This window comes from Salmo salar, chromosome 10, assembly GCF_965601325.2.
Source record: "Salmo salar chromosome 10, fSalSal1, whole genome shotgun sequence".
NCBI lineage: Eukaryota > Metazoa > Chordata > Actinopteri > Salmoniformes > Salmonidae > Salmo > Salmo salar.
The window spans coordinates 88,933,740-89,005,253 of NC_138300.1; the positions used below are offsets into that span (position 1 = coordinate 88,933,740).

General features: G+C 44.1%; 5 protein-coding genes, 1 non-coding gene and 1 pseudogene across 8 annotated transcripts in view; 3 read left to right on the forward strand and 4 right to left on the reverse strand.

Annotated features, from left to right (window-relative positions):
- The first annotated feature begins 5,521 nt into the window (after nt 1-5,521).
- st3gal2 (ST3 beta-galactoside alpha-2,3-sialyltransferase 2) lies at nt 5,522-16,179 on the forward strand. Its single transcript, XM_014124237.3, has 6 exons — nt 5,522-6,153; nt 9,396-9,589; nt 10,466-10,645; nt 11,074-11,119; nt 12,672-12,791; nt 12,919-16,179. Exons 1-6 carry the CDS (start codon nt 5,809-5,811, stop codon nt 13,090-13,092), a joined length of 1,059 nt encoding a protein of 352 aa, XP_013979712.1. The 5' UTR covers nt 5,522-5,808; the 3' UTR covers nt 13,093-16,179.
- A 274-nt stretch (nt 16,180-16,453) lies between these two features.
- Nucleotides 16,454-38,328, reverse strand: aars1 (alanyl-tRNA synthetase 1). Its single transcript, NM_001140078.1, is given in 21 exon segments — nt 16,454-17,317; nt 17,446-17,559; nt 17,706-17,792; nt 18,142-18,261; nt 18,350-18,463; nt 18,627-18,735; nt 22,863-23,047; nt 23,356-23,562; nt 23,674-23,787; nt 24,076-24,254; nt 24,387-24,531; nt 25,005-25,129; nt 25,233-25,383; nt 25,653-25,761; nt 25,865-26,010; nt 26,099-26,243; nt 29,483-29,674; nt 30,196-30,341; nt 30,502-30,690; nt 30,973-31,126; nt 38,262-38,328. Coding segments are annotated over 20 exon segments (2,904 nt in total). The 5' UTR covers nt 31,117-31,126; nt 38,262-38,328; the 3' UTR covers nt 16,454-17,134.
- A 428-nt stretch (nt 38,329-38,756) lies between these two features.
- exosc6 (exosome component 6) lies at nt 38,757-40,213 on the forward strand. Its single transcript, NM_001141201.2, is given in 2 exon segments — nt 38,757-39,745; nt 39,991-40,213. A coding segment is annotated over 1 exon segment (834 nt). The 5' UTR covers nt 38,757-38,844; the 3' UTR covers nt 39,679-39,745; nt 39,991-40,213.
- A 76-nt stretch (nt 40,214-40,289) lies between these two features.
- LOC106560856 (protein-glutamine gamma-glutamyltransferase 2) lies at nt 40,290-55,024 on the reverse strand. Its single transcript, XM_014124235.3, has 13 exons — nt 54,801-55,024; nt 53,634-53,804; nt 53,236-53,466; nt 52,714-52,832; nt 51,928-52,056; nt 49,058-49,235; nt 48,747-48,885; nt 48,533-48,636; nt 48,150-48,392; nt 47,693-47,959; nt 47,291-47,451; nt 46,950-47,086; nt 40,290-41,033 (listed from the first exon to the last, which is right to left on the reverse strand). The coding sequence occupies exons 1-13, from the start codon at nt 54,814-54,816 to the stop codon at nt 40,886-40,888; spliced, it is 2,043 nt and encodes a 680-aa protein (XP_013979710.1). The 5' UTR covers nt 54,817-55,024; the 3' UTR covers nt 40,290-40,885.
- An 11,277-nt stretch (nt 55,025-66,301) lies between these two features.
- On the forward strand, nt 66,302-66,384 carry trnal-cag (transfer RNA leucine (anticodon CAG)). Its single transcript has one exon. It is a non-coding gene; the product is annotated as a tRNA-Leu (tRNA).
- A 2,458-nt stretch (nt 66,385-68,842) lies between these two features.
- Nucleotides 68,843-71,204, reverse strand: LOC106560855 (ADP-ribosylation factor-like protein 2-binding protein; annotated as a pseudogene). Its single transcript, XR_014379082.1, has 7 exons — nt 70,907-71,204; nt 70,644-70,704; nt 70,482-70,543; nt 70,308-70,405; nt 70,098-70,181; nt 69,881-69,977; nt 68,843-69,371 (listed from the first exon to the last, which is right to left on the reverse strand). The product of XR_014379082.1 is annotated as an ADP-ribosylation factor-like protein 2-binding protein (transcript).
- A 113-nt stretch (nt 71,205-71,317) lies between these two features.
- The window catches only part of LOC106560854 (RING finger and SPRY domain-containing protein 1), a 23,892-nt gene continuing 23,695 nt past the window's right edge, over nt 71,318-71,514 (reverse strand). For both annotated transcript variants that reach the window (XM_014124234.3, XM_014124233.3), the window contains exon 15: nt 71,318-71,514. This exon is cut by the window's right edge and continues 970 nt beyond it. The gene's annotated coding sequence lies outside the window, so the exon portion shown is untranslated.

Here is a 71,514-nt window from a genome sequence, read left to right on the forward strand (position 1 = left end):
TATTCTGACAGCAGACGGTCTCTGAATCAGCACTGAGGCTCCGTAACAATGCCATAGCGAAGGGTCATACAAAGACTTAAGAGACAGCACAATACTCCTCTGGAGCTCTCACTGTGACTATGTTTGTCACTGTGACTATGTTTGTCACTGTGACTATGTCTGTCACTGTGACTATGTTTGTCACTGTGACTATGTTTGTCACTGTGACTATGTCTGTCACTGTGACTATGTCTGTCACTGTGACTATGTTTGTCACTGTGACTAGGTATGTCACTGACTATGTCTGTCACTGTGACTAGGTCTGTCACTGTGACTATGTTTGTCACTGTGACTAGGTCTGTCACTGTGACTGCACTGTAAACTCTCATTCCACAGAATAAGGCATCCATCATAAAGCTCTGTCTCCAGCAGCTCTGCCTGCACTTTCTTAAGGCTGCTACACAATGAGTCACGTCCTGATCTGTTTCACCTGTCCTTGTAATTGTCTCCACCCCCTCCAGGTGTCGCTGATTTTCCCCAGTGTATTTATCCCTGTGTTTCCTGTGACAGTTTGTCTTGTATGTTTTTCCAAGTCAACCAGTGGTTTTCCCCATTCTCCTGCTTTTTGCTATTCTCCTTTTTCTAGTCCTCCCGGTTTTGACCCTTGCCTGTTTCTGGACTCTGTTTCTGCCTGTCTTGACCACGAGCCTGTCTGCCACTCTGAACCTCCTGGACTCTGATCTGGTTTTGACCTTTTGCCTGTCCACAACCATTCTCTTGCCTACTCCTTTTGGATGAATAAACATTGTAAGCCTCCAACCATCTGCCTCCTGTGTCTGCATCTGGGTCTCGCCTTGTGTCATGATACAACGTCTACTGTTGAAGTCTTTTTTTCATCACTTCTTTTTGCTACAATGCCATGGCAGCCAGCTGTGAGGCAATGTTTCCAGGGCAACAGAGGCACCTCACTCCTCCACAACTCCATGTACAAAATCAGGACAGAGATGGAACAAAGAGTCTTACTTTGTGTGTGTGTGTGTGTGTGTGTGTGTGTGTGCACCTCAGACGGCTGAGGGTGAGGTCACTCGCAGACTTGACATGCACCATGACCGCTGCATCATACATTAGCAGTGAGTGAGACCAGAGCCAAGCCTGTGGTTGTTGCTTGTGCTGTATGTTCCTGTCACAGGAAGATAGCTATAGCGTATCTCTCTACAGGTAGCAATCACTCAAGTCTCAATCTTCTCTCCTGAATCTCCCTCCAACTTCCACGCTCCTTTCAATCTCTCTCCTTCTCTCTTTCTTGCTCTTTTTTATGATGTCCCTGTTCTCGGGATCCTTAAGTAGGCTCCACAGCTTTAAGGAACGAATGCAATGCTTGCTGGTGAATATGTCATCTAAAATATATATTTTTTCTAATTGGGAACAATGCAAGGCATTATTGGAGCTTTAGTGCTACGCCCACACATGAAATCACAGTGCCTATAATTGAGTCTGAAGCTGAGGCAGCAGTACCCAGCAGCAGCAGCAGCCTGCCATAGCCACCTGTTTAGTTCAGTGGAGCTAGGCTGTTCCACTGCCAGTGTGTACTTTACGGATCTCTTCTTCCTGAGTATTAGTGTGTGCTGTATGCTATTGTTTTTGGAAGCATTTTGGTAAGCCCAGGCTGGCCCACTTGTAAACATTGAAATGTTTGTGGCTCAACAGTCTTTTCTGTATGTTAGTCTTTCCTTGTCTTTCTGTAAATTTGATTCAGTGAGCGTTACACACATCTCTGCTAACCGCACAAAGAAGCAGTCCAGTCTATTATTTTGGTAGTCATGGAAACCTGAAGTCTCCTCTTTGGTGAAAGCCACAGTGCCATGTTAACAGAGAACAGAGTACAGACACTGATACACCCTTTACCAATAGCTCAAACATTGTAATTACAACAGGTGTTTCTGCACAACCATATATCTATGTAAGGGGGTAAATCCATTTGAAATCAGTCACTATTTGACATCATCCCTTTTGATTGAAACAAAACCTGCCATACATGTTTGCCCGTGGAAGAAGTGGTCAGAAAGTTGACCCATTTGTCATACCCCACCATACCATGAGACATGCATGTCTTCATCACTGGAAAAGATAAAAGGTTGAGTTTGATATCATTTAAACGCTTACAAACAGGGTAGTCAAGCTATTGTATCTTCTTTTTTTTTTACCTTAAACGTCAATTATCTAAAAATGCATAGACTCTACTGAGATGTTTGTGTTGTGCCCGCCATCAGTTCAGACACAACGTACTCTGGAGTACAGAGTGGGTGTCAATTCAATCATAGAAATTGAATTAATAGAATGGACCTATCCCTTCAGACCACTACAATTTAGTTGGTACACCATTAAAATTAAATTGACATTTTACTTGTAATTACTACCAAAAAGATGGCTGCCGGTCCACCCACCTTTGAATGTCAACTTAAACGGTCATGTCTATTCTATTATCTATATTTCTATGATTTCAATAGGTCTCCTATGGTCCTGTGTAGCTCAGTTGGTAGAGCATGGTGCTTGCAACTCCAGGGTTGTGGATTTGATTCCCACAGGGGACCAGTATGAAAATGTATACACTCACTACTGTAAGTCACTCTGGATAAGAGTGTCTGCTAAATGACTAAAATGTAAGGAAGTTGGGGGGGGAAACATTATATTCACTAAGTCAAATTAATTTATTGTGATAGAGGTTTCATGATGCTTGTATCTAAATCAAAGGAGATCATTTTAAGATTCTATCCTTCAGTTGGGGTCTCTATAAGCTTGAATATGAGGTCCTAAACCTAGCATGAAAGTGCATCATTGTAGCTGTGTGGGCTAATATAGTCAAAATGTTTGCCTTGGGGTAAATTGAGCCAATGGCAAGTTGAGCAAATTGATGTGTTTTCCTCCCAGACCTAATGCATGGCATTATCACTGGGACATGAGGTAACAACAAGGCCTGGCCTAGGTCAACAATAAATCATAATAATAATAATAAAGTACTAAGTGTTTGTTTGGTGTTAAGCTTGTGTTAAAGTATGCTTAAATTATTCAAAGACAAAAAAAGTGATTGTGATTGTGTTGAATTGTGTTTGGGAAATAAAGATACACATGTAAAAACTAATGTTTAGATGAATTCTGATTATTTCCAAGGATACACAAAATCTTGAAATATATGTAGATATCTTTGCTAGAAAGAATACTATATTTCCCTTGATGGAGTGATACTGAATGTAAAAAATGGCTCAATTTACCCCACTATGGAACATTTCGTTCAAATCAAAAAGGGTGTTGTTAAAAAGTGATTGAATTCAAATGGATTTGCCCAAGAGCTTACCTACACTGTTGCTCTCTGTGAGCGCTGCATTGTATTGTGGTTGCATAATTGCCAGCATATTATGGTCGAGTCACTGTGGAACATTATTTGGTGATTTACCTCTTTCTTTCTACATGTCATCTCTGGTCTTTGACAGCAGAGTGCCTCAGCCATACTGTAGAGACTGTCTCTTTTCATCTATAAGCTCCGGGCCCCGGAGAGGCCCAAAGATAGAAGCACATCCTCTGTTCTGTCCTCAGAGACAGGCCTGAGAATGAGAGGGAAATTAGGTGTTTGGGAGGAAAGAGGAAGTCAAAGAGCATAAGCAGTAGAGATGGAAAGCGGTTTTAGGCTGAAGCAGGGGAATATGGGAGATGGAGAATCTGCTATACTGTGACAACAAATTCTAATTCTGTTTTGTGTGTTTGTGTATAAAGACCAAGGGAAAGAGTAAAGGCCGAGAGGGGCTCAGACGTGGCTTTCTTCACAGCAGACACAATACTTTGAACGACACAAAAGCTTTAAAATCAAATACTGTCATAAAGTCAAATACCAAGGTAAATGTCAGTATCTATATTCCTGGGAATCACCACAATGCCTGTGTGTTATAAATGCACTATTGATTCACGCCCTCACTTCTTTTATCTCCTCTCTCCAGGGGTCTACTGCTTCCTGAACAACAGTGTGTTGGTGTCTCAAGGGGACAGGGATCTGGAAACAAGTAGATAGGGAGCAGGAGATATAGGAGCTACAGGGGCCACGGTGTCTATCTGCTCCTCAGTTCCCCTGTGAGGCTGTCTTTGTGTCAGGGATCGAGAGGTGGACACACACATACAGCCAAGGACTGGCTAACAGCAGGACTAACCCACTCTGAAGGGCACTGGAGGGCCACTGGGCAGAAGGTTGGCATCTGGCTGGCAGAGAGGGGGCACTGTGGTGAGCAGGCGACCGCAGCATCGAGATAACAGATTAGCCAGAACAGCAGGTCAGGGCACATTATCCTGACACAATCTGTACTTCCACCAACACCACACCGCAGAATTCAATTAAACCCTACTGCTCCTGTTACTGGCAGGCAGTGGTCCAGCCTCACACACATACACATATACACAAATAATCTCCACTGCTGGACAGCTACTGAGCCCCCTCCCTTCCCTGCTGTCCTGTTTGACGATCAGCGCCAGATGGAGGGATGGGAGATTTTGATTGGTTTATCTTTTTTTTCCAATCCAGTCACTCATTGCCTCACGGTTCCTTGGAGATCATTCATTGGTAAGCTGTTTTAAGGTCATCATATCTACTTTTCTTAAGATTCTGGGTCAATCCCCTTTGTCATTATGGTCAGAATGCTTTGATTACTTTGGGGGTTTTACTGTATTCTGTTTTTACTCTGGCTGAAAACCACTGGAATTTAGACAGAGTACCTGGACCCAGAGCATTAGAAGGGCTGGTAGATGCTCAGTCTGCCAACACAGGGACACACACCACTCACAGCCTCAATGAGAACTAGACTACAGGGCACCAGACCCAATGTTTCAGAGGAGAACACAAGGTCCTGAGTAGCTCTGCTAGTCTCAGAATCTCTGAAGTGGTTCTACTGACAGAAAAAAAGCTTGAGCGAGACAGGGGCAGAAGAGAGAGCGAGACAAAGGGAGGCGGGGAGACGTGTTATTTGTTCAGGATGACGAGAGACTCGATGGAGCTTCTTTCATATCAGCCTCCCAGCAGTCTCTACCCTCTTTCACCTTCTTTCTCCCATCTAGCTTGCTAGAGCATATCTCTCAGAAGACTGCTTCAGCATTTCACAGAGGACTCCAAACGCAAGGGGCGGACTAACCACTTGGACGACTGAGATGACACTAATGACTCAGTACCTGACTTTTACCATGGATATCACTGTAGGTGGATACGACTGCTAACCAAGGTTAACACAGCGTGATAGACTCTGACATGTTCTCAGGCTAACAGTGTACAATTTGTGTTGAGTTCGTCAGTTTTTTTATGTGCAGACACTCTGCTGGAGCTCCCATCCAGGACTTGAGCAGTGCTGTGTGTGGAAAGTCGGGGCTGGGTGGAAGGTGTGAAGAGCGGCAGCCACGTGTGCAGAGACAGAGAGTGAAGGGAGCAGCACACAACTCTGGGAGAAACTGTTTAGTGTGAGACACTGAGAGACACACTGTGGTGCTGCGACTCTCCCTCTCTCTGTTTGACGGACTGGAAGAGTGTTCTCTCTGAGCCAGCGTGAGCCAGCCTGCACGCTGAGTGGAGCTGAGGCCAGTAGGGTGGGGACAGTGGCAGGGAGCGGTGCATGGCAGTGGGGGGACCGGGTGCCGTCCGTCACCCAGCACCGGGAGGGGCGCTGGGGTTGGGGCTGGGTGTGGGGCGGCCCTGGGGGGGCGAGGGGCCAGAGGTCAGGGAAGCTGAGGCCCTGGTTGACAGGCGGGGCCAGCGTGGAGCGGGGGGGTCGGCCGGGGTCTACCGGAGGTGGAGGAGGGGGCATGCGGTGCTCACTGAGGGTGTGGGTGCTGCTGGGCTCCCTGGGCCTGGTCTTTCTCACCTCCCTCTTCTTCTCCATCTCCCTGAGGGGGGGCGTCAGCCTGCCCTACCTGGACCCACCCGGATGGGAGGAGTCTCGCCGAGTTAAACTAGTGCCCAACTACGCTGGTGCTCACCAGCTAAGCCCTCTAGAGGGCACCCAGCAGGAGAAGACATGTGCCTGCCCCCGCTGTGTGGGAGACCCTGGGGTGTCGGACTGGTTCGATGAGAACTACGACCCGGACATTTCCCCCGTGTGGACACGGGACAACATCCAGCTGCCTGCAGATGTCTACTATTGGTGGGTGGTAAGTGATCCAGTTGAACACCACCTATTTTTACTCCATTTTACCCATCCTCTTTCGTTCTCCTGGTCTCCATGGAAAGAATGAGAGCAGCTCTGCCAATCATATTAAAAGAAGACAGAGCTGTAAATGTCCCTGGAAGTTCTGTTTGAATTACTGTCAGGAAATCAAGCCTATGTGATTACTTGGCTAAAAGAGGTTGTTATTTCTAAGTAACGTAGAGGAGGTGGGAGGTCAGAGGTTTAGCCTATTTAGTGTCACGTCCTTGAGTTGCTGGCTTTATATATATCCCACTAGATAATTAGGTGAGATTGTAAACAGAAGTAGACCGGCCAGTGCCGAAACAGTGTAAAGTAAATGAGATTAGAGAGAGGAGGAACTAATGAAGTAGGGAAAGGTGAAGGAGTGCATAGATTAGGATTAATGTATCTCCTGTAAAGTGAAAAGTCTGCAATTTTGAGTTGGTTAGAAGATATTGTTTTAGTAACATATCTCTTATGGAATTGGCTAGTCTTTGAGCAGAGTGCTGGCCCCTTACACTCTCAAAAAAAAAAGGGTACAGTGAGAGTACAGTATTGTTCTCGGGGGTACAAAAATGTCAAAATACACATAATGTACCTTCAGACATACACATATAATCTCTGTTCGGTGCCTTAGGGTACATGTGTTGATAATCTAGTATAATGGTCCACTTTTCTACCCAATATTTTGGATATAAAGGTACAGTACAATCATCACAAAAACCTTGACCATCTGTCATATTTCCCAACCTGCTCTATTGTGGGTACATTTTTTGAATTGTTTGTTTCAATGTGTTCTTTGCATGCACATTGATTGATTGATCTTATGCTATACGAAGGTAAATAACATACACTACAGTTCAAAAGTTTGGGGTCACTTAGAAATGTCCTTGTTTTTGAAAGAAAAGCACATTTTTTGTCTATTAAAATAACATCAAATTGATCAGAAATACAGTGTAGACATTGTTAATGTTGTAAATGACTATTGTAGCTGGAAACTGCAGATTTTTTATGGAATATCTACATTCCAGGCGTACAGAGGCCCATTATCAGCAACCATCATTCCTGTGTTCCAATGGCACGTTGTGTTAGCTAATCCAAGTTTATCGTTTTAAAAGGCTAATTGATCATTAGAAAACCCTTTTGTGATTATTTTAGCACAGCTGAAAACTGTTGTTCTGATTAAAGAAGCAATAAAACTGGCCTTCTTTAGACTAGCTGAGTATCTGGAGCATCAACATTTGTGGGTTCGATTACAGGCTCAAAATGGCCAGAACCAAATAACTTTCTTTTGAAACTCGTCAGTCTATTCTTGTTCTGAGAAATGAAGGCCATTCCGTGCGAGAAATTGCTAAGAAATTGAAGATCTCGTACAACGCTGTGTACTACTCCCTTCACAGAACAGCGCAAACTGGCTCTAACCAGAAGAGAAAGAGGAGTGGGAGGCCCCGGTGCACAACTGAGCAAGAGGACAAGTACATTAGAGTGTGTAGTTTGAGAAATAGACGCCTCACAAGTCCTCAACTGGCAGCTTCATTAAATAGTACCCGCAAAACACCAGTCTCAACGTCAACAGTGAAGAGGCAATTCCGGGATGCTGGCCTTCTAGGCAGTGATACAGCCTATGATACAGCCTGGATTCAAACCAGGGACTGTAGTAACGCATCTTGCACTGAGATGCAGTGCCTTAGACCGCTGCGCCACTCAGTGTATATACTTGGTATAAGGGAGAGGTGGTAGTGAAGAGTATAGTCATAGTTTCTCTACAATGAAGCCTGAGAGGAGCAGAGCAGAGCAGGAGCAGAGCAGGAGCAGAGCAGAGCAGGAGCAGAGCAGAAGCAGAGCAGAGCAGGAGCAGAGCAGAAGCAGAGCAGAGCAGGAGCAGGAGCAGAGCAGGAGCAGGAGCAGAGCAGGAGCAGAGCAGGAGCAGGAGCAGAGCAGGAGCAGGAGCAGAGCAGGAGCAGAGCAGGAGCAGGAGCAGGAGCAGAGCAGAGCAGGAGCAGAGCAGAGCAGGAGCAGAGCAGAGCAGAGCAGGAGCAGAGCAGAGCAGGAGCAGAGCAGAGCAGGAGCAGAGCAGAGCAGGAGCAGAGCAGAGCAGGAGCAGAGCAGAGCAGGAGCAGAGCAGGAGCAGAGCAGAGCAGGAGCAGAGCAGAGCAGGAGCAGAGCAGAGCAGGAGCAGAGCAGGAGCAGAGCAGAGCAGGAGCAGAGCAGAGCAGGAGCAGGAGCAGAGCAGGAGCAGAGCAGAGCAGGAGCAGAGCAGAGCAGGAGCAGAGCAGGAGCAGAGCAGAGCAGGAGCAGAGCAGAGCAGGAGCAGAGCAGAGCAGGAGCAGAGCAGAGCAGGAGCAGAGCAGAGCAGGAGCAGAGCAGGAGCAGAGCAGAGCAGGAGCAGAGCAGAGCAGGAGCAGAGCAGAGCAGGAGCAGAGCAGAGCAGGAGCAGAGCAGAGCAGGAGCAGAGCAGGAGCAGAGCAGAGCAGGAGCAGAGCAGAGCAGGAGCAGAGCAGTAAAGACACAGTCTGGCAGCAGCAGTGCCCACTAAACATCTGCCAAAAATGTGTGACCCTGCAGAAATCCACTGTGCAGTGCCAGGCGTTGGCATCGAGGAGAGGGAGAGAGATGAGAGGGAGCAAGAGAGATAGAGGAAAGGATAGAGGGGGAGCAATGGGGAGAGAGGAAAAGAGAGACAGTGAGAGGGTCATGCAGGGGAAACTGAGAATTGGGGAGGAGGTGGCAGGGGGGAGTAGCTGTGCGAGGAGAGAGATGGCGAGAGAGAGAAAGAGGGTTGCTTGTGGGAGAGGGAGAGGTATTTGAAAGGGGTGCCAATAGTCTGATGGAACTATTTTGTTTCTTTGTTGGGAGGTGCTCAGATAGCCAAGTGTTGAAAAACAGCCTCTCATTTTCACCTTCAATGTTTATACATAGATGTCCTCTCTCCATCCATTTCCCCCCAAAACATTTCACCTCTTTTCACCTTCATTTAAATATTCAGTTTCCTTTTCTTTTTTTCATGAATCACTACTACACCCTCCCCCTCTGCCTTATTTCGACATCCTGGTGGAGGAAAGAGAGAAGAGTGTCCTTTTCTGCCCTCAGAACCACCTCTTCTTCTCCCATCCCATCCCCCTCTCCTCAGCCAGTCTCAGTGGCCTGTCCTCCCATATGAGTCTATGGTACTGCCCCTGCCTGCTCTCCTGACCGTGCTGCCTCTCTGTCGCCCCCTGCCTGTAGATGCTGCAGCCTCAGTTCAAGCCCCACACGATCCAGCAGGTGCTGCTGCGGCTGTTCCAGGTGATCCCAGGCCGCTCCCCCTACGGCTCTTGGGACCCCGCCCGCTGCCTGCGCTGTGCAGTGGTGGGGAACTCAGGCAACCTCCGTGGGGCCGGGTACGGGCCCACCATAGACGGCCACAACTACATCATGAGGTGAGGAAGGGAAGGAGAGGGGGTGGGAGAGAAAGAGGTGCTTGTTTTCTAAATCTGTTTATTAGCTGTTCATTTGTATTATACTGTGTATTATACAGTGTATTATACTGTGTATTATACTGCGATTGTAAGCTATTGAAGGCTTTCGTATCTCTGCAGAAGATTGTGTACCCTTGTGGTTGGTGGGTGGGGAGGGGGCGTAGGGTGTCCTCAACAATAGGTTCTGCTGATGTCTTGAATCTGATTATGTTTGATGAAATCTTCCCTCCACATTGGCTGGATAATTGGTCATGTGACCAGCAGCTCTCCGTAGGCTGCGGCTTTGTGTCTTAAGAAGATAAAGGCAGCAAAACATATAGATTATAACGGTAATGCACTAAATCCTACTGAGCTAATCCCTCTCCCTGTCTGTCTGCAAACGCACACACAGACAGACACATACATAGCATATACTCACACAAGCATTACACATGCACAGCCATGCATACAGTACACTATACAATTACACACACACATGACGCATACACAATCCATGGACAGGGATGAAGACAATCAGTGACAATATCTAAGCATGGGAGTGGGTTTGCATATGAGAGAGGGGGGAGAGAGAGTGTTTTTAATGACAGTAGAATGTGTGTGGGTGGATAAATAACAGTAATGAAACCCAGCACAGCATCCAGGGATCAGCAGCCATTTTCTGCCTTCAGAAGCCTGCCTGCGTGGGCCCAACCAGCTACTACTCTGTCTTCATGGTGTCTGTCTGTCTGTTGTTCTTCCCTAATGTCTTGATATCCCTCTGTCCGTGTCTGTCTGTCTTTGGAGTTACTTCCAGCATGGTCTGATTCCCTGTGTCTGTCCTGTCTATGTGTCCTTCAGGATCAACCTGGCCCCCACGGTGGGCTATGAGGAGGACGCAGGCAGCCACACCACCCACCACTTCATGTACCCAGAGAGTGCCAAGAACCTGGCAGCCAATGTCAGCTTCGTGCTGGTGCCCTTCAAGACCCTGGACCTGCTGTGGATCACCAGCGCACTCTCCACTGGACAGATCCGCTTGTAAGAGCAATGCTCACGCACACACATGCATTTACGCATGGATACACACACACACACACACACACACACACACACACACACACACACACACACACACACACACACACACACACACACAGTCCTACACATTCAAACTCAATCCAGCTCCATTTATATTGCTTTAACACACACACCTTTTCACACTAGCACATTTTGTTCACATGTTTAATGTGACCTGCTGCTTCACACCTTCACAAGCACAGTGCCACTCTCTCTCTTGCTCTCTCTTTGCTCTCTCCTCCCAGTCCAGATCAGAGCACATCAACAACAGAGCACTCTCTCTCTGTGGAACCACGGGAACAACGCGCCGTCTGTGAATCATTCAATCACTTAAAAGCAATTTAGAAAGTAAAGGATAAAAGAGTGTTTCATCTCTCTCTCTCTCTCAGTACCTACGCCCCTGTGAAGCAGTTTCTACGGGTGGACAAAGACAAGGTACCACATCTGTCATCAGAATCTCTCCGATCTCTTATATGTATCAGTCAATGGTACTTTTCAACGGAACATAATTGTAGCTGAAGAACCCTTTTAGGTGCTAGATAGCACCTTTTATTCTAGGAGTGTAGCTGTGCTGTTGAGGAACTAGAACAAGCACACTTGTATTTGTTTTGTTTGGAACACAGCCCTGCATCCCTGATATCACACATGCAATCCAAAAGTGGTCCGTTATAAATCGCAATCTGGGTCAGGTGGGCATACTTTAAAAGCTTATTCTATTAGCCAGTATGACTAGCTAAGTTCTACAATACGATAGATAGGCTTTCACAATGCAATTCATGGAAACGGATCAAAATTTGGTGCGCATGGAACGGAGTGCATTCAGGTGAGTGTGTCGCGCCAATGTTCTTCACAGTAGACCTGCAGGCTCATTCTGTTCAGAGTAACCTAAGGTATGACGCCATGTCATCTTAGAAGTGTACAAACATAGTGATCATAAACGTTGACGCTGTATATGACATGAGTTCTATGATATGGAACTGTGAAGTGCACATTTGGACTCATGGGTGTTTGACTTGCTTGTATGACATCAAAGCAGTATTTACAATCCTCAACGTCTCATCTTTCACAATACACAGAGTCCTCATCATTTACAGCATTTCCCTCACTCAGTCAACCAAAAATGTGCAAACGTTTTAATATAATGTTTCTTTAGGCCTGCCTAATCGAAGAAGAAAAAATGTCTCTGTTAAAATGTAGCAGCCCCAAGGCTGCGTCATTGCCAGCTATTTTTATTCATCGAGGCCCGGCTATTTCAGTGTTAAACGGCCATGTAGCACTGCACATATGCTTTTGGGTCAAGTGCAAGTTGCCGAGGGTTGATGATCACTTGTGATTTATCAGGTCTTTGTTAATTGCTGCAGTTGTGAACCTTAGGAAATATATAACTGAAATTGTTCAGGCAACAAATGAATGCAGTACAATTGTAGATGTAGATGCTCTGTTTTGAATTTAAATAGATGTTCTACCTTGTATTGCCTACTTTTTATTTGACCATATCATGTTTTAGGTTATTTCTAGCCGTTGGTGGAGCTTTAGGTACTCTCTACTAATGTAGCCAGCTTTTGGGGAGTAACAAGTCATTTATAAATGTTTATAAAGTATATACAGTTAGTAAATGTTTCTTAAGGATCTACGTTAATCAACAACTGAGGAAGTAAGTGTATGTACTGACATTTACAAATGCATTCATTTAACAATTTATAAATATCCCATTCATGATATATATAAATACCTTATAAATAATCTTATGAATTGACAATAACTCCTTTATAACTGCTACATTATTAGTACATTATTCATAATTTACAAATTGTGAACATACTATGATCAAACACCTTATTCATTACCTTATAAATCATTAATAAATTATTACAAATGTTTAAATGTGTAAATGGCTATTTAGAGATTTCTTATTGACATTTACAAATGTAGGAAGAATTATTAATACATGGTAAATCAACTCTTTACAAACTGTTTATCTCCACAGGTTCAGATTTTCAACCCAGCCTTCTTCAAGTACATCCATGACCGCTGGACCAGGCACCACGGCCGCTACCCCTCCACAGGCATGCTGGTCCTGTTCTTCGCTCTGCACGTGTGTGACGAGGTGAGGTGATCACACACACACACACACACGCGCACGCGCGCGCGTGTCTCTCGGTCTGTTAGGATTGACATGAACATGATTTGTTGGTCTATCTGTAATGTTTGAAAACCTTGGTCTTGTTTTACAGGTGAATGTTTTTGGCTTTGGCGCTGACAGTCGAGGCAACTGGCACCACTATTGGGAGCAGAACCGCTACTCTGGAGAGTTCCGGAAAACAGGGGTACATGACGCAGATTACGAGGCCCAGATCATCGACTCACTGGCAAAGGCCGGAAAGATCACAGTTTTTCCAGGAAAGTGAGGGCTGGAGGTGTGGTGGACTGGGCAGGCTTACAGGAACACTGGAGTAACCATCACCACCAGCCATCTTTATGTGCTTAGTTATCTGGTTCTTTGTGATTTGCATAGAGAGGGTTCCATAACACTAGATCATACGTTGCCTGATGACCCTGTTCCCATTGTGCAGGAGGGTAAGATGCTGATGGTTGTGAGTGGAACTACATGTGACTACACACTCTGCCCCCAACAGGCCTACCTCCATAGCCCTCAGCCCTGAGGAGAAACGGACGGTCAGAACTATAGTGGGGGCGGAGAAGTCTGGCCTAGCCACTGTATGGACCTGTGAGCCAGTCCCACAATCCCACCTCCTGCTCATCCGCAGGGGGTTGAGTCATCACACGCCTTAGGGGTCTCACACCCAGAGACTCAGCCCCCTCCCACTCTGTAGCCCCCACCCTAAATGTCATGGCAACCGGTGACGGACACTGATCTACCCCTGCCGTGTCCACACCCACCTGTATAGCTGCTGTTAAAGCCCCCTTGCCCCTCGGAGCTGGGAGTACTAGGTAGTTGAAGTTTACGTGGTTGGAAGCCCAGAGGCTACTTCAAAATAAGAGTTCCTGTTGTAATTATATGACTGTCATGTTGAAGGTATGTACGGCCCACAGGGATTTGACCACATAGACAGTATTAACCCTTTGATTTGTTTTAACCATTTTAAGTGACTAATCATCCTGCTAATTAGGTAGATTGGGGAGAGGCTTACACATGGTCAACAACAACACAAGCAGACATATAGCAATAAGACTAACACTACTCACTCATTAACATACACACACACTCTTCCACACGTACACCGTTCACACAATGTTCTTGGTCATTTAGAGCTAATACCAGTAAGTATAGGACTGAGTACAGAGCTCACACTAAGATGACCTGCTGCCTCCTGCTGCCTGTTAAGGGATACTGCATCACTTTGAGGCCCATACATTATATGTACATAGGACAAACTGAAGGCTGCCTCTTCTGTGTCTAATGATGACCACTTGATAATGGAAAGTAATATGGCACAACATAACTAACCCGACTGCTAGTAAAAAATGCCACTATATTTTCAGATCAGAGTTTAGGAACTCTAAAAAGGTAGGTAGCTTAGCAGGTAGTCTAGGCAGGTAGCCTAGCAATTAAGCGTGTCGGCCAGTAACCGAAAGGTTGCTGGTTCAAATCTCTGAGCTGACTCGGTTAGAAAACTGTCTGTGCTCTTGAGCAACGCACTTAACCCTAATTGCTTTTGTAAGTCGCTCTGAATAAGGGTGTGTGCTAATTTAGTTAAATGTAAAAACTCTGTCTTTAGTCCTGGCTGCAGTAGTTATTAGCCAATTTGGCAATGTGACATTCAGTTAAGGATGCGTGCTGTTGTGTAATCCTATGATGATATCATAAATATGGTATATACCATTATGTACTGTATGATGTACTTGTATTATATCTATCCTTTGCACATCATGGAGTTCTTATCTGACACTCTGACATTGAGTTGGGCAGATCACTGTAACTGATTCCTATACATAACTCATTTCTGTGTGGAATTTTTGTTGTTTTCAAGTATGTCTCTACCTGACACACATACTTTAAGGACATCTACGGAGTGCCAGTGAGTTTTTATCAGCCCTCACTCCTTACTAGTGTGTGTGTGAGAGAGAGTGCTGTAAAAACAAAATGTGATTTACTTAGTTTTGTCAAAGTGAGATTTTCAGTTAGACCCCTCTCATAAGAAAATAGACACATATCAGCAATTTACAGCCATGTGACAACACACACACATCAATGCTTGCGTGCCTTGTCCCAGTGTTGGACATACCTTTCCTGCAGTGCACCATAAACCTCAGTACACGTGTGCTATCTTAAGCTTGATTTAGTCTGCACAGGACATTCACGCAAACACAAAGCCCCTTCTACTATGGGTACTGCTATTGTGATCATAAGAGCGTGTCAGTCATGTCTCTTACACACATACACATATTCTGAGGGCTTCAAATGTCTTCTCCGACTTAGACCATACACCTTAGATTATACCCACCCCCTCTGGTCTTGCCTGGCTGAGAGCTGTGCCTTCTGGACCCATATGATTCACTATGCCTTTCTCTAGGAGCCACGTAGAGGCTTTCTTTATGCTGTTGCTTTTTAAACAACTCATTATCTAGAGATGAAAGAAAATCAACTCCTACCTGTGACTAGAAATGGGTGAAGTTGATGACTATGGTTGTATTCATTTGCTCTTCTCAATCAGTGTTTTGCCATTGTGTCTGTGATTCGTATGTGCTGAGGTAATGTGTTCAAGATGACAGCCGATGGCATTGTGTCCAGTGGTTAAAACATATCTCCACCTTATGTCTGTGTTTTACATGGGATGTTTTAGTAAGTATACCCAACACTTTCCTGGGTGATACTACTAACCACGCCAGAACTAAAATGTGCAATACTTCAAAGAGAATCAAACACAATTGACTAATGATTGGACATAACTTTAATTCCATTACTCCCAATTACTTTTGTAATAACTGTTTATCCAACAGGACAATACCCATATCTACTGTATCAATAAAGCTAGCACATTGAAGCTGAATGCCACGTTTTAGCTCAACGTGCATAAGGATACAGTCTTCCCTAATATGTTGTTTGATTGCTGTGTACACTGTGGGGAACTGACTGTGTGAAAGGTGAGACATCCCTTTCAACTCTGCTGTCCCTGATATTATTATTCCGTAATGGATAGTTATGAATGTATTTGAGTTCATCGGGTCTTGCTTGAGTGGCTTCTAGTGATAGCTGAATGGTCTCTTATGAAGCGTCTATGCTGTTGCAGTGTTTTGATGGTTTCATCTCCAGCTCTTCATTAGAGGTCTCTTGTGCACAACAACAATATATACCGACAACAGACTGTACGTGCCATCAGTGTTACTATCATTATTACCAATAGTATCCTCATTAGTATTATGACTATCATTGGTTGTAAGTACTCCCTCTTTACTACTTAAAACCTCAGTGTGTGTGTGGTGGACTGTTTTTAATCATATGCTATTGTGAAAATAAAAGCAACATGAAAAGATGGTGGTTTTCTGGGTCTTTCCTACAGTGGGGCAGTAAGAGAGCTCTTACAACACATCAGCCCCTGTACTAATGCTGGACATCGTTACCTAGCATCAGACCGACCAGACAACTAGGTCATCTTACCATCACCTACCAACTACAGGAGAGGACAGATCTAAATACTAGTAGGAGAAATCAAGTGTTATCAGTATTTTTATTCCACAACATGGAATTCATCAAGACATGAACGTCACAACGCATTCATAAGCGGCAATAAAATGCATTTCACAGAATTGACAATGTCATGTCACCCATTTATTTAATTCATTATTAATTGACTACATTAATATTGAGATGCCAGACAAAACTGTTACACAGCTGGTGGCACTGACAGGTGCCAAGGTTGCTGTTGTGAATGTACATTACAACTGGCAGGAAAGACAGTCTGCAGAGACCACATCTCCCCACAGTCAGGGAGGGGAAGTGAAACACAATGACATGGGAGAGGCCAATGAAATAGAGAAAACCAAGCAATGAACTGAAGCAGTTTCCCGTTGAGTATTCTCATAATTAGTAAAGTGGGAAGAGAGGATGGATGGAGGACTAATACTATCTACCTCAGGACAGATCAGATAGGATGTTGGGGGTAGCATCCTCGTACACCTATCAATCATTTGATCACCTAATCCTTCGACCACAGATCTTGCAGGGAGCCATCAAATTGTGCATGGATCAAAACCGTGTTATCCTCCTTAAAATTGCAGATGCAGCTCTCTTTCAGAGAAAGAGGGGTCTTGTATCTGCTTCCCTTTCTAACCTTTGGATGGGTGAATGTTCCTAGGGGTGAATGTTTCTATACAATTTTCTGGAACGTCCAGTTCAGAGTCACAGAGAACAGAGCTGGAACATTCCGGTGGGGTTGGATCGAGGGATCTTTCCCCATAATCATTCACCACACCCCAGCCTCCTCCTCTCTATTCATTTTCACTCAGTTTAAGTTGGGCAAACTGGTTGGCCATCTGCAGTGCCTCCTCTATGCAGTGTGTGTTCCTGCCAGTTGCCTGGGCAGACATATCCTTGCCACCACCTTTGCCATCCATCAGAGGGCAGAGCTCCTGCACCCACTCACTGGCCTTCAGACCCCGGTTGGCAACATCCTGGTAGAGGAGAAAGTCAACAGATAAGATACTGTCCCAACAAAAAAAATGAAGGTTATTGCATTAAGCACAAATAAGGAGCTAATCTGTGAATAGATGTAAACACACAGGTTGAGCACATGGCTTACCTGAGGCACCTGGCATAAACAGACAATCTTTCCAGCATCGTGGTCTACGGTGAAGAGCATAGCAGCAGTCTGGGGGGACTGGGTCTTCAGCAGCTTCAGAGACTCATTCAGAGCCTGGGACACAAAAATACACAGTGACAGGGTTAGAAAATAGAAGTGGAATTAGACATAAATTTAGGGATAATGTGTGCCGTGGTGTGTTGTAATTCTCCACAGTGGTAGGGTTGGCTGTAGAGGAGAGAAAAGGATGCTGTTGTTACCTTGGCAGAGGCTCCACTTTCCATCTCCATGACTACCAGCGGCTGGTTAGGGCTGCTGTCAATCATCTCCTTGGTCTTTTCAAGAACCTGGGGGAGGGGAGGCAGAGAGAATATAGTAATTAAAGACCAGCTGAACAAGAGAACATGAGGAAAGCACCATTCATATAGAATGGCCTGCATACTCCCCAACTACACAGCCTACATAGTACATCAGTTTCTATGACATGTAGTATCCCTTCACCTAGTAAAAAAAATACAACTCCACCAACCCCCCTAAACCCCATGTCTGGCCCCTCTCTCTTATCACCCCCCCCCCCCTAAACCCCATGTCTGGCCCCTCTCTCTTACCCCCCCCCCCCCCCCTCCCCCCTAAACCCCATGTCTGGCCCCTCTCTCTTACCCCCCCTAAACCCCATGTCTGGCCCCTCTCTCTTACCCTTTTCTGGACATCAGCCTTGCTGGCACGGTCCAGGTCATCCATGGTCTTCTTCAAGCCTTTCAGGGCCTCCCTCATCTTATCCTTCTGCCACTGGGAGATCACTGCCATGCCCAGAAACTGCAACAACACAGAACAGAGACATAGTAAGTAAACACGCAGACAGACACGGCTCATTAAGGGCTGGATGTTCTGCGACAGCTCTCACCTCTGTCATGTCAGCGATTTCCTTCTGCACGTCTTTATTGGGGGCGGTCTGAACCTTCACCTTCTCCCCCAGAGCAGACAGGGACTGTCTCAGAGCATCTGCTTTCCTGTGGGCCTGAACAGAGCAGGGTGGGGACGGGATTCAAGTTAAATAGCGGTTACGAAAGAGTGATACCTATACCAATCATCACCCAGTGATTTGACTAAGAACCTGCAGTATAATGAAGAACACAAATGTCAAGCATCCAGTAATGGTTGGGAACCTTCTGTCCTCTCACCTTCTGTGCTTCTGCTCCCGTCACTGCGACGATACGGCGGATTCCCTTGGCGATGGCCTCCTCTGACACGATGACAAAAGGTGCAGCATGGCCAGAGTTCCGCAAGTGCCTGAAGTTACAGATAACATGAACTTAACAGTATTCCGTACATTCTAAGTATCCCTATATTTCTGTTACGAAGGGGCTATCAGTCTGTCAAGAGTGCGCCTGCGCGAGAAGTGTTTGGTTGTTGATGGACCTAGCCTTGAGTGGAATGCCTACCTTGTAGTGTTCATAAGGTATAGTAAACTTTGTTAAACTGGAACGTTGCCGTTGTGTCATTTTGAGTTAACATTGGTAGCAGAGGATGGCTAATAACTACAATGTGCCACCTCGCTTCGACTAGAAGAGGTCGTACGAAAGTTGGAAAAATTTACTTGGAATCTGGACACGGGTTACTAATCTGGACGCGAAAAAGCAAGCACTTGCGGTGGTATTATCGCTCGAGGGAAGAGCGAGAGATACAGCACTGGAAATATCCCTGGAGGATTTCAACAATGATGATGGTATGGGAACTCTGATCAGAGCACTGGATTCTGTATTTCTTAAAGAAGAGAAAGACCGTGCCTACGAGACATATTCAAACTTTGACAGTGTTACGAGAGATATTTTGGTTGCAATGACGGACTACATCATTGATTTCGAACAGAGGTACAATAGGATGCGCAAGTACGACATGGTTCTCCCGGATGCAGTGTTAGCTTTCAAGTTGCTAGATACTGCCTGTCTAGATGGTAGGGAGACACAGTTGGCTTTGACTGCTTGTACTGTGCTGACTTTTGCATTAATGAAGTCGGCACTAAAAATAATTGTTGGTGAAAAGACGTCTGTCGCGTCAATAGCAGATGGAATGCAAGTGAGTGACGCGGCATATAGTCGCTCTGGATAAGAGCGTCTGCTAAATGACTTAAATGTAAATGTAATATTACGCTGAGCAGCAGAGAAAAGGCGCCAACAAGTCACGTTCTCAAGACAACCAGAAGAGGGCGCCATTTCCCGGCACAAATCCACTGGACAAATATGGAAGGAGATCAAAATGTGCCATTTGTCAAAGCACTTACCATTGGGTTAAAGACTGTCCTCATAAAAAAATGAACAAGTTAAAGTAACAGAGGAAAATATAAACACAGAGACAGAGCAGTGTAACATTACACTGTTTTCAAACAAATCTGCTTCTGATACTGAGATTTTTATAGTTGAATCCTTAGGATCTGCTGTGATTGATAGTGCATGTACACAGACAGTGTGTTGTACAAAATGGCTTGATAGCTATGTCAGGGAACTAAATATGAAAGAAGTACAAAATATGATTGACACACCAAGCAACAGAGCTTTCAAATTTAGACATAAACAATGACAAGGCAGTGATGTTTAAACAACTAGTGACTCTTGAACTTACTACCTTGGGCCACTATTGTGTAAACATTTTAGACAAAGACATCAGAGTCCATGTAAAAATGAGATTCTGATGGACACAAAGCACCTTCCAGCACCACATGCAGCGAGAAAAGCGTTCACTGAAGCAGAGTGCTCAGAGAGAATTCGCAGGGCTCTGCGTAAACAGCTACGACCCACCGATGAGAAGTACGAAACTGGAAACAAAGTGTACTACAAACGAGTTGACTGTCAAGAGTGGAAGGGACCGGGAGTAGTCATTGGCCAAGATAGGGTGGTGATATTTGTGAGGCACGGAGGCATCATTGTCAGGGTGCATCACTCAAGATTGTGGAAAGTAAATGATCAACAAGATAGAGGGGCTGTTGCTGAGAATCATCCTAATGAAAATGACAAAAAGGTCACTAACAGACACAAACCTACCAGATGTCGCATCCAATGATATGGACACTGAAACTGACACAGGAAATGGAGCAGAGACCTTCAACCATGCCACAGATAACTGTTGAGCGTTCAAATGAGGAAAACATTCAACAACAGCCACATGTGTTAAGACAACATGGTTGTTCCAATCTGAAAACTGGACAAACTGTTAAATACATGGACAGAGAAAGTGGTATTCCACATACAGCAACCGTCATTGGACGAGCAAGAAAAGCCAAAGGAAAACATCAGAACTGGTACAACTTGCAGTACTCTGAACCAGCTACACTTTCTGGTACAACAGGTTCAGCTGACCTGTCACTTGTAGATAATCTCAGAATTGAACCAATGGAAAAATCGAGAAAAACAGAATGACATTCAAAATGATGATGTACTTGAAACAAAGGACGTGTCATTTGACTCAGCTAAGCTAGATGAGCTCAGTAATTGGAGGAAAAATTGAGTGTTTGAGGAAGTCAAAGACATTGGCCAAAAATGTGTCAACAAGGTGGGTGTGTACCCTTAAAGAATCCTTAACTGGAATAGTGCCTAAAGCACTTCGAGTGGCTGGAGGTTTTGAGGAGCTGGCTGCTAAACAACTCCCAAAAGACTCACCGACATGCGCCTCAGAGTCACTCAGATTGCTGATGTCAATGATCTGCCAGAAAAAATGGAAACTTAATTCCATAGACATCAAATCTGCATTTTTTCAGGGAACAGTGCTGTCAAGGGACATTCACATCCAACCTCCGCCTGAAGCTAAGAGCGAAGGAACACTGTGGAAACTAAAAAAGTGTGTGTATGGACTGGCAGATGCATCACTCTACTGGTACAACAAAGTCAAGGCAACAATGCTGAATACAGGTGGAAACCTGTCACAAGTGGATCCTGCAGTCTTCTATTGGCTTGATCAAGACTGCAATGTGACTGGAGTACTTGCCTGTCATGTTGATGACTTTATCTGGGGTGGCTCACAGACCTTTGCTACAACTGTGATTCCAAACCTCAAAGCTGTTTTCCAGGTCGGCCGTGAGGAGCATGATCATTTTTGTTATGTTGGCATAGAGTTTATTACAGTTGATGGAACAATACTGATGCAACAGGAAAGCTATATCAACAATCTTCAACCCATTCACATGGATTCTTCACGAGCCGTACAAAGGAATTCCCCTCTGTGTGGAATTGAAGCTGATCAATTGAGGTCAAAGATAGGACAAATTTTATGGGTTGCTAGACAGAGTAGACCTGATGTAATGTTTGATGGTTGCAACTTGGCATCTAACACAAAACACGCCACTGTACAAACCATTCATGAGGCAAACAAAGGTGTTCGTAAACTGAAATCACAACAAGTGGCTTTAAAGTTTCAGCATGTTGGAAAAGATGACTCTTTGAAACTAGTTATCTTCAGTGATGCTTCGCTAGGGAACCTTAGATGGAGGCACACAAGGTGGACATCTAATCATGTTAATGGGTGGAGGAAGATTCTCACCCATCTGTTGGCAGTCAAAAAGGATCAGAAGGATTGTCTGAAGCACACTTGCTGGAGAAACCCTTCCTCTTGCGGATGGAATTGACAATGCGATCTTTCTTGCAACTCTGTTCTCAGAGCTTACCACTGGTGAGACAAAACGGCACATTCTACCTGTAGTTTGTGTCACTGACAACTACTCATTAGTTGATGCTTTGAAGTCAACCAAGTCTGTCACAGAGAAAAGACTTCGTCTTGAGATTAGCAGCATCAAGGAAGTTATTCAAGCACAGAGAATCCAGCGGATTCTGTGGTCGACCACAAAGGAACAGCTTGCTGACTGTCTGACTGAAAAAGGAGCATCCGGTCTTGTGCTCCTACAGGCTCTCCTCCTACAGGCTCTCCTCCTACAGGCTCTCCTCCTACAGGCTCTCCTCCTACAGGCTCTCCTCCTACAGGCTCTCAGTAATGGAAAGTGGCAGCTTGAGTAATACAAATAAAAACTGGCACACAACCCATTTGTAATGGGGAACTTGAATAATACTTGGACATTGAATTATGTTGTTGATGTTTTATTTGTCTTTAAAGAAAAGAGGGAGATTGTTAAGTTCATGTTTTAAGTATCCCTATATTTCTGTTATTACGGGGCTATCACTGTTAAGAGTGCGCCTGCGCGAGAAGTGTTTGGTTGTTGATGGACCTAGCCTTGAGTGGAATGCCTACCTTGTAGTGTTCATAAGGTATAGTAAACTTTGTTAAACTGGAACCTTGTCGTTGTGTCATTTCGAGTTAACAAATACAACCGAGCAACAATCTCACAGTAAATTCTCAAACAAAATATCTGTATTTCTGAATCATGAGATGTAATTATGAAAAGCAACTGCAACCACGGGGAGCTGTGTACTCACGTTCCTCCGCAGAACTCGATGGAGGTGAGGGAGCCGGCAGTGCTGCTGGGGTCAGCCAGGAGGCCAGCCACGGGGATGCCAATGGACACCACGCGCACCGGGTCAGGGTAGGTCTCATCAAACACAGCACGCAGACCCTGGATGGCTTTAGCTGCTGCCAGAGGGGTATCCATGGCATAGACATGCTGTAAGAGACAGAAAGAGCTGATGTCGTGACTTGGTAATAAACGCTTGAAAACAGTGCATTCTGTGAGGAGGAGAAAATTATGACAGGAGCCTTGGGGTGACAGTGTATAAAAGAAAACAGGAGACAATACGGACTGTTAAGGTGCAATAAGGCAAGGATACAGTCAAGGAATACTCAAATAGAACAATAGACAACAGGCCCTAGATAAATAACACCAGCAACCAAAGAGCTGTGTAAAAACAACACTTGATCAAACGGAAATTAACATACCCCTACTCATACTTTCAGTGACCTATGACCTCTTACCTTTGCATCGCGGATCATAGTGCAGGCAATCTCCTCTGTGCGTCGCACCTCTTCTGTGCTCAGAGCACCTTTGGCGGTGAAGTCAAAGCGCAGCCGGTCAGGAGCCACCAGGGAGCCACGCTGGTCAGCCTCTCCTAGGACCTCCCTCAGGGCAAAGTTCAGGATGTGGGTGGCAGTGTGGTTACTCATGATGGGCCTACGACGAGCCTGGGGGGGGGGAGTGGACAGTAGAGATGTAATGACATTTTCAATACCAAGGCAGTTAAGAAAAGATCTCGAAATCGAGTCATTAAAATGTACTTTTGAGTGATGCATTACCTCATCCACGTGCAGAATGACGTGATCTCCAACCTTCAGAGTGCCGTAAACCGTTCCTACATGCAGCACGTATCCACCCCGAACCTGAGTGTTCTTCACTGTGAACTCCATCCTCTGAGGAAGGGAGTAAATGTGATGTGAGAGGGAGACAGAATTACATTACAGTCATTTAGCAGACGTTCTTATCCAGAGGGACTTAGAGGAGCAATTAGGATTAAGTGCCTTGCTCAAGGGCACATCGACAGACATTCCACCTAGTGGGCTCAGGGATTCAAACCAGCGATCTTCCGGCTACTGGCCTAACTCTCTTAACCGCTAGGCTACTTGCTGCCAACATTCATGTCTAATATGGCTTTTACAACTTAAAAGAGTGGCCCGTCTGTCCTCCCTGTAGGTCCTTACATCATCTACAGAGTCGTCCTCTCTCAGCATGTAGCCCTCGTCGAAGCTCTGTCCACCCTGCTCCGCATAGAACGAAGTCTTGTCCAGCAGAACACCACACTCCTGCCCTGTCGTCACCTCTTCCACAAAGGCACGCTCCCTCCTCAAAGCCAGCACCGTGCCCACAGCCTGCTCAAACACTGGGACAACCACAGAGAAATATACAGGGATTAAAACAGACACAAGCAAGAAAGCGATTTGAATAAATACCAAGCAAACCATCTTTCTGAGTTGGTTAATTAAACTGAGTTGATTTTATTTGCGTCTCTCACCATATTTGCCGCTGTCGTCAGCACTGTAGCTGTACTTGAGTGTGTCGTCAGTAGCAGCGATGCCTTTGTTGCGAAGGTCCTCGATGGCATAGATGTCCAGCATGATGTGGTCCTCATCCCCAGAGCCCTTCCCCTGGGACTTAACCTGAGTGGGAGGGACATGGAGGAGACAGCCCAATCCCCGTTCTATTTACATTGAATAAACTTTCAACTAACTTTACACCAATGATGAATCATTCATTCATTATGTGGAAACATCATACTCATTATTTAGATAGAAAGCCAAATGGCCTGTTTAGCACTGATATCATATGACATTATTGAAGTGATTTGGACCTTCACTCAACGTGGAAAGGTGCTTTTCAGTACAAATTAACACTGCAAGTAATGGAGCTGTAATGTATTGTACATACTTATCTAATAAGCAGAGCAAGGCACTTGTCACTTACAGTGCAATACTGACTGAGAAATGCTGACAGAGAGGAAAGCATTCATGTCTGTAGACATTCACAAAGCAGTACATTTCCCACCTCCACAGGCAAATTCAAAAATCCACATCAACTTCATGCCAATCCAAGGCTCCATCTTTTCTACTGGTCACCATTTCTCTACTCTCACCTGAGCAGCCTTCTTCTCCTCCTCAAAAGCAGCAACATCCACCATCATCCCCCTCTCCTCAGCAATGAGGGCAGTGAGATCCAGGGGGAAACCGTATGTGTCATACAGCAACCAGGCGGTATCACCTTCACAGAGAGAGAAGAGAAAGGGTTAAAAAAAAGCATTCTGTTTTGACAACAAGGTAAATGTTTCTAATTAATCCAATTTGCTAATGTAGCCCTTCAGTACCAGGGATGGTCTTGCTGTCTCCCAGACTCTGGATCTTTCTGTCCAGGATCTTTCGCCCCCTGCTGAGTGTCTTGAGGAACTGCTCCTCTTCCTCATTGATGATGTCCTTTACCATGTCTGGGTCTTTCTTCAGCTCAGGGAAGGCATCGCCCTGGAGGTGGAAAGGGGATACCTAGTCAGATGCACAACTGAAATCCATCTTCCACATTTAACCCAACCCATCAATCAGGGTTGTGCGGGTTGCTGCTTTAAATCACCGTCAACCGCCCTGGGAGCAGTTGTTGTTGGGAGTTAACTGCCTTGCTCAAGGCCAGAATGACAGATTTTTCCACCTTCGAGGGGACAGCAGAGGAAAACAGGAAAGGACTAAGACAGAAGGAGAGATGGTGAATAACATGAAGAGTGGGATGACTTTCTTACCAGGGACTCTACCACCACGTCAACTAGGGTAGCAAAGAAGCCTTTCTGAGCACCCAGCTTCTCGTGAGAGTACCTCACAGCACGACGCAGGATCCTCCTCAACACATATCTGAACACACAGAGGGAGAAGGTTAACATGTGCACATTAAGAGATTGATGTTCACACAAACATAGACCAAAGACAGTCAGCCAGACAGTTAAAAAAAACTCACCCTCTCCCTGTGTTGTCTGGCCTGCCCCCGTCAGAGAGGGCGATGGTGATGGTGCGGGCGTGGTCAGCCAGGACACGGTAGGCCATGTCAATGCCATCTACGTCCTCAGCACCAACCTTTCCTGTGTAGTCCCTGGCTCCTGTACCCTGTCAGAACAACCACATTGGTACTGTCAGACAGGTCATTCAGAGCACCCAGAGAGTAATGGTAAATAGTGTTGGTAGTGGTGCTTGCCTTCTGGATGGCCTGGAAGTAGGGGATGAAAAGATCTGTGTCGTAGTTGGACATCTTATTCTGCAGCACAGAGACCAGACGCTCCAGACCCATGCCTGTATCAATGCTCTTCTTAGGCAGGGGCTTCAGCTCTGTCTCAGACTCCCTGGTGGGGGAGGAACAGGTTCAGTCAGATCATGCGTCTACGCACATCTGCATGTGCATTACACAGGACTTGAATTGAACACAAACAATATTCTTATTTGTTTCAGGAAACTAGGCATGTCGCGCGTCACTACTTTACAGGACATACATTTGAACGTAAAAACATTTATCAAAATGAATGGCAGAAATGCCTTCTGGAACATGGGAACTTTCATGTGCCTTAATAACAAACTTGTATGCCATCTTAAATACGAATACAACTGTAAAATTACAAGCCTAGTTGGTTTAGCCATGAAAAAAAACAAAAAAACACCTGTCTCCGGATTACATCTTCAAACTATGGGCAACCATGGAATCCGTGACAGAGAGGGAGAAGCATTCATCCATATATACAGGTAAAAGAGTCTAGCTAGCTACATTTTCATATATTATGTTTCTCATTTTGTCAGAAAGTTGTTTTCATTTCAAGTTAAAGCGTACTGTTAGCTAGATAGCTAACGTTAGCTGGCTGCTCGCTAGCTAACGTTACATGTATGATCTGTGTAGTAATATTATTCGTATCTTAGAGCCATTCGCATTGCTAGTTATAGCCTAATTGTAGCTAGTTATATTTAGCTACCTGTAGATTCATAAAGTTTGGATTATGGTTCATTGTTTAGCTAGCTACATGTCTAAACCAAAAAGACTCCACTATGCAAGTAACCATTTCACTGTACTGTTTACAGCTTCTGTATCCTGTGCATGTGACAAAAAAAGAACATGACCTGCACCAAAATCCAAATTAGGATATAACGTTAGGCCAACGAGACAGTGTCCAAGTTTAAGAAACTTCTCAGGGAGAATGACCTGCTTTTATTTCGTCACTCTCAACCGTAAGCTATTTTTTGTAATTAGCTCACCAATTAACTTGTAAATAATGATCGTTGTGAGTTCCTTTTCCTGTAAAGTTAAGACGTTGTCAGCTATAGGATATGGTCATTATTAGAACTGGCTAGTCAACTAACTTAACGTTACTAGCTAGCTTACAAGCTAGAAACTAACAAAAACATTGTTTAGAAAGTTGCCTGGTTTGCTAGATTGACATATAGTGCATTCGGAAAGTATTCAGACCCAGTGACTTTTTCCACATTTTGTTACGTGACAGCCTTATTTTTATTTTTTTTAAATATAATTCCCTCAATCTCCACACAATACCCCATAATGATGAAGCAAAAACAGGTTAGAATTTAAGTGTGTAAAAAAAAACATAACATTTACATAAGTATTCAGACCCTTCACTCAGTACTTTGTTGAAGCACCTTTGGCTGCGATTATAATGAGTGTTCTTGGGTACAATCTTGGCACACCTGTATTTAGGGAGTTACTCCCATTCTTCTCTGCAGATCCTCTCAAGCTCTGTCAGGTTGGATGGGGAGTGTCACTGCACAGCTATTTTCAGGTCTCTCCAGAGACGTTCGATCAGGTTCAAATCCGGGCTCTGGCTGGGCCACTCAAGGACATTCAGAGACTTGTCCCAAAGCCACTCCTGCGTTGCCTTGGCTGTGTGCTTAGGGTCGTTGTCCTGTTGGAAGGTGAACCTTCATCACAGTCTGAGGTCCTGAGTGCTCTGGAGCAGGTTTTCCTCAAGGATCTCTCTGTTCTTTGCTCCGTTCATCTTTCCCTCGATCCTGACTACAAGTCCCTGCCGCTGAAAAACATCCCTACAGCATGATGCTGCCGCAACCATGCTTCACCGTAGGGGCAGTGCCAGGTTTCCTCCAGATGTGACATTTGGCATTCAGGCAAAAGAGTTCAATATTGGTTTCATCAGACCAGAGAATCTTGTTTCTCATGGTCAGAGTCCTTTAGGTGCCTTTTAGCAAACTCCAAGCGGGCTGTCATGTGACTTTTACTGAGGAGTGGCTTCGGTCTGGCCGCTCTACCATAAAAGGCCTGATTGGTGGAGTGCTGCAGAGATGGATGTCTTTCTGGAAGGTTCTCCCATCTCCACAGAGGAACGCTGTAGCTCTGTCAGAGTGACCATCGGGTTCTTGGTCACCTCCCAGACCAAGACCCTTCTCCCCTGATTGCTCAGTTTGGCCGGGCGGCCAGCTCTAGGAAGAGTCTTGGTGGTTCAAAACATCTTCCATTTAAAAACTAAATGGAGGCCACTGTGTTCTTGGGGACCTTCAATGCTGCAGAAATGTTTTGGTACCCTTCCCCAGATCTGTGCCTCAACACAATCCTGTCTCGAAGCTCTACGGACAATTCCTCCGACCTCATGGCTTGGTTTTTGCTCTGACATGCACTGTCAACACAGGGACCTCTATATAGACAGGTGTGTGACTTTCCAAATCAAGTCCAATCAATTGAATTTACCACAGGTTGACTCCAATCAAGTTGTAGAAACATCAAGGATGATCAATGGAAACAGGATGCACCAGAGCTCAATTTTGAGTCTCATAGCAGAGGGCCTGAACATGTTAGTAAAGAAGGTATGTTTTTTTTTAATAAATTTGCAAAACATTTCTAAAAACCTGTTTTCACTTTTTCATTATGGGGTAGTGTGTAGATTTGAGATGTTTTTATTTAATCCATTTTAGAATAAGGCTGTAATGTAACAAAATGTGGAAAAAGTAAAGTGGTCTGAATACTTTCCGAATTCACTGTATACTAAATTCATTTTTAAAAGGGTGGGTTTATTGGCTTTAAAATACACCAGTTATGCTATTTTGGACCACCAGGGTGCTGAAGTCATGCAGCCTGTCGTTTTTGTGTTTATACTTTTTCATAACGACAAGTTTGATGTCGGATGACAATAGAATGTTCATGATGTCACTGCGACAACTTTATACAGACATGTCAATAGATGTAGTATAAACCAGCGTTTAGTCTTGAAATCTTTGGTTGTGCACTACCGTACTCACTGTTTAGCACATGGGCTCATAAGTGAATCCTTAAAGAGATGGGTGAGGCTTAAGAAGCTGGAACGTTGCTAAATGGGTGTAGACAAAGAAGAGCTCTCCAGGAGGTGTACCAAAACATTCAAGGACAATTTTCTCAAAAGTGGGGTAACAAGTTTATCAACTTTCAAAGCAGAATTACTTTCCCATTGTTCCTCAACTATAGTGTATGATACACCATTTTCTAGCTCTGAGTGTACTTTTATCCAATGTAAAAAACACAATTTCAAATTTTGCTACATGAGACCCAATCGAGCCAGTCAGTCACATATTTTACAGTCATTTATAAATTCATTACCTGTTGTACTGGATGAACACCAGGTTCCAAATCTCCAGCACATTGGGGTCGTCCATATTGACCAGGTGGGCTGCATCTCTCCCCCCGATGCGGTCAAAGTGGATCTCACTGCAGGGCCCACAAGGACCTGTGTCCCCCATCTCCCAGAAGTTATCCTTCATGCTGCCGGGTATAATACGAGCCTCATCCATTCTGTCACCCAGAGAGGAGACACAGGTAAAACAGGGGTGTATTCATTAGTCATATACCGTTAGAAAATATTTTGCAACAAAAATTAGAGGTTCTATTGGACAAATTCATGTAAAGTCCCTCCCTGTTTGGTACCGTTTGCTTCAATTTGATTCCTAAAGTAAATGCTAAATGGTTTCCGTTGCAAATGACGAAATGTTTTGCAATGGAATCCGACTAATAAATCCTTCCCAGGTGAGACTCAGAAGAGGGAGGTTACAGTAGGAGCAGGTTGGGTTGGAACACGGGCACAGAGCGAGAACATGACTGTTCTCACAAGACTGTTTTTGTAACCAGAAAAGTGGCGTCTGGAGGTTTGAAAAGGGAACAGTACCCTGAGCGAATTATCACCCAACACATAGTGTTACTGACCACAATAACAAGAATAGAAAGAGTGCAGCCTATTTCTATCATTCAGGTAGATTTGGATATATAATAGCCCGATTCGATCTGACAAGAATTTCCTACTCCTGAAACTCACTCACCCGAGGTCCAGCCATATCTGTTTACACTCCAGATCTGGATCCAGCCCAGCTTCTTCATGACCCCCGAAGTAGGTTACGTACAGACGCTCGATGGGAATCCCAAATTCCTTAGTCAGCAGCTCCAGGGCCATCGTACAAGCAAGGTGCTGCAGGGAGAGGAGTCAGCAGGAAAGGAAATAAGAGATATACAATCAATTAATCTTCCCAACACGCAAACACTATCTTGAGAGACTTGTTAAAATGTTGCTGCGTCATTACAGATGAGATGACTACTACAGTATCTAACATCCGGTCTCCATGACTTACTTTAAAGTAGTCTCCGAAGGACCAGGAGCCCAGCATCTCAAAGAAGGTGTGGTGGTACACGTCCTTGCCCACATCATCCAGGTCATTGTGCTTGCCCCCAGCGCGGATGCACTTCTGTGTGTTAGCTGCACGCTTGAGTCTGGCCATGGGGTGGGACGGATCAATGGTGTTCAGGAAGATAGGTTTGAACTGGAATTGGAGGTTGGATAGGTGGACAAAGAGAGAGGGTGGGTAAGAAAGACAGCGTTAAATTGGGATGAGTATACTTCAAATTGTCTATTCTTTCCATGCAACTGAAAAAAGCTTCAAATATGGACAGAATGTGTGAGTTTAGGAGACATCTTTTTCAGAACAATACACTCCCAGAGGGTATTATTCCACTGAGTTGAGGCTTTAATTAGCCAATAGAGCCGCACTCTCTACAGACCTGCAGGGGAGAAGTATGGGGGAAGGGATAGTATTGCTACGTACCTGGTTCATGCCAGCATTAGCAAAGAGCAGTGTGGGGTCATCCAAAGGTATAGTGGCGGATGAGTGGACATACTGGTGTTCATGGCGAATGAAGAAGTCGATGAACTTCTCACGGATCTGAGCAGCAGTCAACAAAGAGTCCATTCTGAAAGGACTGGCGATCACACAGACAGTGGAAAAACAGTTAGGAACAAACACATGAAATGCCGGTGAGCGAGAAGGTATGGGTAGGCAGGTCCGAATACTGTAGGTAATAAACTAAAGTTTAAATTAAATTATTCTGTGTCCTTGCTTCCACTGGAATAGCAAGCAAATGTTTTGGGGGCAAACTGAATATCAGCTTCAACCAAATTCATGTGAAAACAATGTTTACTTTACAGCACATCCCTGACTGGACCTATAAAACACTAATTGCAGCTGCCTTCCACATCCTTGGATGTCGTCGTCCCCACAGTGACTGTACGTACTAGAGGTCGACCGATTCTGATTTTTCAGCGCCGATACCGATTATTGGAGGACCAAAAAAAGCCGATTATTCGGGCAAATGTTTTTTTTTTTGTAATAACGACAATTATAACGATACTGTATGAACACTTACTTTAACATAATATATCAATAGAATCAATTTAGCCTCAAATAAATAATGAAACATGTTCAATTTGGTTTAAATAATGCAAAAACAAAGTGTTGGAGAAGAAAGTAAAAGTGCAATATGTGCCATGTAAGAAAGCTAACGTTTATGTTCCTTGCTCAGAACATGAGAAGTTTTAGGTTGTAGTTATTATAGGAATTATAGGACTATTTCTCTCTATACAATTTGTATTTCATATACCTTTGACTATTGGATGTTCTTATAGGCACTTTAGTATTGCCAGTGTAACAGTAAAGCTCTCCTTGCTCCTACCTGGGCTCGAACCAGGAACACATCGACAACAGCCACCCTCGAAGCAGCGTTACCCATGCAGAGCATGGGGAACAACTACTCCAAGTCTCAGAGCGAGTGACGTTTGAAACGCTATTAGCGCGCACCCGCTAACTAGCTAGAAATTACTAAAATGTAAATGTAAGCTAGCCATTTCACATCGGTTACACCAGCCTAATCTCGGGAGTTGATAGGCTTGAAGTCATAAACAGCTTGAAGCATTGCGAAGAGCTGCTGGCAAAACGCACAAAATTGCTGTTTGAATGAACGCTTACGAGCCTGCTGGTGCCTACCACCGCTCAGTCAGACTGCTCTATCAAATCAGACTTAATTATAACATAATAACACACAGAAATACGAGCCTTAGGTTATTAATATGGTCGAATCCGGAAACTATCATCTCGAAAACAAAACGTTTATTCTTTCAGTGAAATACGGAACCGTTCCGTATTTTATCTAACGGGTGGCATCCATAAGTCTAAATATTCCTGTTACATTGCACAACCTTCAATGTTATGTCATAACTACGTAAAATTCTGGCAAATTAGTTCGCAACGAGCCAGGCGGCCCAAACTGTTGCATATACCCTGACTCTGCGTGCAATGAACGCAAGAGAAGTGACACAATTTCACCTGGTTAATATTGCCTGCTAACCTGAATTTCTTTTAGCTAAATATGCAGGTTTGAAAATATATACTTCTGTGTATTGATTTTAAGAAAGGCATTGATGTTTATGGTTGGGTACAGTCGTGCAACGATTGTGCTTTTTTCGCAAATGCGCTTTTGTTAAATCAACCCCCATTTGGCGAAGTTGGCTGTCTTTGTTAGGAAGAAATAGTCTTCACACAGTTCGCAACGAGCCAGGCGGCCCAAACTGCTGCATATAACCTGACTCTGTTGCAAGAGAAGTGACACAATTGTCCTAGTTAAAAGAAATTCATGTTAGCAGGCAATATTAACTAAATATGCAGGTTTAAAAATATATAGTTGTGTATTGATTTTAAGAAAGGCATTGATGTTTATGGTTAGGTACACGTTGGAGCAACGACAGTCTTTTTTTCGCGAATGCGCACCGCATCTATTATATGCAACGCAGGACACGCTAGATAAACTAGTAATATCAACCATGTGTAGTTAACTAGTGATTATGATTGATTGATCGTTTTTTATAAGATAAGTTTAATGCTAGCTAGCAACTTACCTTGGCTTCTTACTGCATTCGAGTAACAGGCAGGCTCCTCGTGGAGTGCAATGTAAGGCAGGTGATTAGAGCGTTAGACTAGTTAACCATAAGGTTGCAAGATTGAATCCCCGAGCTGACAAGGTAAAAATCTGTCGTTCTGTCCCTGAACAAGGCAGTTAACCCACCATTCCTAGGCCGTCATTGAAAATAAGAATGTGTTCTTAACTGACTTGCCCAGCTAAATAAAAGGTGTAAAAAAAGAAAAGAAAAAGTAAAAACATCTGCCAAAAAAAACGATGTCCGATTGTTATGAAAACTTGAAATCGGCCCTAATTAAATCGGCCATTCCGATTAATCGGTCGACCTCTAGTACGTACACACCCCAAACAGAAGCCATGGATTACAGGCAACATTCGCACGGAGCTAAAGGGTAGAGCTGACGCTTTCAAGGTGCGGGAATCTAACCCGGAAGCTTACAAGAAATCCCGCTATGCTCTGCGACGAACCATCAAACAGGCAAAGCGTCAATACAGGGCTAAGATTGAATCATACTACACCGGCTCCGACGCTCGACAGATGTGGCAGGGCTTGCAAACTATTACAGACTACAAAGGGAAGCACAGCCGCGGGCTGCCCAGTGACACGAGCCTACCAGACGAGCTAAATCACTTCTATGCTCGCTTTGAGGCAAGCAACACTGAGGCATGCATGAGAGCATCAGCTGTTCCGGACGACTGTGTGATCACGCTCTCCGTAGCCGACGTGAGTAAGACGTTTAAACAGGTCAACATACACAAGGCTGCGGGGCCAGACGGATTACCAGGACGTGTGCTCCGGGCATGTGCTGACCAACTGGCAGGTGTCTTCACTGACATTTTCAACATGTCCCTGATTGAGTCTGTAATACCAACATGCTTCAAGCAGACCACCATAGTCCCTGTGCCCAAGAACACAAAGGCAACCTGCCTAAATGACTACAGACCCGTAGCACTCACGTCTGTAGCCATGAAGTGCTTTGAAAGGCTGGTAATGGCTCACATCAACACCATTATCCTAGAAACCCTAGACTCACTCCAATTTGCATACCGCTCAAACAGATCCACAGATGATGCGATCTCTATTGCACTCCACATTGCCCTTTCCCACCTGGACAAAAGGAACATCTATGTGAGAACGCTATTCATTGACTACAGCTCAGCGTTCAACACCATAGTACCCTCAAATCTCATCACTAAGCTAAGGAACCTGGGCCTAAACACCTCCCTCTGCAACTGGATCCTGGACTTCTTGACGGGTCGCCCCCAGGTGGTGAGGGTAGGTAGCAACACATCTGCCACACTGATCCTCAACACTGGAGCTCCCCAGGGGTGCGTGCTCAGTCCCCTCCTGTACTCCCTGTTCACCCACGACTGCATGGCCAGGCACGAGTCCAACACCATCATTAAGTTTGCAGACGACAACAGTGGTAGCCCTGATCACCGACAACGACGAGATAGCCTATAGGGAGGAGGTCAGAGACCTGGCCGGATGGTGTCAGAATGACAACCTATCCCTCAACGTAACCAAGACTAAGGAGATGATTGTGGACTACAGGAAAAGGAGCACATCCCCATTCTCATCGACGAGGCTGTAGTTAGTGGAGCAGGTTGAGAGCTTCAAATTCCTTGGTGTCCACATCAACAACAAACTAGAATGGTCCAAACACACCAAGACAGTCGTGAAGAGGGCACGACAAAGCCTATTCCCCCTCAAGAAACTAAAAGGATTTGGCATGGGTCCTGAGATCCTCAAAAGGTTCTACAGCTGCAACATCGAGAGCATCCTGACCAGTTGCATCACTGCCTGGTACGGCAATTGCTCGGCCTCTGACCGCAAGGCACTTCAGAGGGTAGTGTGTACGGACCAATACATCACTGGGCCAAAGCTGCCTGCCATCCAGGACCTCTACACCAGGCGGTGTCAGAGGAAGGCCCTAAAAATTGTCAAAGACCCCAGCCACCCCAGTCATAGACTGTTCTCTCTACTACCGCATGACAAGCGGTCCCGGAGTGCCAAGTCTAGGACAAAAAGGCTTCAACAGTTTTTACCACCAAGCCATAAGACTTCTGAACAGGTTACCCAGACTATTTGCATTGTGTGCCCCCCCACCCCTCTTTTACGCTGCTGCTACTCTCTGTTTATCTTATATGCATAGTCACTTTACCATACATCCATGTACATACTACCTCAATTGGCCCGACCAACCAGTGCTCCCACACATTGGCTAATTGGGCTATCTGCATTGTGTCCCACCTCCCGCCAACCCCTCCTTTTACGCTACTGCTACTCTTTGTTCATCATATATGCATAGTCACTTTAACCATACCTACATGTACATACTACCTCAATATTCCTGACTAACCGGTGTCTGTATATAGCCTTGCTACTCTTATTTTCAAATGTATTTTTACTGTTGTTTTATTTCTTTACTTACCCACACACAATTTATTTCCTTCACACTATTGGTTAGAGCCTGTAAGTAAGCATTTCAGTGTAAGGTCTACACCTGTTGTATTCGGCGCACGTGACAAATAAACTTTGATTTGATAGGCCTATGCAGTATGTTTTTGACAAGTTTGGCCCTAGGGTCTGTCTAGGCCTTAGACCCATTATCTTCACCAATGTTGAAGCTTCATAGCAGGCCTGGCTGGAAGGCAGGAGAAGATCCCACATGAATACAACACTCCTCTTTGTATGACTACCTTTAAAGCAATTTCCTGTCCCTCCCCTGAGGTAGGATTTTCATTTTGCTCTATACAGTAATCATAATTTACACCTGCCAGTCAATCTTAAACTTTCAAAGATCACTTAGCTAGCCATTACTTTAAAGTAAAACCAAGTCATGTGTGGACATATAGCATATGTCACAGCCACAATTAAAAGGTAACAGAGGTCCTATTTCCTGAGGTGGGATCCTTGATAATCCAGGAAACTCCACTGCTGGTGCAGATTACCTTCCATGTGTCTCCCCTGGGGGTTAACAGCCAATGGCATGTCCTGGTCTAGCCCTTGATCATGACTCTCAGTTCCATTACATATAAGAGTAATTGGATGAAGGCGTCTTCTGTATGGGGGAGTTATGTTCAGAGCCCCAAAGCATAAGGACCTTCTCTTTCATATCAGCCAGAAATAAAAACGTTTTTTTTTTTAAATGTTAAATTGATTCCCACAATGCCATATCTCCATGTTTCAGTGCTTGTTTAGAGAAAACAGATGGAAGCCACCTGTGCTAATTAGCCATCTTACATGCTCCTAACACCTGCGTGTAAAGACTGGTGGACACTACACGACTTTCAAAATCCTAACATCGCTAAGACTCTTACATTAAACGACCGTCGTTCCAGTAGTTTTTTTGTGTGTGTGTGGCCAACATAGCGGTGCGCACACTAAATGATGTGAAACAGCTGGTGGTCACACACTACAAGTTTATTCACTTGGTCAAGAGGCTTGTCGAAACCATGCTGTCTAGCGAAACAAATGACGTGATTCGATTGAACGTAGCTACAAACTGTCGCTCAAAGCAACCTTAAACGTTCAGTCAGACTTTAAAAAAATATTTAACCTTTATTTAACTAGGCAAGTCAGTTAATTAAGAACAAATTATTATTTACAATGACGGCCTACCCTGGGCCATTTGGGTGCCGCCCTATGGGACTCCCAATCACCGCCGGATGTGATACAGCCTGGATTCGAAACAGGGATTTTTAAACAGGTTTGATGTTGTCGGCACAAAATCTGCAATGCTCTTGTGTGAGATGTGCAAAGACAAGTTGAACGTTTGTACTTGCCTTCAACCAAAGCGTCAAATCGGTACAGTCTGACGTTCACAAGCAATGTTTAATTCAAAATGTTGGCTAGATATTTAAACTCTGTATGGCAAGCGCGAATCCTGCGCCTCTTCCACTGAAATGCAGTGCCTCAGACCGCTGCGCCACTCGGGAACCCAAGAGATCGTTGTCGGCAGGATTCACGCTTGCCATACAGAGTTTAAATATCTAGCCAACATTTTTAATTAAACATTGCCTGTGAACGTCAGACTGTACCGATTTGACACTTTTGCTTTGGTTGAAGGCAAGTACAAACGTTCTCAACTTGTCTTTGCACATCTCACACAAGAACATTGCAGATTTTGTGCCGACATCAAACTTGTTTAAAAATATAGGGATGTCTGACTGCTCAAAGACGAGAACTACAGCCCTCAGATTGCGTATTTGACTCGATTACATTAAGAGTGTCAATGACGGCCGCACGCCCAGAGTAGGCAACGACATCAGTATTTTGTTTGAAATCTCAAAAGTGTCTGGGACAGCTAAATCGTGGACAAAATCGTGTAGTGTACACCGCTTTAAATCGGATAGTGTATAGCGGAAGTTTAGTTTCGTCAGATGGAGGCATCCATAACTGTATTGACCTGTGCAAAACTGCTACAGTATGTTTATCGTTTTAATTGAAGGATTACTTACTGCTGATGAAAGGGCTATGCTTCGAAAGCTATATCACAAGCGATGATTGACAATACTAAACCTTAAAAACATAGCGTCGGGGTTATAGTTCATACAAGCCAGTCGTGGGCAAAGCTAATGCTGAAAACTGTAGGGAGAAGGCAAAACGCCGCCTAGAGAGTGAGTTAGTCCCGGTCCTGACAACCGAGTTAACGACCGCCCGCCCGCACCGTCTTTTTTTTTTTTTACAGCAAGCTCATCCTGCAATTGTAACCTGTCCTGACCGTAGTTCTTTTTTTTATCGATACATTCGTGCTAAAATGAGGCGGTTACATTGAGCCCTTCTACGTCTCCCTTTGCAAATTCGTTGACTAGCAATACATTCGTTCTTAATAGTTGGTTGGCTGGCTAGCTAGCTAGCTAGCCAGCCTGCTAATTACCCATATAGGTAACTAGCTAAATAAAGTTAGCTAATGGAGATAACTTTGAACCCAGCTAGTTAATACCATAGTAAGGCATAATCCAACGGTGTATGAATAATTGCCATTCTCATTTCTCAAATCATTAATGAAAACGTCAGCTATATGCGACATTCGAACGAATTAAGTAGCTATATTAGACATAAATCCGCTGTTTTAATCATTTTAACAATGACAGGCACCATTAACTGTACTCCTATCAATTAAAAATGTCCCATACTCACAAAGTTTATCTTTATTTTGTTTCTGTCACCGCTCGCACTGACACCCCACGCTGGCACAATGAAAGTGAAATGCAGTGTTCCCGCATATACACTGCCACTATTGGTTTGACAGAACAGTCACTGCATTGGTACTCAGTTTCTATTGGTTATAATTTACTGTCAATCATTTCCAAACCCGCGTCCGCACTTGCGCGAACTGCTGTCGATGGCTGATGCAATAAAAATGTATATTTATTTTCTCTTATAGAGCAATATGTGGATTGAAAATAAATAATGTATATTTCCTGATGCATTATTAGCATGCATGTATTGTATTCCATACACTGTGGAATTTATTTTTGTTTAATTTCTGTACTCCAGTCCAGCAGGCGACAGGTGAGCAGATGTGTGAGGAGGAACTACATGCGCAATGTGATGGCCGGGGAAGATATTTGGTGACGCACACACGGTACCATGTGATCTAATCGAGCATACAGTCATTGAGCAACCGGAACAGAAAAAGCAGTTAGCAATAAATAGTCTGTGGACAAATACAGCACGCGGCCCAAGTAAGTAACATTTTTGGAAGGACTATTCCCCGACCATGCCGACTGATACAAAAAGGGTACGTGGCCCAGAAGTGTCTCAAAGTCCATCTCTCTTTCTGTGTAAAACCGCGGCAAAGAAGTCCACCGCTTCCAACGACGCCAGAGTAGATGGCAGGCAGCGTGGTCAAGTGGATGTCCGTTCAGTGTTTGTCCGATGTGGGCTGATAAGTCAAGCCAAAGGTTCAGCTTACATTGAAGCTGGGAACACGAAGCTGATCTGCTGTGTGTATGGACCCAGAGAGACTGAGCGCAAGGATGAGACCGATATGAAATCCGGAAGACTGATTACTGACATGAGATTTGCCCCATTCTCTTGTCGAGAGAGAGGCTCGTGGATTCAAGGTAGTGATGAAAAGGATCTGTCACTGATGCTATTGGAGAGCCTGAGGCCAGGAGTGTGCTTGCAGAAGTATCCTCGCTCTCAGATTGAAGTAAATGTGATGGTCCTTGAAAACGACGGCGCCGTCCTGGCACATGCAGTCACCTGTGCGTCCATGGCGCTGGCGGACGCAGGTATAGAGATGTACGATCTGGTTCTTGGATGCTCAATCCGTCAGGAAGGTGCCACATACCTTATCGACCCTACCTTTCTGGAGGAAAATGGATGCAACTTGGCTTCAGGATCCAGGGAGAATTTGGGAAGCCTGACAGTTGCATTTCTGCCAAGTCTGAACCAGATTTCTGGACTACAATCGGATGGCGAGATGGGCGAGGACACCCTGACTGGGGGTGTGCGCACATGCATTGAGGGGTGTTTCAAACTCTACCCTGTCATTCAGCAAGCACTGTCCAAGGCAGTACGAAGAAAAGCACCACCATCAGAGAGCTGAGAGACTGAAACGTGTTGCATGATGATCTCTAGTTTAGGCAGCTGATCGTCTAGGCTTGATGTGCATTCCTGATAATACACTTGTGTCCCCAGTGGACCGGCTCGTACATAAAGCATCCTCCATTCAGGCTGCAAAGGCATCATTTTCCTCAACTAGCTTTAATGGCGACAAGGCCTTTTGCCACAACTTTTGGCTGAAAGCAGATTTGTCTGAAAATGGTGTTGCATAGAGAAAGAACGCATATTTCCCCCTTTTTTCCCCTCCACTTCTCACCATTAAAGCTAGTTAAGGAGGAAAATGATGCCTTTGCAGCCTGAATAGAGGATACTTTATGTATGAGCAGGTCCATGGGGGACACGAGTGTATTACTGGGAATGTACATCAAGCCATGATAGTGTGCTAGATCTGCACTATCGGCTGCCTAGGTTAGATGAAAAAATGTTTTGTAAAAATAAGAAAAAAGTCAACATTTGTCAATTTTTACTGTTTTGACACGTCAGACTCCATGCATAGATTTAAAAATAAATAATTTACTAAAATTAGAGATGTTTCACAAGTATGAAATTATTAAAGAACAGAATACATATTATCTAAGCCACAGCGGTGTACAATATCATCAAATCAAGCTTTAACTATATGGCACATTCCAGACATTTAAAGCAGCGCAATGTGGTTTACAGGATTTTTTTTTTAAACTGAAAATAAATATTTACTACACAACAAACAAGTAAAAAAAAAACAAAGGAATGACACAAACTAAACAACTAAAAAGCACCCTAAGGCAAAGCAAAAAAATGTTTTATGATCTCTTTAAAACATATATCCACAGTTTTGGCCCCCTCAGGTTCTCTGGCAGGCTATTCCAGAGGCTGGGGGCATAATAACTAAAGGCTGCCTCCATGCTTGGTCCTAGGCAATATGTGCTTCTAAATAGTGTGCTATATCCTGTAAATACTGTAAGAGTACAGTTAGTTTTTTCTCACAGATAGTCTTCGGACTCTAACAATATTTTTGGGTTTAAAGGCCCACCTTTCTTTGCTAATCTTAACTACTTTGTACAAGGTAAAATAAATCCCTTAAGGTCAAAGAATAATATGAAAAACCATCCCGTTACTTTGCACCTCACTTTTATATTGCATTCACAGGGATATGTTTACATGTAAAAAAATATACCTATGAACTATGATATACATTCTTAATTCACAGTTCATCTGTTTCGCACAATCAAAGTGGCAATCCCCTTAACATCCCTCAGTCTGTCTGCATCAAAGTCGACCATCAGTTTTCTCAGGCCAGCACGGGTGGGCTTGAAGGACAACTTGACCTTCACATCTTCACCTGGGCCAATGTTGCCTCTGTAGGAGAAAATAAAGCATGGTTCTCTTAACTCAGCCTTGGTATGATCCTCGAATGTAAATTGTGGTTCAAATCAAAATCAAATCAAACTATTTTCCACATGCACCGAATACAACAAGTGCAGATTTTACCGTGAAATGCTTACTTACAAGCCCGTAACCAACAGTGCAGTTCAAGAATAAGAAAGTATTTACCAAGTAGACTAAAATAAAAAGTAATAATAAGTAACAATAAGAATAACAAGGCTATATATAGGGGGCACCAGTACTGAGCCAGTGTGCAGGAGTACAGGCTAGTTGAGGTAATCTGTACATGTAGGTGGGGGCGAAGTGACTATGCATAGGTAACAAACAAACAGCAAGTATTATTAATTTTTTTTTCTCACATTTATTTAACCAGGTAGGCCAGTTGAGAACAAATTCTCATTTACAACTGCGACCTGGCCAAGATAAATCAAAGCAGTGCGACACAAACACCAACACAGTTACACATGGAATAAACAAACGTACAGTCAATAACACAATAGGGAAAAAAAGTCTATATACAGTGTGTGCAAATGGCGAGAGGAGGTAAGGCAATAAATAGGACATAGTGGCAAAGTAATTACAATTTAGCAAATGAACACTGGAGTGAAAGATGTGCAGATGATGATGTGCAAGTAGAAATACTGGTGTGCAAAAAAGTAAAAAACAATATGTGGATGGGGTAGGTAGATTGGATGGGCTATTTACAGATGGGCTGTGTACAGCTGCAGCGATCGGTTAGCTGCTCAGATAGCTGATGCTTAAAGTTAGTGAGGGAGATATAAGTCTCCAACTTCAGCGATTTTTGCAATTCGTTCCAGTCATTGGCAGCAGAGAACTGGAAGGAAAGGTGGCCAAAGGAAGTGTTGGCTTTGGGGATGACCAGTGAAATACAGTGGGGCAAAAAAGTATTTAGTCAGCCACCAATTGTGCATGTTCTCCCACTTAAGAAGATGAGAGAGGCCTGTAATTTCCATCATAGGTACACTTCAACTATGACAGACAAAATGATGGAAAAAAATCCAGAAAATCACATTGTAGGATTTTTAATGAATTTATTTGCAAATTATGGTGGAAAATAAGTATTTGGTCAATAACAAAAGTTTATCTCAATACTTTGTTATATACCCTTTGTTGGCAATGACACAGGTCAAACGTTTTCTGTAAGTCTTCACAAGGTTTTCACACACTGTTGCTGGTATTTTGGCCCATTCCTCCATGCAGATCTCCTCTAGAGCAGTGATGTTTTGGGGCTGTCGCTGGGCAACACGGACTTTCAACTCCCTCCAAAGATTTTCTATGGGGTTGAGATCTGGAGACTGGCTAGGCCACTCCAGGACCTTGAAATGCTTCTTACGAAGCCACTCCTTCATTGCCCGGGCGGTGTGTTTGGGATCATTGTCATGCTGAAAGACCCAGCCACGTTTCATCTTCAATGCCCTTGCTGATGGAAGGAGGTTTTCACTCAAAATCTCACGATACATGGCCCCATTCATTCTTTCCTTTACACGGATCAGTCGTCCTGGTCCCTTTGCAGAAAAACAGCCCCAAAGCATGATGTTTCCACCCCCATGCTTCACAGTAGGTATGGTGTTCTTTGGATGCAACTCAGCATTCTTTGTCCTCCAAACACGACGAGTTGAGTTTTTACCAAAAAGTTCTATTTTGGTTTCATCTGACCATATGACATTCTCCCAATCCTCTTCTGGATCATCCAAATGCTCTCTAGCAAACTTCAGACGGGCCTGGACATGTACTGGCTTAAGCAGGGGGACACGTCTGGCACTGCAGGATTTGAGTCCCTGGCGGCGTAGTGTGTTACTGATGGTAGGCTTTGTTACTTTGGTCCCAGCTCTCTGCAGGTCATTCACTAGGTCCCCCCATGTGCTTCTGGGATTTTTGCTCACCATTCTTGTGATCATTTTGACCCCACGGGGTGAGATCTTGCGTGGAGCCCCAGATCGAGGGAGATTATCAGTGGTCTTGTATGTCTTCCATTTCCTAATAATTGCTCCCACAGTTGATTTCTTCAAACCAAGCTGCTTACCTATTGCAGATTCAGTCTTCCCAGCCTGGTGCAGGTCTACAATTTTGTTTCTGGTGTCCTTTGACAGCTCTTTGGTCTTGGCCATAGTGGAGTTTGGAGTGTGACTGTTTGAGGTTGTGGACAGGTGTCTTTTATACTGATAACAAGTTCAAACAGGTGCCATTAATACAGGTAATGAGTGGAGGACAGAGGAGCCTCTTAAAGAAGAAGTTACAGGTCTGTGTGAGCCAGAAATCTTGCTTGTTTGTAGGTGACCAAATACATATTTTCCACCATAATTTGCAAATAAATTCATAAAAAATCCAACAATGTGATTTTCTGGATTTTCTTTCTCATTTTGTCTGTCATAGTTGACGTGTACCTATGATGAAAATTAAATTTTGTAAATGACATTGCCGAAGTCGAGGATCAGTAGGATAGTCAGTTTTACGAGGGTATGTTTGGCGGCGTGAGTGAAGGAGGATTTTTTGCGAAATAGGAAGCTGATTCTAGATTTAATTTTGGATTGGAAATGTTTAATATGAGTCGAAGGAGAGTTTACAGTCTAGCCAGACACCTAGGTATTTGTAGTTGTCCACATATTCTAAGTCGGAAGCGTCCAAAGTAGTGCTGCTCGTCGAGCGAGCGGGTGCTGGCAGCGAACGGTTGAAAAGCATGCATTTACTTTTACTAGCATTTAAGAGCAGTTGGAGGCCACGGAAAGAGTGTTGTATGGCATTGAAGCTCGTTTGGAGGTTTGTTAACACAGTGTCCAATGTATACATAATGGTGTCGTCTGCATAGAGGTGGATCAGGGAATCACCCGCAGCAAGAGCAACATCGTTGGTATATACAGAGAAATGAGTCGGCTCGAGAATTGAACCCTGTGGTAGCCCCATGGAGACTGCCAGAGGTCCGGACAACAGGCCTTCTGATTTGACACACTGAACTCTGAGAAGTAGTTGGTGAACCAGGCAAGGCAGTCATTAGAGAAACCAAGGCTGTTGAGTCTGCCGATAAGAATACGGTGATTGACAGAGTCGAAAGCCTTGGCCAATTTGATGAAGACGGCTGCACAGTACTGTCTTTTATCGATGGCGGTTATGATATCGTTTAGTACCTTGAGCGCGGCTGAGGTACACCCGTGACCAGCTCGGAAACGAGATTGCACAGCAGACAAGGTACGGTGGGATTCGAAATTGTCAGTGATCTGTTTATTAACTTGGCTTTCGAAGACTTTATAAAGGCAGGGCAGGATGGATATAGGTCTGTAACAGTTTGGGTCTAGAGTGTCACCCCCTTTGAAGAGGGGTATGACCGCGGCAGCTTTCCAATCTTTAGGGATCTCGGACGATACGAAAGAGGTTGAACAGACTGCTAATAGGGGTTGCAACAATGGCGGCACATAATTTTAGAAAGAGAGTGTTCAGATTGTGAAGCCCAGCTGATTTGTACGGGTCCAGGTTTTGCAGCTCTTTCAGAACATCTGCTATCTGGATTTGGGTGAAGGAGAAGCTGGGGAGGCTTGGGCAAGTAGCTGCGGGGGGTGCGGAGCTGTTGGCCGGGGTTGGGGTAGCCAGGAGGAAAGCATGGCCAGCCGTAGAGAAATGCTTATTGAAATTCTCGATTATCGTGGATTTATCGGTGGTGACAGTGTTTCCTAGCCTCAGTGCAGTGGGCAGCTGGGAGGAGGTGCTCTTATTCTCCATGGACTTTACAGTGTCCCAAAACCTTTTGGAGTTAGAGCTACAGGATGCACATTTTTGTTTGAAAAAGCTAGCCTTTGCTTTCCTGACTAATGCATGTATTGGTTCCTGACTTCCCTGAAAAGTTGCATATCGTGGGGACTATTCGATGCTAGTGCAGACGGCTACAGGATGTTTTTGTGCTGGTCGAGGGCAGTCAGGTCTGGAGTGAACCAAGGGCTATATCTGTTCTTAGTTCTACATTTTTTGAAAGGGGCATGCTTATTTAAGATGGTGAGGAAATTACTTTTAGTAGCAGCAGTGGTGAGGAAAGGGGGGGGTGTCAATATAAATAATCCGGTGGCGATTTTTATGAATTGTTCAGCAGTCTAATGGCTTGGGGGTAGAAGCTGTTGAGGAGCCTTTTGGTCCTAGACTTGGCGCTCCGGTACCACTTTCTGTGCGGTATCAGAGAAAACAGTCTATAACTTGGGTGACTGGAGTCTCTGACACGTGTCTTCAGACCCCATAATAGCAACGTTTTGCAGCCGTGTATTTCTGGGAAAGACCACACACACAGTAAATATTTAAATCTGGTTTGCTGCCAGAAATAACCAAGTTGTTACTATGTGCTGCTCCACTATGTGCTACTATGTGCTGCTATGTGCTACTATGTGCTGCTCCACTGTGTGCTACTATGTGCTGCTCCACTGTGTGCTACTATGTGCTACTACACTGTGTGCTACTATGTGCTACTACACTGTGTGCTGCTATTTGCTGCTACACTATGTGCTACTACACTATGTGCTGCTATGTGCTACTATGTGCTTCTCCACTACGTGCTACTACACTATGTGCTGCTATGTGCTACTACACTGTGTGCTACTATGTGCTGCTATGTGCTACTATGTGCTGCTCCACTATGTGCTACTATGTGCTGCTCCACTCGGTGCTACTATGTGCTGCTATGTGCTACTACACTATGTGCTGCTACACTATGTGCTACTAAAGTATGTGCTGCTATGTGCTACTACACTATGTGCTGCTATTTGCTGCTACACTATGTGCTACTACACTATGTGCTGCTATGTGCTACTATGTGCTGCTATGTGCTGCTACACTATGTGCTACTACAGTATGTGCTGCTATGTGCTACTACACTATGTGCTACTACACAATGTGCTGCTATGTGCTATTACACTATGTGCTACTACACTACGTGCTGCTACACTATGTGCTGCTACACTATGTGCTACTATGTGCTGCTATGTGCTACTACACTACATGCTACTACACTACGTGCTACTACACTATGTGCTACTACACTATGTGCTACTACACTATGTGCTACTACAGTATGTGCTGCTACGTGCTGCTATGACAGTGTGCCATAGCATGTTTAAAATTATTTCACAGTTGAACAATATGAGATGACTGACCAAAAGATGAGGTAGGCTAGGTTATTTCTTAGCAAAACAGTCTGGATCATGATTTAATAAAAATCTAAGTCTGAACATAATACCATTCAAAGAATGTTCAATTTACCCCAGCCTCACGTCAATGACGGGCAGAGAAATAATCCTGTGTTTAGTCTGAGGACTTATGTTTACACTGGCGTCTCCTGTTGGAGGTTATGTGTGGTAACATTTGGCTTGTGGTCCTGGAGAGCCATGCTGGGCTGGTAGGTTAGTCGTCTTTGGCCTGGCAAAAGGAGGGTATGTCTGGCTCTCTCTTTGTCTTTGGGGGAGGTGGAGTGAGAGAAAAGCAGATCTTGTTCTTTATAGTCTGACCACATTGCAAAGAGTATGTCTTTGCTGAGGAATTGACCATGGCAGCCAAGAGCTCTCTGAGCTGCTGTCCTAAATCTGCTGCTGCACAGGGTGTGGGATCTTTAAAGAGTTTCAGGTCTACATATAGTAAGTAGACCATTGTTCAAACTCATTCTGCCATGTCTCACTCATTGCTCATGGATAAACCCACAATCATAGCTATTTAAGCAAAACCTTAGATGAGTCATCTTCTATGCTTAAATAGCACTTTACACCTCTATACTTACAGTAATAACATGGCTATAATACTGATGTAACATTCTCTCTGAACACACTTATTGGCAAACATGCTGAAAGTCATACAGTCAATGAAGAATGTGTCCCCTCACATACAACACACAGAGATACTTACGGTGCTTGGAGCTCCCGTGGTGCAGTCAGACCTGCCCCCTCCACTGTGAACACGCCCCCTCTCAGGGTGATAGGCAGGGGATTGGTGAAGCTGATGTGTGCAATTAATTTCCGAGATACAACTGCATCTCCCACTACCTGAAGCAAGAAAATGGACAGTGCAGGCATCATCAGAGAGGATTATTTCAGTATATCTAAAACAAGCCCCTACAACATATTTCAACTGCTTTCCTTCCGGAAATGGCCAATCTTGACAATTGTGCAAAGTGCAAACAGTAGTACGCAATTCATCAAGCAATTATTTACCAGCTATTTACAGTTACATACACTATAGCCTAGTACCTTGACATGGAGCTGTGGCATGCTTAGTGGGATGTTGACCTCTTGCAGAATGACATCGGGCTGGCTGTTGGCCTGGAGCAGTGCTGTGACCCTGATCAGGTTATGCTCAGACACACAGGCCCCGTAGTGATCGTACCGTAGACGCATCACTTCCTTATGAGCTGTGAGAATAATAGGGATGAGAGGAAAAAGTATGTTATTGTATTCTTTTCACTTCGGTGTGGTATTTTTTGCTCTGTTTACTCAGTTCCTAAAAATACAGGAAACCCAGGGATGTTGTAGGTCAGACTCACCCAGTGCAAGTTAAAAAACTAATCTAACACAGGGACTGACACCAGTTCGGAGTCTTGATTCCTCTCGCCTACGGCACCTATATGGTGTATGTGACAAGCGGAGGCCCACCTTTCTGGGCTGGCACGGTCAGGCTGGCAGTCCTCCTCTGGCACTCCCCCCGGTGAAGGCTGTTGTAGGTGACAGCGTTGGAGGTCACAGTGAGCTGGGCCGGGGTGTCCTCCCCACCCACGTTGTGCACCTCCACTATCACATCAAAGTCTGTCCCCAGGATGGCCTGGGCGTGTTTGATCTTCAGCTCCAGCTGCCCTGGTCCTCCATTCAGCTGCGTTATCTGACGTCCTGCCTTCTCATACACCTCACGCTCCTTCACTGAACCTGGTAGAAAGAAAGGAGGATGTCATACTGTTATATATGTGATCTTATGGTATGCGTGTGTATATAGTAACACACTTCCCTTGAGGTATTTGTTGTGTATAACGGTACTGTACTCTTTCTGTTCGGTTCCCATCTGTGCTAATATTTAAGCAGGTGTGAATATTTGTGCTTAACGGAAGGAAGTGAATACCTTCAGGGTATTTGTAATGTTTAGTGATGTCCTCTCTGTAGTCTCCATACACACTCTTGGTGCTAATGTTTCGGCCCACTGTTTTCTGGTTGAGGGAAACCTGTGAGCGTTGGCCATCTGGGTAGACGATCCAGGTGACCAGGTTTGCGTTCACCTCAGAGAACACGAAGGCTGCATCATACTTCATCCCCACATCACCGTCTCTCACCGCCTTGACTGGACAGGGCCCACAACAGTACACCCCTAAGAGTCAAGGGAACGATAGTGGGGGGATGGGGTGATTTGAAGAGAGTGAGGTTATGAAGAGCCCAATAACAGAGTTTTAAAGGAGCCTTTCCTTAGTGAGACAGACTGATCATGAATATCAAGTGGGGCGGCCGTACCATCACTCCTCTCCTGTGGGGTGGGATCCAGAGCCTGCCAACCATCATAGCCTTTAGGAAGATCCTCCCTGTCCATCCAGGACTCCACCCAGCAATGGTAGTTCCTACACACACAAAGCATTTACAGTATTGATGTGAGGGAGGCCACTATAAAAAAAAAAAGATGAATGTGCTGATTTTGTCAAGAGAAAGAAATTTAGTTTTTGAGCTTTACCAGATCATGTCCTTCCTGCCTCCAGAGACACTCTCCAGCTGCTCGTTGTACAGATAGTCCACATTCAGGTTGCCGTCAGTGTCATGGGCAGAGGAGTAGTTTGTAACAGGGCGAGTAGGTATGCCCAGACAGCGAAGAACTGTGGGATGGGGGAACGGAAGGAGCCAATCAGCAAATAGCATATAGTCTGTCTAGAATTACAGAGCTGAATATTACTGGAGCCCTAATGAAAGGTTAAAGAAAATATAGAGCCAGAGAGTGTTGAAAAAAAGAGAGCCATCCTGTGTCAGGGCGCTGTATGCGTGCCTTACCTGTGCAGGCTACACCTGAGAACACCCAGCACTGTCCGTACCGCACCCTCTGTGCCCCGGCCTCGCTCCATCGCCTGAGGATGGCCACACTGCCGGTCCAGCGTGTGGGCGACACCCCATCATCATACTTCCCATCCCAGCGGCCCGACACCACGCCACGGTCATCATTAGCGTTCACCTGCACAGATGTAGAGGAAGTAAGTTAATTACTGTGAGATTATAACTAAATCAAATCAAATGTTATTAGTCACATGCGCCGAATACAACAGAATACAACCTCACAGTGAAATGCTTACTTACGAGCCCCTAACCAACAATGCAGTACAAATAAGAATAAGAAATAAAAGAAACAAGTAATTAAAGAGCAGCAGTAAAATAACAATAGCGAGACTATATACAGGGGGCTGCCGGTACAGAGTCAATATGCGGGGGCACCAGTTAGTCGAGGTAATTGAGGTAATATGTACATGTAGGTAGAGCTATTACAGTGACTATGCATAGATGATAACAACAGAGAGTAGCAGCGGTGTAAAAAGACGGCGGGGGGCAATGCAAGTAGTCTGGGTAGCCATTTGATTAGATATTCAGTAGTCTTATGGCTTGGGGGTAAAAGCTGTTCAGAAGCCTCTTGGACCTAGACTTGGCCCTCCGGTACCGCTTGCCGTGTGGTAGCAGAGAGAACAGTCTATGACTAGGGTGGCTGGAGTCTTTGGCAATTTTTAGGGCCTTCCTCTGACACCGCCTGGTATAGAGGTCTTGGATGGCAGGAAGCTTTGCCCCAGTGATGTACTGGGCAGTACGCCCTACCCTCTGTAGTCCCTTGCGGTCGGAGGCCAAGCAGTTGCCATACCAGGCAGTGATGCAACCAGTCAGGATGCTCTTGATGGTGCAGCTGTAGAACCTGGTGTGCTTGGACCATGTTAGTTTGTTGGTGATGTGGACACCAAGGAACTTGAAGCTCTCAACCTGCTCCACTACAGCCCCGTTGATTAGAATGGTGGCATGCTCGGTCCTCCTTTTCCTGCAGTCCACAATCATCTCCTTAGTCTTGATTACGTTGAGGGAGAGGTTGTTGTCCTGGCACCACACGGCCAGGTCTCTGACCTCCTCCCTATATGCTGTCTCGTTGTAGTCGGTGATCAGGCCTACCACTGTTGTGTCATCGGCAAACTTAATGATGGTGTTGTAGTCATACCTGGCCGTGCAGTCATGAGTGAACAGGGAGTACAGGAGGGGACTGAGCACACACCCCTGAGGGGCCCCTGTGTTGAGGACCACCTGGGGGCGGCCCGTCAGGAAGTCCAGGATCCAGTTGCAAAGGAAGGTGTTTAGTCCCAGGGTCCATAGCTTAGTGATTAACTTTGAAGGCACTATGGTGTTGAATGCTGAGCTGTAGTCAATGAACAGCATTCTCACACAGGTGTTCTCTTTTTCCAGGTGGGAAAGGGCAGTGTGGAGTGCAATAGAGATTGTATCATCTGTGGATCTGTTAGGGCGGTATGCAAATTGGAGAGCGTTTAGTGTTTCTGGGATAATGGTGTTGATGTGAGCCATGACCAGACTTTCAATGCACTTCATGGCTATGGCAGCTCTAGCCTTTAGCTCAGTGCGGATGTTGCCTGTAATCCATGGCTTCTGGTTGGGGTATGTACGTACGGTCACTGTGGGGATGACGTCATCGATGCACTTATTGATGAAGCCAATGACTGATGTGGTGTGCTCCTCAATGCCATGAAGGAATCCCGGAACATATTCCAGTCTGTGCAAGCATTACAGTCCTGTAGTTTAGCGACTGCTTCATCTGACCATTATTTTACTGATCGAGTCACTGTTGCTTCCTGCTTTAATTTTTGCTTGTAAGCAGGAATCAGGAGGATAGAATTATGGTAAGATTTGCCAAATGGAGGGCGAGGGAGAGGTTTGTATGCGTCTCTGTGTGTGGACTAAAGGTAGTCCAGAGTTTTTTCCCCTCTGGTTGCACATTTAACATGCTGATAGAAATTTGGTAAGACCTATTTAAGTTTCCATGCATTAAAGTCCCCGGCCACTAGGAGCGCCGCCTCTGGGTGAGCATTTTCCTGTTTGCTTATGGCGGAATACAGCTCATTGAGTGTGGTCTTACTGCCAGCCTCAGTCTGTGGTGGTATGTAGATAGCTATGAAAAATACAGAAAACTCTCTTGCTAAATAGTGTGGTCTACAGCTTATCTACCTCAGGTGAGCAAAACCTCAAGACTTCCTTAGATATTGTGCACCAGCTGTTATTTACAAAAATACATAGTCCGTCGCCCCTTGTCTTACCAGACGCCATTGTTCTATCCTGCCAGTACAGCGTATAACCAGCCAGCTGTATGTTGATAATGTCGTTGTTCAGCCACGTCTCCGTGAAGCATAAGATATTACAGTTTTGAATGTCCCGTTGGTAGTTTAGTCTTCTGCGTAGGTCATCTATTTTATTTTCCAAAGATTGCACGTTTGCTAGCAGAATGGAAGGCAGAGGGGGTTTATTCGATTGCCTACGAATACTCTGAAGGCAGCCCGCCCTCCAGCCCCTTTTTCTCCGCCTTATCTTCACGCAAATGACGGGAATCTGGGCCTGTTCCAGGGAAAGCAGTATGTCATTCACGTCGGGCTCGTCGGACTCATTAAAGGAAAAAAGGATTCTGCCAGTTCATGGTGAGAAATCGCAGTTCTGATAAGAGATGGTAGCAGAAACATTATGTACAAAATAAGTTAAAAATAAGTTACAAACAACGTAAAGAAACAAACAAAAACACAATTGGATAGGAACATGTAAAACGTCAGCCTTCTTCTCCGGCGCCATCTATTCCCCTAAATGTAGAAATAATTACTTTATATGGTGAACCTTACCATTGCAGTAATTGTCCTGCTCACGTACACTGGATCTGCTCGGTTGGCTGTATCAATCTCTGGGTTTTTCAGTGCAGTAGGTGAATTGTTCAGGATTTCAAAACAGATATCCACCACATCTTGTTCAAACTAATGAAAAATGATATGTTAAAATATTATGAGAACACATGATGAGGTATGCAAATCTCAAACCAGTGTTAACGTACAGTTGGTGACTGAATATGTACTTTCCTCCTCACTAGATGGAGACAATCAGCCATGCAGAGTCTCTCTCTCTCTCTCTCTCTCTCTCTCTCTCTCTCTCTAGATGGAGACAATCAGCCATGCAGTCTCTCTCTCTCTCTCTCTCTCTCTAGATGGAGACAATCAGCCATGCAGAGTCTCTCTCTCTCTCTCTCTCTCTCTCTCTCTTACTGTAGAGAGAGAGAGAGAGAGAGAGAGACCCTGGATTTTCACATAGCCAGAGTAGAAATGCCTTACATCCACCAAAGACATTTCTTCAGCCAGCTGAGGCACTGTGTCTCCAATGCCACCAAGCTGTGACAATTCACACAGGCCGCCATCAGACTCGCCAGAAACTACTGGCTGCCAACACCCTCCCACATGCCCTGTTGTTTATCTTTCTGTTTGAAAACGCCTCAGCTAGAACAGTGATTTAGGCTACACAACACTGAGTTCTTGTTCTCAATGGATCGATGGGTTGTGATCAAAAGATTTGCTCTCTATATATCAATTTTGTCTCAGGTGGGTTAGCTGTCCATCCTTCAGAGGTGTGCTGTTTGCTACCTGTCCAAAGTTCCAGGGCAGTGAGGAGATCTGGTCCCAGGAGCCCTGGTAAAGGAGGCCATTTTCATTCAGGATGTACTCCTCTAGCAGCTCCTCATCAGGGAGGTACACAGAGTCAGCTGGGAGGAAGAAAAACAAAGACCCAGCAGAGGAAAGACTGAGTGAGAAAACATATGGGGCAACAGCAATCTTATTGATTTGATATTGTATCACACAACTGACAGCTTTCATATCAGCAATCTCTTCACCAACTTTGACATTTCTCTATCCCTTCTAATAATTTCATGTTTAGCGCAAACTTATTTAAAAGTAAACACAGGGGGAGACAGACTGAGACAAACACACAACAGAAGTAGAAGTTGAGTCCCCTGACTCTGACCTACTAAGAGTGCAAAAGTAATGAATACCGATGACACCTTCCTGAGCTCTTATTGGTTCCCCTCACCAAAAGAGCAAGTACAACTGGGCCATTTCAACTGATTCTACTAATTTGTGTGTGTGTTTTTATGTGTCGGAGCTCACCTTTGCACCAGGGATTGAAGAGCAGGTAGAACGTCTCTGGTGTGGTCTGCTCCAGGATGTGTCCATCAGGGGAGAGGAGCAGCAATGTCATGCTGTAGATTCCCACCGGGGTGTCTGCTGGGCTGTGGACCGTCAGCAGCACCTCATTCTGAGCCCTCTGCTGGCGGAACCACCACTTGTCACGGCCAGAACGGGCATCTAAAACCTTCACCACCACCTCACCCTCCTTACCTAAACACACAAACAAACAAAAACTCATATACTGTCAGTCAAAGCTGTTTTGCCAGACCATTTTCGTTTTATATCTGTCAATCATAACTGACTCCTCCTCCCACTGTGCAATAATGTCCACTCTATAGCTGACTCAAGCTTATGGTCCTTGGCATTGAGTTGCTCACCCAGATGCAGGATCATGGCTAGTTTGTGTTTAGGGGGCAGGGGTGTGGAGCACTGCAGAGCGAGGGAGAAGGGCTGCCCCCTACGAACCAGCAGCCTTTCCAGGTCCATCTCCCCTGTACGATGGGCATGGTTGTTCACCTGGCAACGCAGGTCCATCCCCATGAATACACCTGGAACACAATTAAAGAAAGAACATAGGGCACAGTCACTTCTACTGTGTAGTTAGGAATAATGAGTTAATGAGGGAATCTTGGTGGTAACCAGGCCATACACTAATACTCTAGTAGATATTCATATTTCTAGACAGATCTCTATTTTAGTCATATCAATCACAATGGTCCCATGTTGTACAGGTCAAACAACAGAAAGGTCAGACAAATCATCAATTGGAGCCTGACTATCGTTATGAGTCACCAAGTCAAGGACCCCACTTCATATTTATAGAAGTTACTGTAGGTAGGCAACTCCATTCAAGCATGATGTACTGTGTGAAAACATTAGAGACTGAGATTCTGTCAATCAATACGTTTTTTTACTTATCCAGTGTCAGATGAACTTGTGGATACCATTTTTATGTAGTATATCCTAAGGTATCTGTAGACTTCCAGTCATTGTTCTGATGATACCCACTGGGCACAGACTTCAGTTCAACATGTAGTTTTGATTTACATTTGGTTGAACATGTCATCATGTTATTGAATTTAAGTTAAAAGTTGTGTGAAAAAAATATGAAATGCCCTTAAGTTGATTACTTTTTGCTAATCTATTTTGGCAGGAAATCTTGTGTGCCATATACTTATAACACACACAGAGACAGACCAACTTTTTCCACTAGGAGAAACACTGATCTACTGTATATTCTGTTTAAATTTAGAAATGTATGCATTTCAGGATAAACTTTGTCAGATAGCACATCTGCCCATCCTCATATTTTTATGAATAGTGCATACAAGCCTATATTGGTCTCTTACTCTCCTGGTATGCATTGCTTAAATTAGAATGAGTGATCTCAACACACTGCTGTGAATTCATACGGCAGCACATTTTATTTATATGGCAGCACATTTTTCACAGATATGGAAACTGCAAGTAATATTTGTCTCCTCTAATTCAGAGAGCACTATCAATGGTTTGAAAAAGCAGTGTAATAATGATAAATCACTCACCGTTTTGGTCAGCCATTTTCCAGTCTTTGTTGTGAATATCTCCTCCTTTTCTTCTCTGCCGTGTTACCTCCTTTTATGATAAGTTTGACTCCTCTTGTGCCTTTTCAAACAGCCCTGAAGGTGTATGCCTCACTTTTCTACCACTGTCCCCACCAGGACCCCGTATTTATACTGGAGAGGAATGGCCCCATTCCTGTGCTCCAACACACACTCTCACACACACCTCCCATTCACTATCCTTCCTGACCTCTGACATCACACTCTGTGGAGATCCAGAACCAAGGTGTATTCACAGTCAGTCTCTGTGTGTGTGTGTGTGTGTGTGTGTGTGTGTGTTCGTCATCGTGCGCCCATGTGTGTCTCTGCCTACTTCAATATTTTACTTCAACACTGAAAAAAGGATGAGAGTCCAGGTATTTACTATAGTTTGTGTCAGCCGTCTGCCCCTCTGATGCAAGTTCAGACACAGGGTTTTTTGTTCAGCAGATGAAGGGTGTCAGGGAATAGGGCACACTTTTACTAATCCAGCAGATTTCCAGTAAATGTTTTGCATCATATACAATTTCCTGTTTCACAGTCTCTATAGCACATACATGGGCACTTTTTTCTTTCTGGATGGGCCAGTCACAACTTAGAGAACAAACAAGTTGAATACGTTTACAGCATGATATACTACTTAAGAGGGAAAATATGATTTTGTTCCAGGGTTTTTATTCATATGTATTGGTGTCCAGGACATTGACTGGAGCTCGGTCCATTTTTCCTTGCACATGATATAGCAATTTAATCAGCATATATTTTTCATCATTTGTTGAGTCATCTAGACTGGAGACGCGTCCCAATGTTGAAGAATACTAGTGAAAGCAGAAGGGGTATTTCTACTGAAATGTATGGTATTGAAATACACTTTTTTTTTTCACCTTTATTTAACCAGGTGGGCAAGTTGAGAACAAGTTCTCATTTACAACTGCGACCTGGCCAAGATAAAGCAAAGCGACAAAAACAACAACACAGTTACAACATGGGATAAACAAACGTACAGTCAATAACACAATTGAAAATCTGTATACAGTGTGTGCAAATTAAGTAAGGAGGTAAGGCAATACATAGGCCATAGTGGCAAAGTAATTACAATTTATCAATTAACACTGGAGTGATAGATGTGCAGATGAGGATGTGCAAGTAGAAATACTGGTGTGCAAAAGAGCAGAAAAAACGAATATGGGGATGAGTTAGGTAGTAGATTGGATGGGCTATTTACAGATGTGCTGTGTACAGCTGCAGCGATCGGTAAGCTGCTCTGACAGCCGATGCTTGAAGTTAGTGAGGGAGATATAAGTCTCCAACTTCAGTGATTTTTGCAATTCGTTCGTCATTGGCAGCAGAGAACTGGAAGGAAGGCGGCCAAAGGAGGTGTTGGCTTTGGGGATGACCAGTGAAATATACCTGCTGGAGCGCATGCTACAGGGGTGGGTGTTGCTATGGTGACCAGTGAGCTGAGATATGGCGTAGCTTTACCCAGCAAAGACTTATAGATGACCTGGAGCCAGTGGGTTTGGCAGCAAATATGTAGCGAGGACCAGCCAATGAGAGCATACAGTTCTCAATGGTGGGTAGTACATGGGGCTTTGGTGACAAAACGGATGGCACCGTGATAGACTGCATCCAATTTGCTGAGTAAAGTGTTGGAGGCTATTTTGTAAATGACATCGCCAAAGTCAAGGATCGGCAGGATAGTCAGTTTTACGAGGATATGTTTAGCAGCATGAGTGAAGGAGGCTTTGTTGCGAAATAGGAAGCCGATTCTAGATTTAATTTTGGATTGGAGATGTTTAATATGAATCTGGAAGGAGAGTTTACAGTCTAGCCAGACACCTAGGTATTTGTAGTTGTCCACATATTCTAAGTCAGAAGTGTCCAGAGTAGTGATGCTAGGTGGGTGGGTGCGGGCAGCGATCGGTTGAAGAGCATGCATTAGGTTTTACTAGCATTTAAGAGCAGTTGGAGGCCACGGAAGGAGTGTTGTATGGCATTGAAGCTCGTTTGGAGGTTTGTTATCACAGTGTCCAAAGAAGTGCCAGATGAATACAGTATGGCATCGTCTGCGTAGAGGTGGATCAAAGAATCACCCGCAGCAAGAGCGACATCATTGATATATACCGAGAAAAGAGTCGGCCTGAGAATTGAACCCTGTGGCACCCCCATAGAGACTGCCTGGGCCAGTTGCTGCGGGGGGTGCAGAGCTGTTGGCCGGGGTTGGGGTAGCCAGGTGGAAAGCATGGCCAGCCGTAGAGAAATGCTTATTGAAATTCTCGGTTATCGTGGATTTATCGTTGGTGACAGTTTCCTAGCCTCAGTGCAGTGGGCAGCTGAGAGGAGGTGCTCTTATTCTCCATGGACTTTACACTGTCCCAAAACTTTTTGGAATTAGTGCTGCAGGATGCAAATCTCTGTTTGAAAAAGCTAGCCTTTGCTTTCCTAACTGACTGTGTATACTGGTTCCTGACTTCCCTGAAAAGTTGCATATCGCGGGGACTATTCGAAGCTAGTGCAGTGCGCCACAGGATGTTTTTGTGCCCTGCTAGAGCTGCCCTGGTCAACTGTAAGTGCTGTTATTGTGAAGTGGAAACGTCTAAGACCAACAACGGCTCTGCCACGAAATGGTAGGCACCACAAGCTCGGTTGCAACACTCACTACCGAGTTCCAAACTGCCTCTGGAAGCAACGTCAGCACAAGAACTGTTCGTCGGGAGATTCATGGCAGAGCAGCTGCACACAAACCTAAGATCACCATGCGCAATACCAAGCGTCGGCTGGAGTGGTGTAAAGCTCGCCACACTTGGACTGGAGCAGTGGAAACGCGTTCTCTGGAGTCCAACAGATGAATCAGAGTTTGGCAGATGCCAGGAGAACGCTACCTGCCCGAATGCATAGTGCCAACTGTAAAGTTTGCTGGAGGAGGAATAATGGTCTGGGGCTGTTTTTCATGGTTCGGGCTAGGCCCCTTAGTTCCAGTGAAGGGAAATCTTAACGCTTACAGCATACGATGACATTCTAGACGATTCTGTGCTTCCAACTTTGTGGCAACAGTTTGGGGAAGGACCTTTCCTGTTTCAGCATGAAAATGCCCCCGTGCACAAAGCGAGGTCCACACAGAAATGGTTTGTCGGTGTGTAAGTTCTTGACTGGCCTGCACAGAGCCCTGACCTCAAACACCTCTGGGATGAATTGGAACGCAGACTGTGAGCCAGGCCTAATCGCCCAACATCAGTGCCCGACCTCACTAATGCTCTTGTGGCTGAATAGATGCAAGTCCCCGCAGCAATGTTCCAACATCTAGTGAAAAGGCTTCCCAGAAGAGTGGAGTCCGTTATAGCAGCAAAGAGGGGACCAACTCCATATTAATGCCCATGATTTTGGAATGAGATGTTTGACAAGCAGGTGTCCAGATACTTTTGGTAATGTAGTGTATCATATCATCTGTCGAGACTGACTACTTCAATGACATGTCATGAGGGTCAACGCTCCAAGTTCAAGTCGAGTATCATGTTATAATATTTGTGAGACTCGATTCAAACCCAAGTCATAGGATTCAAGTCCACAATTCTATTGCTAATATAGCTACAATACAGTAATAGATCATAAATACAAGTACTTTCTGAGTGTGTACATGCTCAACTATCAGTAGATATTAAGCTATGTGAAGTTACAATTTGTGAAAATTGGAATGATGAGTGTATAAGAGGTATGTGTGTTTGCCAGCCGGACCGTGTATAACGAAGTCATATTCCCATAGTGGAGTAAGGAGACACACCAAAAGGGATACAATATGAGGGATCTTTCTTCATCACCATGACAGCATCATACCCTCTTGCTACAGTGTGTGACATATTTAGTTAACTCTCAGTGACTATAAATAATAAATGAGGCCTCTGGTATTTTCTGAGTGGAAAGTGGAAGGAACAATAACCTCTCAAATAATTTTGATGGCAGCAGATTACCACCATGCTGTTACATTGCTTGGGTGGTGCTTGCTTTTGCTGACACACAGAAGCCCCTCTGTCCAGCTTACACAGGGGGCAAACAAGTGTGTCAGACACTAAACTAAGGAATGCTGTGACAGTCAGGTTTCGGGAAAATGGCCCACAGAACTTCTTCCTCATAGCACCTATGTGACAAGCTTCTTGACAGTTGACCAGTATGACAAGTCACACTAAGTCTCTCTCTGATCCGAATGTTCACACAGGGAGAGTTACTCTCCACAGAGCGCCACTGAAATAATAAGCATCTTTCATCCTCTTCTTCACGCTTGTGCCAACGCTAAGACATAAATACTCTCCTCCTGACAGTGCGGGTGCGTTTTTGGAGCATAGCCGGTCCTACATGGGGGCTGAGGCAGCATTGCTGCATGTGGGCTGGCTATGTACTGTAAATCCAATACAATTTTATTGGTCACATATACACATTTAGCAGAGGTTATTGCGGGTGTATAGACACAGCAGGGCAGGGACAGCCCAGATCAGGGGTCTCCAATCCTGCTCCTGGAGAGCTACCGTCCTGTAGGTTTTCGCTCCAAACCCAGTTGTAATTAACCTGGTTCAGTTTATCAACCAGCTAATTATTAGAATCAGGCGTGCTAGATCGGGGTTGGAGTGAAAACCTACAAGACAGTAGCTCTCCAGGAAAAGGGTTGTAGAGGCCTGGCCCAGATTGAGTGACTCCCTGGAATTACACCCCGTGTAAGTCATGAATCCCCTCTTTCACTACATCAGACAACACAGAAGTAAGGACAGTGAATCAGACACAGTCAACATGTACACAGACTCTGAACAAGAGATTTAAAGCTGTCTGTGGTCTTCAGGAGGTCTTGTTCTTGATCCTTCCTTCTCCTGCGGAGGCAGCTGTAACGCTTGGTGTGCAGACATCTCCATCAACACAGGCTGAGTGTGTGCTGCAGTGATGCCAGAAGGAAGTCACAGAATGGAGACAGAAACCTCTGCCCAGAGCTCACCCCCTCACAGTAAAAACACTGTCCTGGGCTTCCTTCCAACATTCAGAACAGCAGTGTGTGTGTGTGTGTGTGTGTGTGTGTGTGTGTGTGTGTGTGTGTGTGTGTGTGTGTGTGTGTGTGTGTGTGTGTGTGTGTGTGTGTGTGTGGAGCGAGACACCCTCCCAGACCTGCAAGACCCCCTCCCGAAGGACCTGCACCGAGATAACCCATGCTAAAAGTACCTACACCCAGACCCCAACCAGCTGAGACCACCCCAAACAAACCCTGGCCACACCTTATATAGGCCCCCCCTTGATCAGACCTATGCTCCTTCTGCCACCCCCATGGCCCCTGCAGCAAGGACCTCAACATGACAGCCGCACATATGCCAGGCCGTGAGAAGAGCAACAGGCCTAAACCCCACTAATGCACCCCACAAAGCCCCATCTTGCGACCTATGAGGTATGTATCAGATGCTCAACATGCTCTGCTCACACCTACTGTAATGGTCCGGGCCTAAACCACACAAAAGCAACACTAGACACTATGGAACACAAAGCTTTTACTATGTCATCCTGGAATATACAAGGTCTGAGGTCATCTGCCTTTGGCCTAAAGAGCAGGAACCCAGACTTCATCAAAGAAAATGGAACTACAGACATTGTCATTCTATTAAAAGCATAGTATAGAGGAGACGGACCCACTGATGACCATCCACCAAACTACCAGGTGTGAAACAGGGAAGAGACTCAGTGGGTATGTTAATTTGGTAGCAGACCTAACCCACTCTATTAAATTAGTCAAACCAGGAACATTTTACATCTGGCTAGAAATTAATAAGGAAATTATCCCAACAGAGGAAAATGTCCTTGTGTGCTACCTATATCCCCCCAATAGAATCTCCATACTTTAACGATGACAGCTTCTCCATCCTAGAGGGGGAGATCAACAATTTCCAGGCCCAGGGAATGTCCCAATGTCAGAACTGGACAAGAACCTGACACACTCTAGGACACGGGGGACAAACACCTACCTGGAGGTGACAATATTCCCTCCCAAATATGCCCCCCTAGACACAACTATGACAAAACAACCAACAACAATTGTTCACAACTCCTACAGCTCTGTACATAGTCAATGGTAGGCTTCGAGGATACTCCTATGGTAGGTACACCTACAGCTCATCCCTTGGCAGTAGTACTGTAGATTACTTTATCACTGACCTCAACCCAGAGTCTCTCAGAGCGTTCACAGTCAGTCCACTAACACCCCTATCAGATCACAGCAAAATCACAGTCTACCTGAACAGAACAATAGTCAATCATGAGGCATCAAAGCCAAAGGAACTGCACAATATTAAGAAATGCTGTAGTTCAAATCAAATTGTATTTGTCGCATGCACCGAATACAATACCTTACAGTGAAATGCTTACTTACAAGCCAACAATGCAGTTAAGAAAAATACATTAAAAAATAACAAATAAAGTAACATATAATTAAAGAGCAGCAGTAAAAGCAGTTGCCATACCAGGCAGTGATGCAACCAGTCAAGATGCTCTCGATGGTGCAGCTGTAGAACCTTTTGAGGATCTAAGGACCCATGCCAAATCTTTTCAGTCTCCTGAGGGGGAATAGGTTTTGTCGTGCCCTCTTCACAACTGTCTTGGTGTGCTTGGACCATGTTAGTTTGTTGGCGATGTGAACGCCAAGGAACTTGAAGCTCTCAGCCTGCTCCACTACAGCCCCGTTGATTAGAATGGTGGCATGCTCGGTCCTCCTTTCCCTGCAGTCCACAATCATCTCCTTAGTCTTGATTACGTTTAGGGAGAGGTTGTTGTCCTGGCACCACACAGCCAGGTCTCTGACCTCCTCCCTATATGCTGTCTCGTCGTTGCTGGTGATCAGGCCTACCACTGTTGTGTCATTGGCAAACTTAACGATGGTTTTGGAGTCGTGCCTGGCCATGCAGTCATGAGTGAACAGGGAGTACAGGAGGGGACTGAGCACACACCCCTGAGGGGCCCCCGTGTTAAGGATCAGCGTGGCAGATGTGTTGTTACCTACCCTTACCAACTGGGGGTGGCCCATCAGGAAGTCCAGGATCCAGTTGCAGAGGGAGGTGTTTAGTCTGCTGAGCTGTAGCCAATGAATAGCATTCTCACATAGGTGTTTCTTTTGTCCTATGGGTCAGTAGTCATTTAGGCAGGTTACCTTGGTGTTCTTGGGCACAGGGACTATGGTGGTCAGCTTGAAACATGTTGGTATTACAGACTCAGACAGGAAGAGTTTGAAAATGTGAAGACACTTGCCAGTTGATCAGCGCATACTCGGGGTACACGTCCTGGTAATCCATCTGGCCCTGCGGCCTTGTGAATGTTGACCTGTTTAAAGGTCTTACTCACATCCGCTGTGGACAGCGTGATCATCCAGTCATCCAGAACAGCTGGTGCTCTCGTGCATGTTTCAGTGCTACTTGCCTCAAAGCGAGCATTGAAGTAATTTAGCTCATCTGGTAGGCTCGTGTCACTCGGCTGATGGAAGGAAAGTAGTGTAGAAACCTACCAAGAAACTATTAGGCAACAACAAATTCAATCCCTTTTAGACAAGTTCCTGGACAAAACATTTCACTGTAATAGTGAAGGTGTAATCTTTGTAGTAGAAAGCCTAAACAGTATATTTGACCCTTCAGCTTCCCTATGAAATCAAAAATTGTCAAACAGACAATCTAAGAAAATGAATAACATTGACAAATGGTTTGATGAAGAATGCAAAAACCTAAGAAAGAAATTGAGAAACCTATCCAACCAAAAACACTACGGAAAAATAATGAACAGCACGTCAGAAATCAGCTCAATGTAACTGAAGAATCCATAGAATCTAACCACATCTGCGAAAATTGGAACACACTAAACAAACAACAGCATGAATGGAGATGTGTGGATAAACTACTTCTCCAAACTTTTTGGCTCTATAACAAAGAACAAACAGCAAAAACATATATGATCAAAATACACATCTTTGAATCAGCTATTAAAGACTAGCAGAACCCACTGGATTCTCCAATTACATTGAATGAACTACAGGACAGATTACAAACATTCCAACCCAAAAAGGCCTGTGGTGTTGTTGGCATCCTACATGAAATGCTAAAATAGACCACAAATTCCAATTGGCTAAACATTATAAAATCAATGTTCACAAACAAGTGAGTGGTAAAAAATGGCAAAAAGACACATTTCTTTCCACAGGGCCATGGGATGAGACAGGGATGCAGCTTAAGCCCCATCCTCTTCAACATATATCAAAAAATGGCGAGGGCACTCGAACAGTCTGCAGCACCCGGCCTCACCCTACTAGAATCTGAAGTCAAATGTCTACTGTTTGCTGATGATCTGGTGCTTCTGTCCCCAACCAAGGAGGGCCTACAGCAGCGCCTAGATCTTCTGCACAGATTCTGTCAGACCTGGGCCCTGACAGTAAATCTCAGTAAGACAAAAATAATGGTGTTCCAAAAAAGATCCAGTTGCCAGGACCACAAATACAAATTCCACCTAGATAACGTTTGAGCACACAAAAAATGATACATACCTCGGCCTAAACATCAGTGCCACAGGTAACTTCCACAAAGCCGTGAACGAGCTGAGAGACAAGGCAAAAAGGGCCTCCTATGCCATTAAAAGGAACATAAAATGTGACATACCAATTAGGATCTGGCAAAAAATACTTGAATCAGTTATAGAACCCATTGCCCTTTATGGTTGTGAGGTCTGGGATCCACTCACGAACCAAGAATTCACAAGATGGGACAAACACCAAATTGAAACTCTACATGCAGAATTCTACAAAAATGTCCTCTGTGTACAACGTAAAGCACCAAATAATGCATGCAGAGCAGAATTAGGCCGATACCCGCTAATTATCAAAATACAGAAAAGAGCCATTAAACCACCTAAAAGGAAGCGATTCCCAAACCTTCCATAACAAAAAGATGTCACCTACAGAGAGATGAACCTGGAGAAGAGTCCCCTAAGCAAACTGGTCCTGGGGCTTTGTTCACAAACACAAACAGACCCCACAGAGCCCCAGGACAGCAACACAATTAGACCCAACCAAATCATGAGAAAGCAAAAATATAATTGCTTTACACTTTGGAAAGAATTAACAAAAAAACTGAGCAAACTAGAATGATATTTGGCCCCAAACAGAGAGTGCACAGTGGCAGAATACCTGACCACTGTGACTGACCCAAAATTAAGGAAAGCTTTGACTATGTACAGACATAGTCTTGCTATTGAGAAAGGTTGCCGTAGGCAGAGAAGACATGCTATGTGCACACTGCCCATAAAATGAGGTGGAAACTGAGCTGCACTTCCTAACCTCCTGCCAAATATATGACCATATTAGAGATACATATTTCCCTCAGATTACACAGACCAACAAAGAATTAGAAAACAAATCCTATTTTGATAAACTCCCATATCTATTGGGTGAAATACCACAGTGTGCCATCACAGCAGCAAGATGTGTGACCTGTTGACACAAGAAAAGGGCAACCAGTGAAGAACAAACACCATTGTAAATACAACCCATATTGATGCTTATTTATTTTCCCTTTTGTACTTTAACTATTTGCACATTGTTACAACAGTGTATAGACATAATGACATTTGAAATGTCTTTATTCTTTTGGAACTTGATATTTACTCTTCACTTTTTGTTTATTTCACTTGTGTTTGTCCATTTCACTTGCTTTGGTAATATAAATATATGTTTTCCATGCCAATAAAGCCCCTTGAATTGAAAGAGAGAAAAATTAAGACATTTCATGCAATTCTACATGACTGGAGACTTTAGCAGAATATTTTTTAATAGCTCACAAATTATCGAAATGACAGGCTACTTTGACACTAACTGAGATCAATAAAAACGACCTTGTCTTGAATCCATCAACAGCCTAGGCCTAGGTGTGTGGAGACACACATATTGTACAATCTGAGGAGGAGATTATATTCCTATAAATATAACAAGAGGCCAGACAAGGGAGGCAGATGGTTTGAGCTCTGATATTTATTATAGTCCAACGGGTAGGCAAAAGGCAGTTCGGGGACAGACAAGAGTTCATAACCAGGTCACTGTCCAAAACGGTACAGTTCAGCAGGTATGCTCGAGGTCAAGGGCAGGCGGAATGGTCAGGAAGGCGGGCTCAGAGTCAGGAGAGGCATGGGTCAGAACCAGGAGGAAAAACAGGGACTCGTGAACACCAGGGGCTAGGAGAAAACCGCTGGATGACAATACAAGCTTTCCAGTTTCACTGACTCACCCAATGACGCACAGCTCATTCACCAGCAATAGTCGAAAGCATCTCTCTCTCGTTGTTCGCTCAATTGGCCTATTTGTAAGTTGACAACATTTGGTAGCCTACAGTCTTCTTTTTTTCAGCAGAATCCATTTCCTTTCCAACCTGAGTTTTCCAGCGGTTGTATTTCAAATATTGCAAAAGGCGTGTTTTGGCTGCATTCTTTTCTCTGACAGATGTTCTGCGTGTTCCCGACTGTAGGCATGCCTTGTGATTGGGCTACACTCAATCCACAGCTAGGCTATTTATTTTAAATATGCTATTGATCCTCTGTGGCTTAATTATAGGCCTACTTCTGGTGTAGTACTCAATTGTATTTCAATTTATCAGGGGTTCTGCAGCACGGTTCTGGCGGCTATCATTATATAAGGAAATAAATTAAGTGGTTTCTGTACAAGTACTTTGTGACATGTGCTTATGTAAAAAAAGCTTTAGAAATTGGATTGATTCATTCATGTCTAGCAGTGAGAGGGAGAAAGATCATAGAAAGTGAACCATAAACCCGGACGGGCTCAACATGAATCAATTCTTAGAATATTAGGCACATTTTCACATGAACTTTTTAGGGGGTAGGAGAATTACAGAGGCAATTGAATTAACTAAATGTTTACATTGCAAACAGTGAAAATAATGTTTCATTACACGAGAGGTACCGGATCCTGGAAAATGGGTAAAGGAACTGATCCTGTTCCGGCAGAACCGGCTCAAATTAAGCACTGCTAGTGACCAATGCAATGAGACAGACCAAATGCTGATGGGAAAAATATTTTTAGAACGAAATATCGCCTAACAGGTAGCCGTGCTATATTGTTAGTTCCCAATTCAACAAACAAATAAATGCTATGAGAATTGCACATAGCTTCCAACGGAGGACAAATTAAGAAAATCAAGCTTGCTACAGTAACTTAATGTTATTCAAGGGTTTGAAACCACGTGCTAACGTTAGTTAGCAAGCTAATAATTATATATGCTAGCTAGCTGCTAATTTGCGTCATAGCTCGCTGATATCCTTCCTTGTTTCATTATTTTTTCACTTGTTATTCGCCATACTATTGTTACAAAAGTAGCTCGCTGGCTATGTTTCCTATACGTTTATTGACAATTCTTACTCGGGTGCACATGTTCATAAGTACTAAAATAGTCTAGTAGAACAACGTCAGGATGGCCGAGCGGTCTAAGGCGCTGCGTTCAGGTCGCAGTCTCCCCTGGAGGCGTGGGTTCGAATCCCACTTCTGACAATAGTTTTTGGTAATTTAATAGTAGTAGGTAGCCAGTAACTAAATATTCGTTATTTTTTTTATTAAACTCAATTATTGAATTGATCAATAAATGGTGTTCTAAAATAAATAAATAACTGTAGCCTATGATGATTACGCGGTGATAAAACATAGGGAAACATTTTAGGCAATGTTATTGTGAATATTTGTATTTTGCAACTAAAAGCAAATTTATGTAGGCTAGGCCACGCTGGCATTATATAGGCTAGGGTTTGGACACGAGTTTGTGACAGGCACGGAAAAAAGCTATTGAGAGCCGATATAGACAATGTCTTAATCCAGACAGTAGGCTAACAGTGCCTTTAGAAAGTATTGATAAAAAAAATTGGCTCACCCATCTACACACAATACCGCATAACCTCAATGTGAATTTATTGAAAATAAAATACAGACATCTCATTTACATAAGTATTCCCTGAGTCAATACATGTTAGAATCACCATTGTCAGCGATTACAGTCTTTCTGAGTAAGTCTCAAAGAGCTTTGCACACCTGGATTTCCACATTATTTTTAAAATACTTAAAGCTCTGTCAAATTGGTTGTTGATCATTCCGCTCCAGCTATTACCACGAGCCGTCCTCCCCAATTAAGATTCAACTAACCTCCTGTGATTGTAATTCAATGGAAAATGGAACATTTAGGCTGTATGCTCATATAGTTTTTTCTTCTTTATCAACATCTGTTCTCTATCTTGTAGGTGATGGTGTATAATACTGTGGCAACCGTTCTGTACCTCACAGCGTTTCTGGCCAATGCTGCATCAGTCATGCCTGACCGTTACCGCCATATGGCAGCTGCTAAGGTAAGTCTAGAACAGAGCACCTGGTACAGACACAAAGACACATGCAGACCGAAACATTGGCTGCATTTACCTAAATGTGATATTTTTTTCACTAATTGGTATTTTGACCAATCATATCAGGTCTGAAAAATATCTGACATGAAAAGATCTGATGTGATTGGTCAAAATACCAATTAGTGGAAAAAAGATCAAGTAGTAGGAGGGCCAGAAACAAACTTCTGTGTTTTCTATTAATTATACCCATAACTGTATAGAATGTGGATATCCACACTTCCTGTAAAAGGTTTTCTACTTGACAACGAAAAAATTGCAAGTACTGATTGGAATGTATTCAGACTCGGTCTATATAGCCCTCTGTAAGGGGAGCGCTTGTCTAAACAAGGGCTTCTCATGTGTTTCTGTCACTTATCAACTGATCAGAACTAGGTAAACCAACTATGAAGTCAGCCAGCCTGTCTGTGTGCCTTTTTACATGTCTATGGCTGTGTTTGCTATTTACAATGAGGCATATGACAAGCCCTTGATCTTCCTGGGAGGAACAAGCTAGTCACCATGACATTGGCCCTGTTGCACAAAGACATAGGGCTATTAGTGTGTCTAACAGAGCTTATCAACAGTTTCACCATGCATAGGACATTAAAGTGTGTTTAAAGACATGCATCTCCTGCCTTTTACAACCCAGGAAATCAGAAGCCCAGTGACTCTAGAGTAAAGACAAATATTCCCATCCTACCATTAATATTATTTGGCCAGAGATTTTCAAAAACATCATAGATTTAGGTCAGGAGTCAGACTATCAATATGTAGCATGTATGGCATGACAACAAATGGAAAATGAGCTGGCTAAAGCCCATACAGATATGACAACAAGTACTGACAACCCACCTGCCCATCCTCGACATTGCCAGTTAAGAAATCAACAATATCAATTAACTGATAATCGAGAAATAATGAATGCAGGCATGTATTTTATGATAACATTCTGCTCTCATGTCTGATTTGGTCTTACTATGTGTTTGTCACTTGTTCCGTTTTTTTGGCATCGTACCGACACAGAGCCAGCACCTTCTTTTACAACATGGCCTGGAAGTCGAATGGAGGTAATGCAGTCTGCAACTGTGGTCCTGCATAGGACTACTCTACTACTTATCCTGAGAAACCCTCTCCATACACAGAGACTTGTACAGTGTGAACCGAACAGTGACAAGAGGAGATACCAAGCCTGCTTATCAAAGAACAGCTAGATTTTTAAAAACAGGCATCAATAGATTTTTGAGATGTCAAGATTATGACTGGAATAAAGTCTGGAAGCATTTTGCAGCCCCTTTCTAAGTATGTTGCTATGGTAACCCCACCACTGCACATCTATCAGCACACTCACTCATGACTCACATACTGTACATGCTCCCATACATAACCACTATGATCATATACTCTAGGAAAGTGTCATGAATGATACTATTTATAATGTAATACTTGTAGATACACAGGCATCCCAATGGTCTGTGTGCAACACACATTCAGAAATGGTTTTCATTCTGAAGAGCAAGAGAATCATGTGTTGTGTGCACTGTGGTTTATCCACACCATTACACTTTTAAAAATAAAGTAGAATGTGATTTTACAGAATGACTGAATGTCTTTATTTGAAACCCTTATTTACAGACAATGGGACATAAGCAAATATGCACAAACCGGTGACATTCACTGAGTGCATGACATAATAAAAATACTGTTTGTTTTAGAAACTTCAGACGTGTACTAATGTAAAAAAAAAATCAGACACAAAACTCAAAAAGTAATTGAGTTCACAAATTCAATAAAAAAATCCTTGTACCATGAGGACAAAGGTGTCCATCTTCACCAGAGAATGGCTAGACATAAAATATACTGATACCATTCCCATTGCAAACCTGCAACAGTTCAAATACAAAAGGTGAGCATGGGCAAGACATGAACACTTATGTTCTGTCACCAGCAGCACTACACTATTTGACATGAATGTGTATGTTTCTAGGTTTGGGGATGATTCTTCATTCGTTATTTCAGTTCTGTTGTTCTGGAGGTGATGGGTTTAGAGGTTGCAGAGCTGAGAGACCTCACCACTAGGACATCACTGAGGTCCAGCCCTCGGCCCTCCCTCTCCTGAAGACAGAAGGTATAGGTGCTGAGCATAGACATCATGGCGTCTATGAGAGCACAGGCAGCACCATTGATCTCCATTTTGAGGTAGTCAATTTTATTTTTCTACTACTTCTAGGAGTTGGCAAAGAAACTGAAAGGGTGCACACTGGCACCTAGAGTGTTTTGTTTGAACAGGTATAAAGCCAAGGTTGGCGATTTACTGCCATCTACAGTTATGGAATGTTTCCTCACAAGTATAATTTATTGGCTGATCCTTCCTGGTGACCTGGATGGAATTATGAGATCCTTCCTTAACCCTTAGGAAGTCCCACACAGTTGACTACTTCAAAATGGTTAAAGTCCTCAATGGCACTGCCCATACTAAACTGGCTTTTGGGCACTAGAGTCCTACACCTATCTCTATGTTTCCGACACACAACAACAGAGGAGACAATCCTCTCTAAACAAATGATTAGTGCAGATCCTAAAATTAAAACATCAAATCGGAAACATTCTGGGTTGTTACTCACTGCTCTGTAGTCAATTAACATTTCCTTGAAGGCCATAAAATCTGTAAATGTAAGCAACATGTCAAAGATGTCTCCTGACACCTCATCTTTGTGCTGCCTGAAACAATTTTTGTTGTTGTGAAACGAGAACCACGTTGTACTCTGCAGTGAGGTGTACTTGGTTTACAAGGGGCAATGTGCCACCTAGTGGCAGCATGTAGAGGGGAAATGCACTTACTTGAGTAAATGGTTAAATGTGCTCATGTTGAAACGGAATCCTCTCCATCAGCTGCTGCTCGAGGCGTTTCTCAAGCATCTCAATCTGAGGTTGAAGTAAACAATATGTATGATCGAGACATACTTTACTTCTTTTTTTTTTAAATACGCTCTACAGTACATGACAGTTAGTTCAAACAAGGGAGGCAGATTAACATTAACACTGCTTTACATATTCGTTGAAGATGGGTGTGAAGGTGAGTTTGTTCTCCTCTAAGTCAAACTCCAGGTAGTGTTTCTCCATGAAGCTCTGTTGCAGGAAGTCGTCCTCTAAGGTGGAAATTGAGTAACATTAGCAATTCATTTAACCTTTACACACTGAAACATGTCTAAGACCGCAATTTACCCATGATGATGTCTTCAATACTCCCAATGACAGCATCAAAGGCAGCATCAGCATCTGATGAGCTAGGGAGTTAAAACATACCGTAGTCAGCAACCAAACAATATAAACCATTATTATCTTCTAACCTAGCTACCTCACTCACTTTCTCAGACACACACATACTTTGAAACAGCAAAATTCTCTTCCTCTAAATCCATCATTCCAACTCCACCGCCCAGCAGATCTAAAAAAGAATAAGACATTGCATAGAATTAGAAATTACAAAGGATCTCAATGATAACGTGTCAACACATTAGCTAGCTAGCCTAATGGAAGCTAACATTAAATTAGCATGCAAGCAAGTTACCACACTAAAGGCTAACAAGCTCAGCAATCATTGCCATCCGACTGTATTTTTATGATTTACAATTTGTCAAGTTACTTACTTCGCTCTTTCACGTCCATTCTAAATCTACTTAGCTAGCTATCAAGCTAACGTGTAGGTTTGTCTGATTTTCGGTAATGGCTTCCAAAGCACCAAATTACCAAGGCAACGAAAAAACCGCTCCCTTCAGAAAATTAAGTCCCTAGAGGAAACAGATCCCAGCTAATTAGTTCCGGAAGTACAGTAGAGTACGGTCAGGCTCTCAACATCGTGTGAACTGAAATTAACGTTCAATGTTTAAGTGCGTTAATAGGTCCTTTATTGCAATCATGGACTACATTTATTTTCCTTTTCGTCCCATGATAATGCGGCATGGCATACACGTCATATATTCTGGCTGATGATGCGTTTAGTAGTGATGTAGCTAGCCTGCTAAATCTTGTCAATAAAATTGGCATCTTTGACAAGCAACTATGCAACACAATATATTTATTACAATTATCATAATCCAGAAAACAATGATTATTCAGTAAATCACATATTTGTGACCCCTGGGGCTACTCCATTAAAGACAGATACAATTGAACTTATAACTCTTAATTTCTTCCATGACTAACTCATTGTCAGGAATGGACTGGAGACGACTGGTCCTCCATATTTACACACTGT

Bases quoted from the DNA above. Each gene is read 5' to 3' on its own strand.
- st3gal2 (XM_014124237.3), top strand. From the start codon at position 5,809: ATGCGGTGCTCACTGAGGGTGTGGGTGCTGCTGGGCTCCCTGGGCCTG. The intron at 10,646-11,073 runs GTAAGAGCAATG...TCTCTCTCTCAG, and splicing joins TCCACTGGACAGATCCGCTT to TACCTACGCCCCTGTGAAGC. The intron at 11,120-12,671 runs GTACCACATCTG...TTATCTCCACAG, and splicing joins TACGGGTGGACAAAGACAAG to GTTCAGATTTTCAACCCAGC.
- LOC106560856 (XM_014124235.3), bottom strand. The intron at 49,236-51,927 runs GTAAGGTTCACC...ACATCTGTGCAG, and splicing joins GCAGGACAATTACTGCAATG to GTGAACGCTAATGATGACCG. The intron at 47,960-48,149 runs GTATTCACTTCC...TCTTTCTACCAG, and splicing joins ACATTACAAATACCCTGAAG to GTTCAGTGAAGGAGCGTGAG.